This window comes from Cheilinus undulatus, linkage group 3 (genome assembly GCF_018320785.1).
Source record: "Cheilinus undulatus linkage group 3, ASM1832078v1, whole genome shotgun sequence".
Classification (NCBI taxonomy): Eukaryota; Metazoa; Chordata; class Actinopteri; order Labriformes; family Labridae; genus Cheilinus; species Cheilinus undulatus.
Genome location: NC_054867.1, coordinates 4,799,582 through 4,871,670, shown reverse-complemented (window position 1 = coordinate 4,871,670; position 72,089 = coordinate 4,799,582). Strand labels below are relative to the sequence as shown.

Below are 72,089 nucleotides of genomic sequence, written 5' to 3'. Positions count from 1 at the left end.
AAACGGATTTTAAAAGTAGCAGAAACAGGTTCAAGTGGCAAAAATGGGCATACAAAGTGGCAGAAAGGGGTTAACAGGGACAATACTGGCTAAAGAGTGGCAGAACTGGGTGGAAAAGGTGGTGAAATGGGATTCAAAAGTGGCAGACATTGACTTAAAGTAACAAAAATGGGCAGAAAAGGTTGTGAGATGGGTTTATAAAGTGGGATAAATTGGTTGAAACTGGCAAAATGGATTAACCGAGGGAAGATGCAAACTCTGCAGACCCTGCCTGGGAAGAGAACATGGGACCTTCTTGCTGTGAGGCAACAGCGGTAACCCCAGCATTGCCAGAAGAGGACAAGATGGAATAAAGAATGTGCTCACAAGAGTTAACCTCAACGAAATGTTTTTCAGTTGTCAAATGATAAAACAGTGATAGTTCCAAGACCCTATGTATTCATTTATTGTCAACAAGAGGGATGATAAAACACACACACATACACACCCACACACACACACACACACACATTGTTGAGGAACCTTGGAATAACAGCATTAAACTGTAGTTCTCTCCTCTAACAGTAAAGACTGAATGCAGAGGGATCTGGACATGTTTCACCTGAACACGCTGTCCTTAAGCTGATCTTTGAGGAAATGACTGGTGAAAGGAGGGGTGAAAGGACCCAGCAGGTCTGTGCATTATGACACTCATCAGATGCTCTATGATTTGTAGCGGAGCAGCACATGGGGAACACAGCCCTCATGTTGGATATCACCTTTCTGTAAACTACATGATAGATGCACAGGAGAGCAGAGGGGAGGTGGAGAGCAGCACTTTATTCAGAACAGGTGGCCATGCGTGCTAAGGCTGAAATGACAAGCAGCTGTGGCTGAGTGCTCTCGCCAGCATGCACACAAACACTTTCTCCTGAGATTCAAAGTTTGACAAAATTGTCTGTCTGATGTTTCCTGTCTGAAATCAAACCCTGCAGGAAAAGTGAGGAAGAGACAGCATTTAGTTAAATCTTTTTATGAATAAGAAGTGCATCCCAGTGAAAGAAATGCTATTTTCATCTTGATAAGCCTCAGTCTCATCTTCTCCAGCTCACATAGTCATGAGATTCCTATCTTGTTTTTACAAGAAAATGGATCTAATTTTTGATGACTGCAATAAGCTTCCAAACTGGTCTACAACCAGAATACAACTAAACTGTTTCAGTACATGAAACTGAGCAAGCACAGAGGAGTTGTAAACATTAAAGCAACAATATGTAGGAATTCAGTTTCACTTTGGCACACACTGAAGGTCTCCAAGCAGGTGGAGCCACACATTTCTTCAGGATCTTTACAAACAAAACTTTTACTTGTTACTGTCATACTAGAACATCAGCCATTTCTAATGATGTTCAAAGTTAAGTTTAGTTTACAGGAACAGCCCTGTATGACACCAGAGATCTTTCTGTGACGCTCACACTGCACAAACACCTGTAAGAAAATCAGCATCAACAGTCTGTATGTGGTCACAGCATGAATAATGGCACTGAGGAGCTGCTGACAGCAGAGAAACACTTAAGATCTACTTTGTGTTTCTGAACAGAGGAAAGGAGGTTGTGGACAGATTGTGCGATAGGACAATCGGGTTTTTCTTTACTGGAGTGAAGCTTGGAGAGAAACAGGAGGGGTTCATATGGGGAGCAAGGTAAGTCTGAATAAGCTTCTACACTTCAGAAACAAATGCCCCACCACACAACCAACAAAACTGATGATTTGTAACTGACTTTGCAGAAAATAGTAGATCAGTTAGCCTCAAAGGCCAGCTACCTGTGAGGAAACAGGTAAGTAAGAATAAGTTGCATGTACAGTGCTTGACAAATTTATTAGACCACCTGTCATATTTGTCTCAGAGACCATCCAGCATCATGAAGTGCTTTAATGCGGACTCTTTCATTTTCAGTGAGCTCTCCACGTTTTACCATTTTGAACAGGAATGAGGAATTTCAAACTGAATTCACCTTTTTAGACCCAAATTTGAGCCGGCTCACTGGGCTTCTCTGAGAAGTCAGAAATGAATCAAGCATAACATTCAACCACTAAAACTCATTTTTCTGTTCAGGAATGACAGTAAATAACTATAATTTGACATATAAATCAATAAATGATAATGTGCTTTACTTTTTTTCTGTTTTTTTTTTTTTTTTTTTTTTGTAAATCAGTAAATTTGAAAATTCATGGATAACAATAATAATTATATTTTAGCATTAAAAATATCATTTGGGTTAAAGAGCTTCTACATATTGGTGTATTAACCATTGCAGAAACAAAAATATGATTTTGGTAATTACCAATGCTGTTAATTTAGGGCAGCTGTGGTATAAACCTTACTTTGGGTGGTGGTCTAATAAATTTGTTAAGCACTATATAATTGTTTGATTTGTGTCTCTTTTTGCAGTTAATTGTCTGTATGGCAAGGCCATGTTGCCAAATTAGCAACTTTGTCACTATATTTAGCATATAGTTTTCAGACCCCTCTAGCAATTCAAAAAAGTGACTGGCGACAAATCTAGCCACTTTTTCTGGTGTTATTGGAGACTCTGATGTGAAAACATGCGTCATTCTTGTACTTCTCAGTGGGTTGGGGTGCTTGCCATGGGCCCCCCTCCATTCCCAAGCACCAGGGCCAGATTAAGACATCACAGTGCCCCTGGGCACGGTCTTTCAAGTGAACATTTTCCTCTGTTGAAGTATGATAACAGATGCTTGTGTTAGCTGTTGATTAAGTGACTGACATCTCCACTGTAAGCCAAGCAGTCACGGTCCCATGTTGCACAAAAAAATAATTTATGGAGATCTGAGAGCTCTTATCTCTAACAGCTAGAGCATGACACTAGAGGCTAAGGGCATGGATTAATGCCAAATCTATGTCTCTTTTCCTACGTTTATGAACCAGTATTTGAGTGCTCATGACTTTTATATTGAGTGAGTGGCATGTCTGTCTCGCACGAACAACCTCTGAGTGCCAGTTTCACGCTAAACCTCATTCCAATGCCAACTCACTTCATCAGGAGATGTGCTAAATGGACCTCTACACCTTTCATGTTTAGCTGTTTATCTGGCTCTCATCCAATCAAATCTGCTCTTCCATGGCCAAAAGAAACAGACAGCAAAGTGTCCCACATGTAAACAGCTTGTAAGAGCTCTGGGAATACAGATCTGTGTTGTCTTTAGATCTTTATACGCTGTTTGTAATTAGATTTTCAATCAAGCAATCAGCAGCTGGCCTTACCAATAAACCGTGCATTACACCTTTAACCCATACTGTGCAATCCGTCCACAGTTTGAAAGAGTAACATGGACAAGCAGAGAGCAATACACCAGCAGCTATGTGGAAGCATGTCCAAAGGTTTGATATCCGGCTTCTGTCCTGAGCATCTATTACAGTCTCTGGTCCAGTTTAAAGCCAAGCCAAGAGTTCAGTCTCTGTAGCGGCTCTGAAGGAGTCCGCCGTGACTAACATGAACCAGTGCCACCATCACTGAGCTGCCAGCCAGGAAATAAATACAGCTGGAGAGGAACGTGGACCAACATGCTTTCCAGTTTAGTTTGGTCCAGGGTCAACCCTCACAGAACTCAGCACACACACACACACGTATGTCTTATTTTTGTGGGAGGTTTATAGCTAGAGATAAACTTGATGTTAACTAGGTGTATGCTTGTTGCTGCCACATCTTCTGCAGTGGTGCATCAGCTCTGCATGTCGTCAAAGATAAATGAAACAGACATGAGATATAATGTGTATGTGACCAGTGGGAGTAGTTTATAGACAGAGTCAACACAGAGGCCAGGACTACAATGGCAGAATGGTTTAAAGAAGAACTGATGGACTAAGTCTTTAAGTGTCCACATCTTACTACTGTAACTGCCAGCACGTCTGTCTGGATTTGCATGACACAACGTTGCTCCAGTTGTCCTTTATACCTCTCAGAAGACGTATTGGGTGTACTGGTTCAGAAATAGTGCCTTAAAAATGACAGATTTTCAACAAAGTCCTAAAATGTTATCATTTGGGGCAAGGTTATAACAGTTTTGGATTTGTCATTAGTTTTTATTTTTATTTTGTTTTTACTTTTTGTTTTAAATTTTATTTTAGGTTTTTCTTCTGCTTTGTTAGTTTAGTCTAGTTTTGATTTTGCAAAAATGCTTCATTTAAGTTTAGTTTTTATAAGTTTTAGTGTTAGTTTTAGTTTTATTGGCAATATGGGGAACTTGTCTGGGGCGAGACGAAAAGGCTCTTCCCTTTTCTCTTTATTCATTCAATTTTTATGTTTGCATACAACCAGAGACCCAAAATTACCACTGTAGAAGTATTTCCAATCAAAATCAGGAGATTTTACACTCTCCAGGCTTGGGTGTCCATGTAAGTCATGATGCTTCTGTCAAAAACTAAAATTAAAGAGATTTCGTCTCCTGTTTTATTTTATTTTAGTTAGTTTTGTCAGCACAGAATTAAGTTTGTTAGTTTTCGTTTCTTTTGTAAAGCTTAGTTTTTATTTTATTTCAGTCAGTTAAAATGATTTTCACATTTTAGTTTTAGTTATTTAGTTTTAGTTGATTTGGGGTCTTCCCCTGAGAAAACTGGACTGTAACTTTGGTGGTTTGTTGACAATAATGTTGGGAGATCATTTGATCCGTGGCATAAGCGCTCAAGTTTGCATAAGCAAGGTGGCAAACAAAGACACTGTGGATTTACATGGCATGAAAGAATCTGGTAAGAGGAATGGAGTAGCGGGGTCGGTGAACAAGGCCAGTGACACACAACCAAAGCCTCAGATGGACGTTATAAAATGCTATAGATGCGGTGGAGAAAACCACCTGGTCAAAGACTGCAGAGAAAAGTCACAACTGTGGAATAGTGGGACAAAGAAATAAGCCTGCTGGAAAAAAAAACAGGGTAAAGAAAATACTACACAGTATAAGGAGAGAAAAAGAGGTATGAAAAGAGAGCTAATTTCAAACAAATGGAAGGGGGAGACAGTGTGAAGGAGGAAGTTTTCATTATGTATCACATTAAGGTCTTCACTCACTCAATCCATTATTTTCGGATGCATTATTTTCATTTTCATAATCTGAAAAACAAACAAACAAAAAAAAAACATCGCGCACTCACACCTTGCACACTGAGATTGTTGCATTTTATTTGAATTCTATTTTAAAAATTGCACAAATTCGTAGAATGTAGTAGATTGTTTCATACTGCAAACCTGTAGCTCCTTATAAATGACACTGCTAGATCAATCCATCCAGACAGAGAGCTTCATACAGCACCAGCTCATGTGTCAGAGTGTTGTGCCAAGTTGGAGAGATGGAGAACAACTTTTCTGTTCTGTCATGTGACTGTGAGAGATGCATCCCTTTATCTGTTATACAATGTAGTCTGAGATATTTTCATTGCCACCACATGGCTACCAACATGTCTGTCCAAGTGGCGTTTACAGTCAAGTTCTGGTCCTTGGTTCTGGACCAAATAGCCAGACCATGGTCCAACCAAAAGAGAACCAGGGTCCGGTTCATTCCCCCTGTGAAAACACTTTTTTTAAAGTTTCTGACCTTCGTATCAATGACAGAAAAATGCAGCGTGAGAACTGGAAAAAGGAAATCCAACACCAAAACAAAATGAGCCGTGGAAGTACGAGGGGGGAAGAAAAGAAGGAATGTTTCACTGACATTTGGTCTGACTGTGTTATTAAGGGCCAACTGGAAAAAACACAAAGATGCAAAACTTTCCAATGTTTTCCAAGAAGATAAAAGGGGACAACACCACACTACTAGTTTGGTTAGCGCTGTTGCCTCACAGCAGGAAGGTCCCTGGTTCATTTCTTGGTCAGCGCCTTTCTGTGTGGAGTTTGCATGTTCTCCCCGTGCATGCGTAGGTTCCCTCCGGGTTCTCCGGCTTCCTCCCATCACCAAAGACATGCTTGTTAGGTTATCTGATCACTCTAAATTGCCCGTAGTTATGAGTGTGAGCATGCCTGGTTGTCTGTCTCTATATGTCAGGACCAGTCCAGGGTGTACCTCTCCTCTCGCCCACCGACAGCTGGGATAGGCTCCAGTATCAGTACGTGTGTCTACTGTAAACTCTGGTTAACAGTTTGTGTAATGTACATGAAGGCACCGCCATCGGCAAAACATGCATATTTATATGGAGATAAAAATGCATGGTGTGTTTTAAATGTTGCTGTCACGCAGCACCTCCATGTTTCCTTTCAGAAATGTAAATACGAGTTTATTACAGACTTCACTTATCCCATGCAAATGCATTAGGGTAATTCAGGTTCAAAGGTAATATCTTGCAAATAGTTCCTCAGTGAACATTTTTAGGCTTCATTTATGTTTACATTGTTAGTGCTTTAGGCTTGTTACTAATTTCCATTCATGGTATATAAACTAAACAAAAAACAAAATTATGTTGCATCATAGTATGATAGTGGAATTTTTTAAATAACTTTCAGACACAAAGCCTTTCAATCAAACTAAAAGCTTTTACAGATTTACTTCACTTAATAAATGTAGAGAAGCCTGGGAGCACAGATTTGAATATTCTATAGGACATTTATAATATACAATCCATGGCAATATCTACGTTTGGGAATGAGCCCTCCTGATCCACGGCCCATTTCAGCTGCCTGGTGGAACCACGTTGCCCAGGCCTGTGTTACTGTAGTGTTAGTGTGACCCATGTCCTGCTCTCTGTGGGCCGAGCAGAGGCATTCCAGCAGCTGTCACGCTCCCATCCTTAAGTAAACCCTGCTGGCGTAATCGTCCGAGGGAAACAGCCAGAGAGGTTGCTGAAACACTGGAATCACGCACTCACTTAACAGTGCCCGCATTGAGCGAGGCTCAGCGAGCGAGGCGGCCCAGAGCAGATCTGCAACACCTGCAACACCTGCCCTGTTTCATGCAGCATTCACGCCATGAGGGAGTGACGGCAGATATGAGATCTCTGCTGGAAGAAGCGGTTCACATCGGACTTCAGCCAAGAAATATCTGTGAACAAGTTAGGTTTGACAACGGGCCCCCGGCTCTGTGATTTCACAAACTTTGACATAAGTGACACAACAAAAATTTATGTGAAGGGAGTCATTTTTGTTCAGAATAGTTTAAGGGGAAACTGTGTAGACCAGCCGTCTGAGTATCCCACATGCATTGGTGTGATTCAGTACAGGATAAACAGATAACTTGCATCACAAAACACGGCCCTCTTTCCATTAATCTCAAATAAATAAATCTCCACAATACAAACAATTAGAATTACATTGTTGTGTTGTATAACTATTTACATTCTTTATTGATGATATTATATCAGATAAGATTATAAAACAGACCAGGTTTCAAGATTTGTAAAAGGTAACTACTTTTTGCAAAAAGGAAGTACAGGAGTAGTACAGTAGGTTTCATGGAGAAGCTGGCTTAGATGTAAATCAAAGATAGAAATCCCAAATGATGAAAAATCCACCTTTAAAGAGACGTTTGATTTTAGAGATTGGTGGATTAGAGCCCTGTTAAGAAAGAGATCTGATAAGCACACTTTGCATTGCATTAATGTATTAAAATTAATAAAAAGAGCTTCTGGACTTTAAATACAAGCACATAGTTGTTATGAAGCTGCCTGCCAACTAATCGTGTACAGTTTTCTACAGACATCATTGTTTCAAGAACCCTATAATGTTCTGTGATCTGCCAGTCAATCAGAGCAGAGCAAATTGCTCCCTGTCTAGTGAATCAGAGCAAAATACAACACAATGCACTGCCCCCTGATTGTAAATCCTCACTGTATGAACAATATATCTCATCCTGCAGCAAGAGCAAAGTGTAATCCAGAGGTCAGTGGGTCACAGAGCTACAACGGTGCCACTGAAGAGGAAAAGTTAACTTTTAAGGAAATTTAGCCAAAGAGTTTTACATAAAACCACAGATCCTTTGAGCAAACATTAACGTTTTAACTTCCTAATGTTCTCTCCCATGTTGGAAGCAATTGTTACGCATCTCAGGGGTGAAGACCACGTTAACAAATATATGACCTGTATAAAACAAGTTGCCTCTCTGGTAGTTTTAATTAACTTCAAATCATATAAACAGACATTACTTGTCAATGCATCTCTATTCTTCTGTGCCATTCAGGTTCCTATTGAGGTAAGTACAATCCATTTCTCACAACATATACTTTTTCCATAAATCACACATCTTTCTCCCTTTCTAACCACTTTGCATTGTAAGGGACACCATCAATTGACGTATGTTTAAATTAAACCTAGTAAATACATCACTTTTCTCTCAGTATACAACTGGTATGAACACTCTGATTCATATTTAGTGCAAATCAAAATTAGGTGCTTGGGACCTTTACACATGCCAAACCTGAAATTTAAATGCCACTTTTTCACAGACCATTAAAATGTATTGTTCAGAAAGTGCTTGTATTACATGTTTAAACCATTTTAACAGAAACCATCACCAAACATTATATATATTCAACATCATATATGCAGACTTTATTTTAAACAGAGCATATGCATTGAAATCCTTCAGAGAAGACATAACTATCCAAACATTTAGTGTACAGGAGTTCTTTCCACACCACCACGCTAACCAGAACACCAGGAAAAACTATACATGCCATATGGCATCACTGAAAAACACTGCCAAGTCCGACTTTTTTATTGTTCGTTACCTTGTTAAAAGTCGGCACAAACGTCTTAACATCTAAACAACTAGTCACATTACTAATGCTTAGTGTACTGGCAAGATTATTACGCTTTGTTAATTGCTTTACCAACCTGTATAAAACAAGTAAGAGCAGGAGCAATGAGGACAGGGTGCGGTCTGGTTTCTCTCCAAATTGCCTCTAAGGACCAAGCGTGGGGAGTGCTCTCATGCCAACGCCCCCAGAGCAACAGGAGTGCACACCAAGGTTCTGCCTCACTGCAGCCATACTACGTTAGCAAAAATAATTGTTAGATTACATTTCAGCATTAATTCTGAGTGTGGATTTGATTTGGAAGTCCTTTTTTTTTCCAGAGTTGAACATAACATGTAAATTGTCACAAAATAATCTGCATAATATTGATTCTCAAATCTCCTCGTATAAATGTGGTCACATTCCTTTAGGTGTGCCACGCAATAATATTTTGGACTCATGCCAGAATGGATGAATTAACCCAAAAGGTAAAACAGACCGCTGTTGACATACTATTCCTGCATGAACTCGCAGTTCTCCGTGATCTCTACCCCTCTGATCTGGGCTGCGCACCGTGGTGCTGCGCTCTAAACACACTTCCAGCAGGCATGTTGCTTGCCTTCGGTCAGAGCAAAACTGATGCTGTGCAAAGTTCTATGTGAAATTTGTGGGTTATAATGTTCTCAGCTGGTTTACAATTGGAGGATATGCTAAAACTAATGTTATAGTGACTGAACTTTCCATCAATTACAGAACCTGTTTTGCTGTGAACTGTAGCATTTTGGTTATTGGAAGAGGTATATATCACTTCCCCATTTGACCTGTCATTTGTTGAGCCAGCTCATCTTGGCTCTAAACTACTTCACCAGTTAGTGATGGGAACTCTTGCTCTTTTTAGTGCTCAGCTCACCAAGAAGAGACGGCTCTTTCGGCTCTCAGACAGCTCTTCATTTGGGTTAACCTGACATGCAAGGTCAACTGTTTCATATATGCGTTGCATGGATATAATTCACATATATCTTGGAAAGCTCCCATAGAAAGCATTTGGGAAAGGGCAAAAAATTCTCAGGAGATTGGAGGAACATTCTGACAGTCTGCATGCCTAAGTGCTTGGTTTTATACACCTGTGGACATGGAAGAAACTGGAACACCTGATTTCAATTATTTGGATGGATGAGTGAATACTTTTGGCAATACAGTGTATGACTTATAATTTGTGCTGGAATTTTACACCAATTATGCTTAGTTTTTGTAAATAATGATTTTTTTTTCTTTCTAAATATACTGTCTCCTAAGAATACACTAAGTCAGACAGAGTGTGTTCCTTGGCTGGCTTTGTAGATAATTGTGAGCTATTCACTTTGCTCAGCCTCAAAGCACCAGTGGATTGTCAACCAAAGAGCAGAAAAGGCCACTGATGTACTTGCTTGTGTTGTTTACCACAGTCTGCTGTGTTTCTCTCTGTACATACATTCACTTAAACACACTTTCTCTCAAACACACACTCATGCAGAGCCCTTGAGAGCAGGTCTGTACAGCGTGGCACACCAATTACATAAACACTAGGTGAGAATGCAAACAAACTTCCTTGCTAGAGCCCTCTTTCCCTTTCAGCAGCTCTTCCCAGAAAATCTTTTTCTCGGAGCTCATTTCTTTGGGTGATTTCACACTTCACTTCAGGTGATAAAATGAGGCATTGTTTCATTTCTCTCGCGGGTTATTCTGTGGTCATACTGCAATATTGTATAGAAGGGAAAGCACACTCAAATAAAGGGCTGTCCTTGTGCCATTACATCACAGCCGTCTCTTACTGTGTAGGTAAACAAATACCATGTCTGCTAGTTGCACATAGCACAGTGAGATGGCTCCAGGATGGTAGTTGGCTAGTTAATCTGCTTACAAAATGGGGCATGGGTTGACTTAGAACTAAAAGAAGGCCGGTATGACCCAGTATTTGGGAAGGTGAGCACATTTTTCAAAGACTGGACATCACTCACAAACATACAGAAGTTCACAATCTTGTGAATCAGTGCATGAACAGGTGAGGCTGTCAGCAAACTGCAGTTGTTATTGTTATATGTGTGTCTTAGAAGAGGCCACTTTATTAGGTACACCTTGCTGGTACCATGTTGGGCCCCCTTTTGCCTTCAGAGCTGCCTTAATTTCTCATGACATAGTTTCAACAAGGTGTTAAACCAGTCCTCAGAGATTTTTGGCATAATAGCATCATGCAGTTCCAGCAGATCTGTCGGCTGCACATCCATGATGAGAATCTCCCACTCAACCACATCCCAAAAGTGCTCTGTCAGATTGAGATCTGGTGACTGTGGAGGCCACTGGAGTACAGCAAACTCATTGTCATGTTCAAGAAACCAGTCTAAGACGATTTTAGCTTTGTGACATGGTGCATTATCCTGCTGGAAGTAGCCATCAGAAGATGGGTACACTATGGTTATAAAGGGATGGTCATGGTCAGCAACTACACTCAGGTAGGCTGTGGTGTTTAAACGGTGCTTAATTGGTACCAAGGGGCCCCAAAGTGTGCCAAGAAAATATTCCATGCACCATTACACCACCACCAGCCTGAACCGTTGATACAAGGAAGGATGGATCCATGCTTTCATGTTGTTTATTACAGATTCTGACCCTACCATCTGAATGTCGCAGCTGAAATCAAGACTTACCAGAACAGGCAATGTTTCCCAATCTTCTATTGTCTAATTTTGATGAGCCAGTGCAAATTGTAGTCTCAGTCTCCTGTTTGGTGTGGTCTTCTGTTGCTGTAGCTCATCTGCTTCAAGGTTTGATGTGTGCATTCAGAGATGGTTTTCGGCATACATGGGTTGTAACAAGTGGTTTTTTGAGTTACTGTTGCCTTTCTATCATCTTGAACCAGTCTGCCCTTTCTCCTCTGACCCCTGACGTCATCAGGGCATTTTCATCCACACAATTTGCTGCTCACTGGATATTTTCCCTTTTTCTGACCATTCTCTGTAAACCTTAGAGTTTGTTATGAGGGAATATCCCAGTAGATCAGCAGTTTCTGTAATACTTAGACCAGCTGGTCTGGCACCAATGACCATCTCCCGTTCAAAGTCACTTAAAGGGCTATTTCAGTATTTTTAGTTGAGTGAGGTATGTAGCAGTAGTTGTAAAATTATCCTCCAGTGATTTCACTGAGCGTTGCATCTTTCAGAAGTACTCGCTGGTTGTAGCAGCTAGGAAGCTCGGCTACACAATGTAACAGATTGTAATATAGTGACAAAAACACAAACGTTTTCTGGGTCAAAAATACCATTCTTCAAAAGTTTTCAATTGCGTTTTTTTTTATTACCAAAAACTTTATAGTCGAGTCCTTTTTAAAGGAGCAATGCTCACTGAAATCACTGGAGTCTAACCTCCAATTTCCCCATACAGCGACCGCGCCGCGATCAGCCTGCGAATCGCACTGCGGAGCAAATTGCTCCCCCTCTTGTCTATCAGAGCATTTCCACAGCTGGTGCACCAGACCAGCAGCGACCTCGGAGACTAATATAAAATTGTCTTACAAAGGTAAAATATGTCCCCTTTAAGTAAACATTAACCTTTTAACTTCTTATTGTACTCACCCAATGGAGGAAGCAATAATATCATGGACTTGTACTGGAAAGGATGATAATTTAAGCGCCAAAAGGTAAGATAGTCCACTGTTGACACACTATTCCTGCGTGAACTTGCAGTTCTCCCGTGATCTCCACCCACTGATCAGGGCTGCGGGTCATAGCGCAGAGCTCTAGACTCGCTTCCAGTGGGCAGTTTCGCTTGCCTTCAGTCAGAGAAAACCTGCGGTATTTCGGTGCGCTGCGCAGTTGTCCTATGTGGAAATTGCGGGTCATGCCACTTCTTCTGCTAGGTACCTGATACAGCCCAACTACAGAAAGACTGAAATATCCCTTTAAATCCCTTTTCTTCCACGTTCTGATGCTCAGTTTGAACTTCAGCAAGTCCTCTTGACATCTACATGCCTAAATGCATTGAGTTACTGCCATGTGATTGGCTGATTAGCTATATGTGGTAATAAGTGATTGAACAGGTGTACCTAATAAACTGGCATGTGAGTGTACATGTAAATTTTGCTGTTTAATCAGTAACTCTGTCTTGTAAGTTTAAAAGAATGTATCTCACACAAAAGCAAAGTTGCAGACAACAATGCCCACTTGATTTTGCAGTCCCCCCCAAATGTTAATGTGACGACTTATGTTAATGAGATTTAGATTTAATAAAAGCAATTTGGCACTTTTTATACCTTTGTCCTTGTGCCTGATGGCTTAGTCTCCAACAATCAATAAATACAATATCAAAAACAAAAAGAAAATCAGTCGAAATTAGTCAAATGCAGCATCAGCTTCTTGATCTCAACTTTTCAATCTCCTTATCCTGCATGCATGAGAGAGTGTAACAATGTAAAAGCTCACTGTTTCACAGAAATGCAACTACACAGTCACACAGGGGAGCCTGTAAGCGTCTTCCTCAATTAGATGTGTTTAACTTTAACAGTGCGCCGGCGTCGGCTAAGCCACGGCTCCCTCGAGACCAAGCCGCCAATCTCACTGAGTCAACACATGTATACATACTGTGCCCTGGCTGCCCCATGAAGTCAAGTCTCATGCACACACACATAATATCACACACTATTTGCAGACAACTGTAATAGGTCTACATAGCAGTGTGCTTCTTGGACACAGACAGAGCCCCCTCTGGAGGCTTCTCTGCATGCATACACAATGCTGAGACAGTTCAAGCATGAGCCTCACCTGCTGAATTAGTGTGGCTGTGTGTATGCACAGGTGGTATACACTACGCTCATTCATACAGAGACACCTGGTTGATTTGGAGTGCATGTTTCTTTGTGTGTGTGTTTTGACAGCTGGGTTGAATCAGGCTGCAGAGTGTCCTCAGACGTCCCAGAGAAACTTAAAGTCAACCCACCAACTGCACCTCACCTCAGTTTCAGTATACAACTAAAGGTTAGGACCAGTGTTAGGACAAGGCGTCACTGGTAATGAAGAAAACACAAATATATCTGGGTTAAAGGAGCTCACTGTCACAGGAAAGGTCATGCTATCTGTTGAAGCTGCATAAATGACAAGCATTGTCTCATTAAAGATGCAGGAATATTTTTGACAATGTGGTAAAAACCTCAGATAGTCATATTGATAACATGTCAGTGTGTGTTATGCACAGTCAAGTGGTTCTAATTTATCTATGCTCCATACAGACAAGGCCGCCCTTAAGAGAGGATAAAGAGGAGAGCTTTCTCGGGCCCAGCAAAACTGGGGACCATGGAGTTCAGCAAAATCATGATCCATTGCAAAGTAAAGCTTGATTACCATCTGTGTTTGTTTGTTTGCTTGCTTTTAAATGAATAAAAATCCCTCTTATCAGAGCAGCAAATACAGTAATTTATTGATTACCTCCGTCAAGGAGGTTATGTGATTGGGTGGGTTTGTTCATTTGTTCGTTTGTTAGTTTGTTTGTTCGATCGTTAGCAACATAACTCAAAAAGTTGTGAACAGATTTTTGTGAAATTTTTAGGAAATGTCAGAAATGGCATAAGGAAGAACTGATTAGATTTTGGGAGTGATCCAGATTACCATCTGGATCCAGGAATATTTTAAATGATTCTTTACTATTGGGAGATAGGGCTAATGGCGGAGGTCTGCGCTGTTACCACTTTACACCAGGAGATGGCGGACATGAGGAACTTCAATCCCAGCAGCCTTTGTGGGTGTGTTTCTATTCAAAGTTTTGAAGTTTATAGAGTTTGAAAGACGCATGCCCAGTCAAGGAGACGAGTAGGAGTGTAACAGAGAGAAAGACAGCGAAGTGTAGTGACAATACTCACAATGCTGGGAGGAATAGAGGAATGTTCACTCTCTGCCATGACTTCCAGTCGTCCAGTGAGACCATGGGTGCATCTGTTGGCACCCGTAGCAAAGCCAATGATTTGCCTCACCATGTTTCCACCCCACCCGGGAGGGAGTAGTCGGCAAATGCCGTGGTGGGGGGCACATGGGGACGGATCCAGGAATTTTTTAAAGGATTCTTCACTATTGGGAGATAGGGCTAATGGTGGAGGTCTGCGCTCTCTGAGTGCTTTTCTAGTTTATCTATGCCATAGTATAAAGCCTTCTTCAAGATGTAAATTATTTCTTTCAAAACAGAGTTCAAATGGGTTGAAGGGAGCAGAAACAGGTTTAAATGAGCAAAAACTGGTTAAAAGTGAAAAAGGGGTTAACAGGCAAAAAATGGTAGAATTTGGCACAAACTGATTTGACAGAGGCAAAAATGGGTCAGAACAGGTTAATACAGCATGAGAAGAGTGAAAAGGGGTTAAAAAGTGACAAAAATGGGTTGATAGTGGCAAAAAGGAATTAAAAGTTGCAAAAACAGCAGAAAAGGTGGTGAAAATGGGTTAAAAAGTGGTTTAATAGGTTACACAATGTACAAAATTCATGAGAAGTGGCAAATAAAAGTGACAGAATGGGTTGAAAGAGTCTAAAAGAGGCTGAAAAGTGGCACTGCTAAATAACTTCAACATAAGACTTAATAAATAGAAGACAAGTTTTTATGCATGCTACACAGTTTTTCCCACAATCTTGATACAGCTGACATGAGTCTTAATGTCACATTCTGAATATTTCTACAGACACAACTTGCAAAGATGTGGTTGAATTATACATTTTTTAATCTTGCGTAAGGCTCTCCAGTTTTTCTTCAGAAAAACGAGACTAGTGGTAAAAATCCAACATGATTCTGCAACATTTTGACCACAGAGCTGCAGTCTGTTAAGAAACATTGCTGCTGATTGTTCACTGAAAGAAGTGTGTGTCCAGAGTGCGTATGACTGACACCTTGAGGCTTCCACTCACCCATGTATAATAGTTATTAATACTGCTGGATAGCACAGCCAGATCTGTCTGCTTTTGCATGTTTGCTGATGTGTTGTCCTGCATGCATATCTGCACTTGCATGTATCTGTGTCCATGTAAGTGTGTGTGCATGCACCAGGTCCAAATAATGCACATATTGTTGATCACATTCCTGGTCTGTGCAGGGAAACAGGCGGGGAAACCGAAACCTAACAGGGCTGTGTGCTTGCTGCTCTCCACAGAACGTCCACAGGCCGTCCCAGACAGAAAATTGGAAGGGTTAGGGTCCAAATTACACTCGGTGAGAGGAGAGAACGCTGCATTTGTTTGCTGCTCTGTGTGTTCAGTGTGTGTACAGTGACAGGAGTGGGTGTTGGATGTAATGGCTGTGTGAGATATGTTTTTCTCTGGCTTGTCCACTGTTAATGAGAGCAGCCTCACTGTGATGGGTTCTTTAAAGAGTATTATCATCTCCATCTAACATAATGCCCATCAGACTCTAGAAGAGCATAAACACTGCTGTGTGCAATTCATGAGTGTTTCCACCTTCCCACTGGGAAAAAAGTGTGGAATAATGGTTAAAAATAACACTAATCTTTACTGTAAGTATTATTACTGTTTTCATGTAATCCACAAATGCAGGCTAGGTGTTGGCACACTGAATTTGTAGTTGAAATTGCAAAAACAAACACCCCCATTTTCTCTGACTGAATGGTAATTTAAAAACCTTAACCTGACGTAAAGTAAACAACTTAGCCCCCCTAAAAGTGACCCTGAGCCAAGGCAAAACAATCCTAAAGGAAATTATATTGCCAACACTCACCCCATTTGTTGTAGGGGTTACCTCTGCCGTTTATGTCCGAACTGAATAAGAGACTTTTAGAGGGAACAGAGTCATCTTTGCAAGATGTTGTTCTTTAACCCTTCGATGTTAAATCCATTTAAAACAGAGTTAAGCATACTGGTTTTTCCCTTTACTTTGGTGATGTTTCTGCAACAGTCAGTACATTTACAGCTGGGTTGTACAGGTACTTGGTAGATGGAGCCTCACCTTTCTGGTGGAGAAGGAGCCAGACTTGTGCAGGATGTAGAGCGCGGCTGTCTAGATGTAATAGGGGTTACTTTAATGCAGGGGTTCTCAAACTTTTCAGCCCATGACCCCAAAAATAAAGGTGCAAGAAACCCGGGACCCCCACTGTACCTGAAGGTGGTTGAACACAGCCACGAACAATCAAGAATAGTCATGTGCAGACAAGGCCGTCCATAAGGGGGATTAAGGGGGTAGCTTTCGGGGGCCCAGCAAGACCAGGGGACCATGAAGGACAGCAAAAGCAGGGTTCATTGTAAAGTTAAGCTGTGGTATCCATATCTTATATTTAACCTGAACAATAGCCACTCTTATCCATATACAACTGTCTTTCTTTATTCATTTGTGTAGTGAATAGCCTTCTTAAAAAAAGTAAAACCCTTTTGGAAAAGGATTAAAATGGGTTAAAAATGGCTAAAATAGGTTAATAATGGCAAAAATGGTGGAAATGGTGGTGAAATTGGATTTTAAAAGTTGGAGAAATGGGTTACATGTGGCAAAAAATAAGCAAAAAGTGGCAAGAAACAATGATTGTGGTAAAATTAGAATAAAAAGTGGCTTAAATGGCTATAAATAATATAGGCTATAAATCTTCCATCTAAAGCCTGGACCAGCAGTGTCACACAACACTGGGGTATGATCTGTGGGTCTTTTAAAAAAAAAAACATTCTGGTTTGGTTTAGTCCAGTTTGTCATGGTTTAGCACGTTAAACCCTGATCTTGTCTGTGTTTCCAGACCGGCTTGCTGTGACAGGAAATCCATCTCTTTTGAGAGTGAAAATGGATGGAGGCAAGAAAAATGGCCCTCAAATAACGGCTACAGCTACAGTGGTTAAACAGGCTCGTTCATGAACAGCACATCATTTCTTGGTCCCTAACTCCACAAGGTTTACTCTGTTAATAGTTCATCAACATTTCAATTAAAAGCATGGTTTTGGCAAACTAAGGATGTTTTAACCTTCAACCAAAATAAATAAATAAAAAAAGAAAAATTTCGAAAGGCACAGGGCCCACTTTTGGAACCACTGCATTAAGGAGCAGTGGTGGACTAACTTTATGTCACTTTAGCTGTAAGGAGATGCTGCAGTGACTTTACCAAAGTGTGTTGAAAAAGACAACAAGGCATGTGATTAATCCTGAAAAAAAAAAAATCAATGCACTTATTGTGGATCTAAGTTAATCGTGGTTGATGAGATTAATCTTGACAGCCCTAATGTTCATACTGGATGACATCCTGCTTGGTTAGAGAAGTATACGGTTTGGGGTGGTTTGTACTCATGTTTGGTAGAAGTTAACACAGCGCTGTGTTCGGCTGATCACTGGCGTTTAGAGGCTCTACTTAGTGGCAACCAGTCACAGCCAAAACAAACAAACCTCTATGTGTGTGTGTAAGACGCATGTAATACTGCACACACTCATGAGTACGCGTGTGCTGCTGCTAAGTGCCACTGTGTGTCAGCCAAAACAAACAGGCTTAATGAGAAGCAGCTCCTGGGACAGAGAGTGAGAAAGTGAGAGAGAGAGACAGCGAAAGAGGGAGAGAGAGAGAGAGGGAGAGGAGCCCTGGCCAGACCAAACACACTGACCCCACTGTCTCTACCTCTTGAATTTAAAGGAGACACTGTTCCCCTCTGTCCTCCTCCTATAGCTCCACCATCACCTTCATCAGCCTCACCCCTCTCACCCCTCAACAGTCCTTCCTGTCCCCGACTCTCACCCCTCATTCACCGCTGAGGTGTGAGGGTGACGAGGGTGAGGGGGGGCAGAAGGGGGGTGTACAGGGTGAGTGATGGCAATTAGAAGTACATTTGTAACTGTGTGTGGGAAACACTGGGCAGTTGTGTTCATGCATGGCTCAGCAGGAGTAAAGAAGTGAAAGAAATGTGAAGAACGTGCCATAAAGAGATTTACATAAACTTTAAATACTGAACTGACCACTGCACTCAGTTCCTCAGAAATCCATACAAACCAACAGCCACTTACAGGGACATAGCTCAGGATTTTAGGCCCCCAGAGAGAAAATTGCACAAGGCTCCCGAGACTGGCCAGCCGAGCAAACAATATTGTGTCTTCAACGTATATCTATGCTTTTTTTTAATTTGATTTTTTTTAACCTATATTTTTCCCTATTTTATTATTCAATATTCAACTAAGGTTGAAATTTACTGGTATTATTTCCTGCACACTCTCTTGCCCTATGACAGCTGGGATAGGCTTCAGCCCCCAACAGGGGGTGCTGTATAGGAAATGGATGGATGGATATTTCCTGCACATTAGTCTGTGTTAATTAGCCTCATCTTACTCTCTGTCCCTGCTTTCTCCTCCATCAGCCTCATCACACTCTACCTGGTTTATTTTCCTTTATCATCCTCATCTTTTTCTCTGTTCCTGCTTTCTTCTACTCCATCATCTTCATCTTGCATTTTATTCCTGCTTTCTTTTCCTACATCATCCTCATTTTCTTTGTATCCCTGATATCTTCTCCTCCATCATCTTCATCTTGCTCTCTGTCCCTTCTTTCTTCTCCTCCATCATTCTCATCTCACTCTTTGTCCCTTCTTTCTTCTCCTCCGTCATCCTCATCTTACGTACTGTCCCTTCTTTCTTCTCCTCCATCATCCTCATCTCACTCTTTGTCCCTTCTTTCTTCTCCTCTGTCATCCTCATCTCACTCTTTGTCCCTTCTTTCTTCTCCTCTGTCATCCTCATCTCACTCTTTGTCCCTTCTTTCTTCTCCTCCATCATCCTCATCTCACTCTTTGTCCCTTCTTTCTTCTCCTCTGTCATCCTCATCTTGCTCTCTGGCCCTCTCTGAGACTGCTTGGCCAGGTGTTGGTTTTATTCACCTGTAGCACAATTATAGTTTTTGTTCTACAAATGCATGGCCTAGGCTTGATGGGCTTAGCAGGTAGAGTCAGTCATCTCATGACCACAGACCACTAATAGGGGGGATAAAAAGGGAGAAGACTCTGGGGCCCAGCCAAACTAGAAGCCTATGGGGGTCAGCAAAATCACAGCCCATTGTAAATTTAAGCTATGATCGTGATCATTTATTTTTAACCTGAATGGTAATGCTTAGCAAAACAAAAAAACATGAATTATATTTAATTATTCATGCTGTTGTACAGTAAAGCATTTTTCAAAATATAAACCCCCTTTAAACAGAATTACATTTTTATTAGTGCTGATGACAACCTGGATGGGCAAAATGACTAAACCATGTGAGTCAGACTTCATAGCTTGGCCAATATCTGCACAAACCTAAGGATGAAGGAAAATACAGATGAAGGAACCAATTAGAATACATTTGAATAATTGCAAAAATAGGTTAAAATTGGCATTAATGGGTTAAAACAGGCAAAAACTTTGTAAAGGTAGCAAAAATAGGATATGTAAATGAAAAAATAGGCAAAAGCAGCAAAATAAATTGCAAAAATAAGCAAATAAAGTAGTATAAAGGTATTAAAAAGTGGCAGGAGTGGGAAAAAAGTAGTGAGAGGAGGTTAAAAAACGCAAAAAATAGGACATGAGCGACAGAATTGGGTCCCAAAAAATGCAAAAATGGGTAAAATGTGATGAAAATTGGTTAAAAAGAGGTAAAATTATTTTAAGAAGCAAAATGGTCAAAAATATTTGAAAAAAAAAAAGATTAAAAGTGGAAAAAAGTTACAAAAATGGCCAGAACGTGTCTTAAAAACTATTTTAAAAGTGTCAAAAATGAGTTTAAAGTGGAACCAAATGGACCTAAGTGGCATAAATTGGCAAAAAATGTGTGAAAAGGGGTTTAAAAAAATGCAAAACAAAAAAAAAGTGTCCATAATTGTGAAAAACAGTTAAAAAGTAGCACAAATAAATAACATCAGGACCCAATCATATTTTGACACACCTTTTAGCTCCAAAATGAGGTAACTGTTAGCCAGGATGCTAGCACTGATGCTACTGATCCAGCATTGATATCATCAATAAATCACTCCTGGGGAGGGGCCATTCTTTGGGTTTACCAGGGGCCCAGCCAATTCTGGGGGCAGACCCGTCACAACCTGAAGGTCATGGGTTCAATCCGCTTTTCCTACAGTCAGTGTGTCCTTTAGCAAGACACTGAACAAACATGCAGTGGGAATGTGGCTGGTGACCCTCTTTTCTTTACTACACCTCTCCACAGGTAATGTTTAGGTGTCCTTGTAACCTCGTAACTGTAGAACTGAGAGCAGAGCGGTGTAAAGCCAGCATCAAATCTAAAAATCTCACCTGGCCTCAGAAAGACAAACCTCAAATACAAGCTGACAAGGTTCAGTGTGTGCATAGACCACATCCCTCACACTGACCCCCATGTGTCAGGTCATATCCTAACCATCTTTTTTTATTTTTTTGCTGTTTGCTTTGGCAGCGACAGGTCTGATGGGGTTCAGGTGTGAGGAGCATGTTTGCATGTTTGTGTCAATGTATGTGAGCATTCCTGAAAGCTTTTGTGTTTGCTGTCCAGTTTGTGCATAGGTTTGTGTGTGCAGTTATTTTAGGCGCAGTCACCATGGTCATTTATTTTTAGTCCTGAAAGACTTGGTGTGTATGATAATATGCGTGTCTGCGGGGATTTGTACACACCATGCTTATGTGCATGCATGTGTGTTCTTTGGCACTGGAGTGGTGAGCAGGGTTTGGAGGTTGTGGTGAGTTTGTGTGTACAGGGTTGCTGGTGTGAAAGAGCAGTCAGAGCTCCTCTTCCCCCTGGAGAGAGAGTTTAATTTAGAAGAACAAGGCTCCTAACACACTCGTGCTGCTGCCGTCTCCTCGGCCCGTCACTCTGCACCTCATCCCTCCCGTCCATAGACTCTTCAGCCATCTCTGCATCTTCTCTTTCCTTCCGTCTGTCTCACACTTCTCTCAGTATGACGTCTGACACCAGATGGCAAACATTTTGAACAGAACAGAGTCTAATATTTAAGGGTCAACTCCTACAATTTCCTTTTTGGCCACTCCTGAATATAAAAGAAGCTCTGTGTCAGTAAAGACTTTTATACATACCTGTAAGGGTTACCAACCTGACACACCAGATAGACAGTTTAACATAGCCTATCCACTGCGTTGGATATATTTCACATTTATGTGGGAAACCTCCTACATAAACATTTGGGAAGGACACAAGACAAATCAGTGCATCATGCCCTGTAGGCACGCCCAGCTCCTAGAAGCCTGAGGAGCTAGTTGGTGGATAAAGCTTTAGCGGAGGCCTGCAGAGAGGTGCAAAAACATCTTCCCCAATTGAAAGTGTTCAGTGTGGCTCTTTGGTCATGCTTTGATAAAGAAATTGGGCATCTTTCTACTATAATTAGCTGCATGTCTGCGTGTCTGTCTTGGTTTGCACATCACATCACTGCTCCAATCGTTCTTGTTACTTCTCAGTTGACTTCTGGAGTGTGCTGGTTCAAAACTGGTGCCATAAAAAAGTCATAGATATGTACAGATTTTTTATAACATTCAAAATTCTTACTCCTGTCGCTTTAGGTTGCCCCTCCTCACCATCCTAATGCCCATATATATGCTAACCTTGCAAAGCAGATGGATATGCCTGATTCCATGTTTTTCACTGGTGAATCCATCTTGCAAAGCTCCTGTCTGAACCGTTTGGGCCCGGTTAGAAAGTGACAGGACCAATCAGAGACTAGGGGCTGTGCTTTCAGGCATGGCGGAGTCATGACGTAAGCAAGCATTCTTCATTGAAAGAAGAATAAAAAACAGCAGTGAGTTGTTTTCTTTTCAAAAACGACAAAAGTCGTGTACTGACAAGTCTATAGTCGCCATGGTTCGTGTTATTCCTCGTATGCCGAGCACGCGCACCTCAGTCACGGCTACGTCAAGTGTTTTGTTGCTTTGATTGGCCTGTCAGTAAATATCACTTTGGCATTGCTATTCCTACGCCATAACCAGGCATTTAATTAGTCTGAGACGCTAAGCTGTTTTTTATACATGTGTGGCACTGTTATGCATGACAACAATGTGAGTGTTGTGGTTGTTTTCTAGACCATTGTTTAACTGATCCAGCCTCAGGACCCACCAGTTTCTTCACTAACAAATCATGACCCAAATTTCCTAAAATATTCCATATTGCATGTGTATTTTAATGAATAGTTTGGATCTTGAATGGAACAAAATACATGACCTAAAGGAGAGACCGTACAAAACTGACACATTTCACACCCCATTCCCCCACAATTACTGGTACACTTTTGCCCATTTCTGGAAATCTTGCTAAATTACCTCACAAGAGTGGGAAAAACAGTCTTTTATTGCACCATTATGAGATAAATGAGTTGAAATATTGAGCAAATATATAAATTTACCTATAGTAAAAAATAATGTACAGATCCACCAAGGACTTTTCATTGACTTTTTACCTCTTTTTTCCAGACACATATTCGCAACCCACTAAAAACAGCTTCGTGACCCACTTTTGGGTCCTGACCCACCAGTTGAGAACTACTGTTCCAGACTTCTCCTTCATTCATGAAGGAAACACTGTCATGCTGATGATTAAGTGAACACATTAATATTACCATTCTTTTAATCATTCCTGTTTTTTCTGAATATTAAACATGCATTGTCAGAATCTGTGCAGGATGCGGGCGACAGACCTGTCATGGGTGCAGGTGGGATTAGCAGTAATGGTCAGAAATCCAGCCGGATCGGGATTCAGGAAAGGCTCCTGTGCAGGGCTCTAGTTTGAGTAAGTGATGTGAATTCCAGCTCTTCTGTAGGGATATGGATCATTTGGCTCAGTTTAGCAGTAATGGGTCTTTTGGCTCCAAATGATTCTTCCTTCCTCTTCCTTTGGCTGCTAAGAGATCAACCAAATTTAGCTGTTTTGGTTCATGATTGATTTATGTGAAAATATGTCTCTTGAATTGTTCTTTTTTGTAATTTATACAAATCTTATTTTATCCTATAACACTCTTGTGGTGGAGTTAACACTGATTTACAGTTTTGCCTGGGGATAAAGTTCAAAAGATGCTCTATGGGTTAGCCAGGCAGTGTGCTTTGATTTTCTAGGGAGCACAGCACTAGACACCTCATGTGTCTCTAGAGAGATAAATTAATTACAATTCAGGTCAATTGGAGATGCACAGATTGTGAAAATATAATACAATATAGATGTTTAAAGTACCAATGTTTGTGAATAGGGCCGATATCAGCTGATACTAATGTTCAACCGATGCATTTATGCATCCCTAATGTCAAATACAATAACATTTAGTTTGGCAGCCCTTAGCAATAAAAAAGTGACAGTTGAAACAAAAGCGTAAGGTTGGACAGGAGGAGGCTGTGGTGATTGAGGCAAAGCTCTGCAAGCAGCAGTGCAGACTGATCTACGTTGCTGAAGCAGGACTCAGTAAGAAAGATGTCATATTTTAATGGCCTGCCTTGTTGAGAGAATGAGCTGTGATTGCTGCTAAAATATCTTCTTCTGGTCTCACATTGCTCATTTTAATGCACGTGAGTATTGAGTTAACCCAAATTAGACTCCACCATAAATTAAATCAAAGATGTAAAGAAAAATCAAGCTAAAAAAAAAAGTTCACACCATTGTTGTGTTCTGCTGTTTTATTAATGACCAACAACTGTCATTAGAAATGTTACATTTCAGCGGGATTTCTGACCTAATGTAAGCCATATTAGAAATAAGTGTTATCTGTTAAACATACTCAATCACAGTGATTATAAAACAGTCTCAGACATCACTTGGGCTACCTAGAAAATACACTTCAGTGGCATGGTGAGGATAATACTACTTATAAAATCGCTATGTAGTATGCCAGTGAGGTACATGAGCATTCATGTTTTAGACAAATTTAACATGTTAATGTGATTAATTACCATGTTAAGGCACATACAGTGATAAGATCAGTAGTCACTGATGAGAGAACAGATGAGGTAACATCACTCTACCATAAACATGACAATGAGCATCCCTCTGCATGTCTCTCCTCTGATAGCAGGGAGCTTAGGCCTGGCTTTTTCTTTCTCCTGGGATTCAAACTCAATACTCAATGGTCACTGCCTTTGTCTTCAGATATTCATTGAGAGCTTCTTGTCCTGTAAGAGAGAAAAACACAGCAAGAATGGAGATTAATTAACACAAAATAAAGTCTGACTCAAAATCAGCATTATTGTTAGCTCCTGCTAGCCTGACAGTTTTGGCATATGTCCTGTGTACAGACGCTAACCTCCAACATTCTTCCCCTTTATCAGTATTCCTTAACCTTTCTCTGGTCAAGGCACACTTAAAATACTGACATTTCCCAGGTCACCCCAATCCTAATGTATTGATAAAACAATGACTATGCTAAATTGCTATGACTGCAGAGGGATTTGTGTTGTAATAGAGTTTTAAATAAATCTAAAGCACTTTCTTTCAGCATGTAATTCCTTTATTTTAAGTAACACATTGTGATGCATTAAGCATCAAGCCCTTATCAGGGAGTTGTACAGATCTTAAAGTCCCTGTAAAGTGATAAAAATATTTATTTTAGGTTTGTTGTATGACAGGCCATTGTGTTCTGAACCACCAGACCAGACATGAAAAACATTTCTAAGTTTATTAAGCTTCAAAATCATGAAAATTGAGGCAATAAAATCTGCTCCAGGATGGTGTGGGTGTGTCAGTTGAATGAGCTGAAGCCATGCCGACTCACAAGAAATACAGCTGATACAAGTGCCTAGCTCTGTGCCAGAGCAGAGAGACAAATTCAGAGATTACATTGACTGTTTTCTGGTACAGATCTCACTGTTATATAATTTTGGTGAGCTGTAGTCCACCGTGGCTAATAGATTTGTGAAATTTACTTCACAATGAACAAAAACAACATGTAACTGGCTGTTAATTTTCAATCAAGGCAGTGACATCAGCTAACAACAGACTGTACTGAGTTGAACTGTTCTGTGAGTTCATACCGCTGTAGCGTAAGGGGGTGGGGTAATTCCACATCAAGACTGGAGATATCATGGGCACAGAGTTTTGCCCAAGCCAGGAAAGAGGTGAAAAACTTTCTAATGGTCTAAATCCAAAAATAAAACATTGTGTGATTTTTGCTTGATGAGCTGCTGACCTGGTTTCAGGAAAAGAGCGTTTGAGACTATTGCAATCATTCATGCAGGGATATCTAATGGTTGTGTAATGATGATGGGAATTCTTGGTTACATTTAATGCATTTTGAAAGCACTCCTGACTCTGCCATAAGGCACCCCTTTGAGATGTCTTTAGATATTGTATGTTAAAATGAATGCATAAAATAACTAAAGTAGCAAAAGCAGTTTTCTTACCCAGGTCTTTGCCAAAGCCAGACTGTTTGAAGCCTCCAAAAGGTGAGGCCACGTCGGTTTTGTTGTAGGTGTTGACAAAAACGGTGCCGGCGTTCAGCCTTTCACTGACGTACAGAGCTTTGCTGATGTCTCGTGTGAAAACACCTGAAGCCAGGCCATACTCTGTAGCGTTGGCTCTTCTAAGCACATCGTCCACTTCACTAAGACAAAGAGACAGTGTAGGAGACAGGCAGAATTCAAGGTGAAAATTAAAGGTGCAGGCTATGATTTTTTATGTTGAACCAACTGTATACAATGTTTTGCAATTTTGAGACCTTTATCATGTCGAGGTATCAGGTAATCCTTTCAAACCTTACCCGCTCTTGAACTTGGACAAGATCATGATGGGTCCGAATGACTCCTCTATGGCAATGAACATGTGGTCCTGCACATCAGTGAACACTGTGGGCTCAAAGAAAAATCCTGGACACAGAAATACAACACATCAGACTACATCCATCATATTAGAGATTAACCAAAGAGCTTTGGTGAAGTAAGTGAAGCTTTACCTGGTCGCTGCATCTGTTTGCCGCCACACACTAAAGTAGCCCCCTCCTTCACTCCTGTCTGACAAAACTCCACCAGCTTGTCAAGGTGGGCTTTGTGATTCTGTGGGCCGTGGTCTGTGGAGCGGTCCAGTGGATCTCCGATCTTCATCTTCTTCACCTCCTCAACCTGAAAGAAAAGACATCCATGTCACACAGAAACAGACATATAATGCAGACTCGCCAGTCTCAGCAGGTGGGATACATGAAGTATTGTTTGGAAAAATACAACACATACCACTCTCTTTACAAACTGGTCATGGATGGTTTCTTCCACAAACAGTCTGCCAGCTGCGATGCAGTTCTCGCCTTTGTTGAAGAACACTGAACTCATGCCCTGAAAAAACACACCAAAAAAATGGTTTTATCTCTGCCAATGTTAAAATTTGTGAAAATCAATAAAAAAAACTTGCATGATTGAGCCTACCATGCGCACAGCTTTGTCCATGTCACAGTCACTGAAGATGATGAGGGGCGATTTTCCTCCAAGCTCCAGAGAGACTTTCTTTACGTTGCTGACTGCACAGCTTTAGAGGAAGAACATTACAATGATTAACAGAAATATCACATCATCTCTGGGTGTGGAATTTGTAAATTTACTTTGTATTTCACCTCTTCATGATGTGTTTGCCAATTTCAGTGGAACCGGTGAAGCCCAGTTTGCGTATGTCAGGATGATCAGAGAGACGCTGACCCACCAGAGCGCCTACGAGAACAGAATGAGATCAATAACTCACCGAGGTTTGATTCTAGTTGACTCATGTTGCTTGATGAGCTGCTGATATTCAAAGTTCATGCTAAGTCTGAGGATGGTCTTCAAAAGATTAAATCGTATGATAAAAGTGTTGTATGACCACTCTGAAGGTGTGAGTTCCTACCTGATCCAGGCAGGATATTCACCACTCCTTTGGGCAGTCCCGCTCTTGCTGCCAACTCAGCAAACTTCAGAGCTGTCAGAGGAGTCACCTGGAAACAAGAAACTTTTCAGCCAAACTAGCAACACAGCTGGTGACGTAACATTGCCATTCTGGTTCAAACAAAAACGCCTCTGTTTGATGGACTACTGTTATATTTTGTCTGGACATTTATGATTACCTGGGCGCCATTGTGAAAAAGTAAGACTAAGCTTAAGAATGTTTTAATATTGAAATCAGGTTGTTCGAAAGACATAAATATTACATAATGCTACAGGATCGACAATCCAGTCTTTGCTATAATTCAGATAAAAATCTGATTTTGTACCAAGGCTGGGCAAGTAAATCTTTGGGCAAGTTTTGGCTTTCTAGGATTATACAAACAAGACAATTGTAGTGAAGATAACTGGGCTGGATGCCATGTTTTGCTTGTTTCGTCAATAGGTTTGGTTAATGGTCAATGTTTTAGTATTTGTATTTGTTATGTTGGCCATAAAAGGCATTTTTAATTTCTTTATTCTTATTATGTGGCTTTATTTTCCATATACTTATGTTTTCCACTCATTTATTTCCTTTATTGGCTGTTTGTTTAGTCTAGGTCTATTAAATGCATTTCAGTCAGATTCAGTCTCACAAAATGGCTATACAGTTTTACTCTGTGGAGAAGGCTCTGCTGAAATGATTTTGGCAGCTACTTTTAATTTTAGTCTTAGTTTTAGTCTTTAAATGAAATATATTTTACTTTTAGTCATAATAGTCATGCTGACGTGCTGACTGTTAAACTTCTCCCATTAACATCCAGCAAAGTGCCAAGAGAAAGTTCTTACAGGGAGACAGCAGTCATTAACTGAAGCTACAGCAGCTACTAGTGGTAGGAGGCTTCTTTACAGTTTAGACTGGAATTTCAGGCCTGTGTTTATATAAAAATAATAAATGCTGTACCGGCATATTTGGTATACAATTTAACTGTTAAACCAGATAACTGTTTGTATCCCCAACTGGACCCTTTTTTTCATTTATTGACATCTCATATAGATAACAAGACGTTTACTGACATCAATAAGACTATATATTAATCAAAATTATAACTAACATATTTATTATTGCTTATTAGCTTCCAACACTCGGGAGTCCACAATCACGCCAGCGTGATTTCATTATGAGCTACTTTTGTCACAGAAGAGCATGAAAACAAAGCCACATTTTGCATTGCAATCACTTCATGTGGAAAGCATGAGCTTAAATCTTTCTTTCAGTTTTTGTTTTGTGTCAGTAGGCCAAGCAGAACAGGAAATATAATCATTTTAATTTGATATAAAAATTAATATTACACATAGGGGACAGTGGACTATGCTGCACAGGACTGCCACTGGTATTTTTTCATTATTTCAGCATATTGTAATTTCTTTTTAAAAATGACAATAAATTGTTTTAAATAAGAATTTAAAAGAACAATATTTGTGGGATGTTGTTTTTGGGGGCCTTCTATGTAATACAGTAAATCAAACTTTAAAAAATATATTTTTATTTTATTTCATGAAGTTGAGTTAATGCTGAAAAAGATTACACCAAAGTAAGCACATGGTATAAATTTTCAGAGTGGTTCATTTAGTCTGAAGAAAATTAACAAAATGGCAAAATAGCCAGTGGAACTCTAAGGGTTAAGATGATTTGTTTAAAAATCATTGATAATGGAGGGTTGCAGAAAATACAACATCTGAAGAATTTTTTTTAACATTTACCCATCTTAATTAAACATTTTTTAAGCATTACAATGCAGGATTGCTTCAGTGCCAAAGATGATGAGGTACCCATTGGGTTTTTTAAAGAGCTTTTTCCCCCTTACATAATATTTATTTCATCAAAGAGCATCGCAATCGAACATGAGCTATCCAGTTTAAAGCAGCTGTAAGTATCTCTCTGTTTGTGTGTATTTTGGCTCCCCCTTGTGGTAAGTTGTGAGAAGTTTCTCCCAATGCTCTGGTGATTGAGATCCAATAGTCCTAAATGTCTGTGTGCTGAAGTCAGTGAACCAGTCAGTAATGGATCATACTTTTCAGCAGTTATGGCCCTCGTGGATCTCATAGCACCACTGTAACTGCCTGTGGCAATTAGAGCTAGTCTTTGTAAATGAGATGACATTTCCATTGAGGCTTATTTGCATAGGAAGGGAGTGTTTCTGGGCCAATTTTTTGAATATTTCCTTAATTTTACATACATACAAATGGGATAGGTGTTCCCATGGCATTCTCTGCTTGGCAGAGCAGTTTGTATGCCTTTAAGCTTTGCATGTGCTTTGTGGATTGCAAACTGTCCTTTTCTCCCATTTGCACATGTTTAATGGCTGACAAGAAGTCTAGTGAATCGGGCCCTCTCTTTTGAGGACGTAAGTGTATTTAGAGCCAGGGCTTTTTACTTATAAATGGAGACTTTGAGAAAAAGACGTCTGCAATGGGGATCCAAAAGCTTAAGCTTAGATTAAACTGTGTTGCCCCCAAAGGGAAATTTCTTTTCACAGCACTGTATCCCTCTGACAAACAGAAAGAGACAACACGTGTAAACACACCACAGAACAGACAGCAAACAATAACAAAGTCTACACTCTGGCCTGTTCAGTGAGGCCTATAGTTCAGGGCAGCTAAAGCAGCAGAGATTAAACTCTCCTGCACCTAAATACTCTGTATCTTTGACCAGAGGGCAGCAGGATGAGGTGGATGTTGGTGGATGTACGATGCCCCCTTCTGTCCTGGACAGCACTGTCAATAAGTTTGACATGAACAGAAGCTGACTACCAGTGCAGAGGCTGACCTGGGCTGGTTTGAGGACCACCGTGTTTCCAGCTGCCAGGCAGGCAGCGGTCTTCCAAGCCAACATCATCAGAGGGTAGTTCCAGGGAATCACAATGGCACAAACGCTAAGAAAAAAACAAAAAAAACAAACAAGTTTTAGTTATGGTCAGCACTTTCTACACCTAGAAAAATACCACTTTAAATGTATTACTGTCAGAAAGTATATGTTATATACACTCACCCGATTGGCTCCTTCTTAGTGAAGGTAAGGTTACGATTAGGTCTGGCTTGGTTGATAGGGATGGTGCTGCCCTGCAAAAACAGAAACAACAAATGTATGTATGATTTATTGTCTATATGTCAATACCTCTTGGGGCAACAGTAGATTTTACCTATCTAATGAGTGGCACAGCTTCGGGGCAACTGTCTTACCTGGATCTTATCACACCAGCCTGCAAAGTATCTAAAGGTCTGGATGGACATGCCCACATGAGTCTTTAAGGCCAAGGTGTAAACAGCTCCAGAGTCGATGGATTCGATGGTGGCCAGCTCCTCCTGGTGCTCCTCCATCAGGTCAGCCAGCCTGTGGGTAAGCAGGAAAGAAACACAGTAACTGACACCATAGATTAGGGTTTAAAATGGTAATTTCATTATTACTATTAATATTTAATTCTGCCCATGAGCACAGAATTATCATAATATGTGGAGGATATCATCTGGACTAGCAGAGGATATAAAAGCAAAGAAATTATACAAAGTGAAAGAACATTTTTGATTGGGGAGGGAAAACACCAGGGTGCATTGTATAAAGGTAAAAAAGTTCTAATCATGTTTTCTTTTATGTAAGTGTAATTATTTTCTTTCAATCAAACAGTAAAATAACAACCAACTGGCATTGTTATGGTATATATTTGTCCCTGCATCCTGTGTAAAATACTTATATTAGAATAAGGGCTGTCAAGATTAATTGCATTGATTGTGATTAATCAAAGACCACAATTAATGCACTATTTTTTAAATCACAATCTCTGATTTATCTGGCCTTTTAGCACACTTTGATTAAGCCGTGTCAGCGTCTCCCTACAGCAACAGAGATGTAAACTAAGTCCACCACTGCCCCTCAATGTCCCATTTCACTTTAGAAACTCACAGACAGCTCAGTGGATAAGTTAAAGTCATCTGTACCTTGTATTTAATTTACAATCCATTACAAGTTCCTTTTTCTGTGGTTAAGTTCATGTTAAAATCCTAAATCTATGAATAAAAGCAAGATTTTTTTATCCAAACAGGAAGTCAAATGCTCTGAGGTCAAGACAGTAGAAAAATCCAAAATGACACAAAAACAGCTTTGGTTACAAAAAGGTGCCACTTAAATTGTGATTAATTGCAATTAACTACAGAAATCCTGCTATGAAATAATCATGGAACATTACGAGATGAAGATGTTTTAAAGTTAAATGCAAAGCCGGAACTACACTCCAGACATGGCTGCTGCACTGTGTCACTCCGCCCAGTGGTTTACTCAAGAAATAGTTCTGAGTGTTTGCTTCATGTGTCGTAATGTTACATAATTATACATTATTATTTCATAGCGTGGTGCAGGTCGCAACTTGTCCACAAGAGCGTTTTGGAGTTGTTGGATTGTGTATTTGATGACTTTGATGAGGGAAAGCAAAAATTCCGTCTGCTAAAATAGCGTTCACGGTGCAGTTGGTTTAACGGTCCCCCCCGATCTAGACACAGCTTGCACCAACAACTAAACGAAACGAACCTGTTACTAAGACTATAGCAATTATGGCAATGGGCGAATTTGCCAAAATGTTGAAGTATCCCTTTAAGTTCCTGTGTAGCCATATTTGTAACACTTACAGGCCCTTTTTTTACGTTTTATTCCTTTGATTTGATTTGATCTTAGTCTTAAAACCATTTCCAGCAGAAATCTCAAGTTTGTGCATGTTATTAAAGGGAGATTTGACTCAAGAATGTCCACATGTCACAGTGTCTTTTGTTGCTGAGCACCTCTAAAGGCCTGCCCTAAAGCCAACCCTCTCTGGTATTTGGACTTTAGCACCATGTTCACTCTGATGCCAATGTTCTGTAAAGCAGTGATTCTCAATGTGGGGTTCAAGACCCCAATGGGGGTCACGAGACACTGAGATGGGGTCTCAAGATGCCTTAAAAAAACTTGAATATTTTCTAAATTACACATTTGCCACTTTACACCAATCTTGCCAAATTTTCACCTGTTTTTATCACTTTTTTCAACCAATTTTAACACATTTTTGCCAATTAAAACCCATGATTTGTGAATTTTAAACCTTTCCACCATTTTTTCTGCCTGTTTTTCCCACTTTTAAACAAAATTCTGCCACATTCTGCATACTGTTGCCTCTGTTGAGCAATTATTGCCTCTATTAATCTATTTTTTACCACTTTTTTTTGCCCATTTAACCAATTTTAACCACTTTTTACTGTTTATAATGCCAATTTTTTGTCAGTTGAAATGCTTTTTTTTTTTAACCAATTTTCATCCCCTTTTACCAATTTTTATGCCTGTTTTTGCCACTTAACCCATTTTGCTTATTTTTTGCCACTGTTATTTAATTTTTGCTACTTCTAACTCATTTTTGCAAGTTTCAAAATCCCATTTCATCACCTTTTCCACCATTTTTTGCCATTCTCAACCCATATTAATTCTGTCTTTAAGCAGAGGGTTTTACATTTTTTATGAAGGCTACTTACTATGGTACAATAGAATTAAAAAAATGTTTATTTGATGAAAGTGGTTATTATTCATGTTAAAAATGTGGATATCACAGCTTAACTTTACAATGGGTCATTTTGCTGACCTCCCTGGTCCCCTAGTTTGGTTGGGCCCAAGAAAGCTCTCCCATTTATCTCCCCTTGTGGGCAGCCTTGTTTGCACATGACTATTCTTCAACCACCTTCAGGTACAGTGGGGGTCACCGGTCTCTGGCACCTTTATTTTAGGGGTCGTGGCCTGAGAAGGTTGAGAACCACTGCTGTAAAGTATCACAAACTTGAAAGTGTATTGTTTTTGGGTGCTGGCACATCAAACAAATTAAATTTGCATGGAAACACTCAGCTCTGTTGCTCACTAGCTGTCTTGATCTTAGTAGTCTTTTAAATGAAAACTGCACACAGACAGTCACATTTACCAAACAGTTTAGCATTGCTTAATTTGTAAGGATGAATATGACATAAGGGGGAAAACTGTTTAAAAAAGGGCACCCTGTCCTGCTTCATGCCATGCTACAATATGTCATTGCCTTGTCCATACAAAGAGAATAGAAGTGTATTCTTTAGTAGTTACCTGCATTGTATTAAATGGTATTGGAAAGAATCTTAAACCAAGTGAGCAGCAGAGCTGGATGCCTCGTTTCTACATAACTTGGATTGATGCAGGGTTTCTGCCTTGTTAGCCTAAAAGCTAAGGGGTACAGTTTAGTAAGAACAGGTGCACTGACCTGTAGATGAGTCTGCCTCTGTCTCTGGGGTTCATCTTGCCCCACTCTCCCTCTTCAAAAGCTTCTTTAGCAGCAGCCACAGCTTTGTCCACATCACTGACCTGAGCCAGAGACACATCACAGATGGCCTGCAGGACAGAAAAAGATAGATACAGAACTTATGAAACAACAATACAATATTATTTTTTTCTTTTCAAAGTTTTGATTCTGATAATTCTGATTTTTGTCTTTCTGAATAAATGCTGACAAAGGCCATCTGTAAAACCTACAATGAGGTTTCTTCCTTACCGTGCCATCAGTGGGGTTGATGGTTTTGTAAGTCTTTCCTCCTTCTGCATCCACAAACTCTCCGTTGATGAACAGCTGATGGGGCATCTTTATGGTCATATTGTTGATACCCTTCTCGACCTGACAACCAGAGTCCAAGACAACAGTCAGGCTAATAACTAACAAATACCCACAAGCAAACCTCTGAGTTTCAAGACAAGAATTTGCACTTACATAGTCAACAACCAGCTCCTCGTCCCCGTCCTCCCCTCTGAGTTTTCTGACGCACATCTGGATAAAGTCCTGGAAAGTGGTGTTCATGTATACGTCCTCGTTCTGCAGCTGGCAGGTGCTGGCACAAAGCTTCACCTCCTCTACAAGCCTGCAGACAGCAGCAGGAGAGAGAAAAGAATCAGAATAATATTATGTTGCTGGAGTCTTGTTTGGCTGAAAAATACATTTCCTGATAATGACCTTTACATTCTAAATAGTTACTTGAGGCTGTGCCTGTGCACTCTGCTTACTTTATATGATTACTGAGAGGTGATCTTTTTTTAAATCACAGATATTGGAACACGGCATTACTGAGAAAACTTTTAGATGGTAATTGCAGTGGAAAGAACCCTAAAGCCATGGAAATTTAGATTATTTTGTCTGTCAGTCAGTCAATTTAGATTGTGTAAGATAATTTTGATGGGTTTTATTCAAGGTGAGAAATGTATCATTAGCTCTTATTTAACCCTTAGTGGTCCATGATCACGCTGATGTGATCAGAGCATGTGAAATTTTCAAAGCGCCGTAAATAAAAAAACTAGGTCACCTGGAGTGCTGCTCAACTTCATTCGAAAGTGCAGATCTGACACTTTCTCACAGTTTTTGTTTGACGTTGATACGCCATGTAAAACGGGAGATATGACGTTTCAATTTGATAGTACAAAGATATCTATCCAAGGGTTAAACTCTTTGTATATGTTTTAATGGGATATATTTGGATATAGTTTTACTATATTTTAATTTTACCTTTATATGTTCATATTTGCAACCTATCCTTACTTTTTCAAGTTCCAAAACAGTTCGTAGAGCATGTTTGTTTTTATTGTAATAAATAGTATACTTTTTCAATCCTGATTTGATGATTTTTGTGTATTTTTAGGCCCAATGTGACAATAAGTAGGTTAAAGTAAAAAAAATAGTTATCAAATCATCAAGAGGAAGTTGTGCTAAAAAAAGATACCAAACATAAGTATGGTAAAACATTTTTATGGAGTATGTAAAGAAAAAATCAAAAGTTTTCGATAACAGCCAAACTAGGCTCAGACCCCTACAGGTAAATTACCTGACAACATCCATGGAAGCAGCACCAGACTTGAAGAAATCACTGGAGTCTTCAATTTTACTGACATTTGTCAGAATACTTTGCCAGACCACCTGTGAGGACAGACAGTGTCACCATGCAAGATTATTATAGATAACTAAAACTAACTAAATAACTAAAACTACAAGGTAAAAATAATTTTAGTTAACTGAAACTAAATAAAAACTGAGCTTTATGAGAAAAACAAAAACTAACTTAAACTAAATTCTGTGCAGACAAAACTAAAATGAAATAAAATCATAGACAAAATGTCCTTAGTTTTAATCTTTGGCAGCAATACAGTGTCTCACATGAACACCCAGGCCTGGAGAGAAAAAAGTGGCCTGATTTGATTGCAGAAGACTTCACACAATGGTTAATTTTAGGTCTTGAGTTGTATACAAACATAAAAATTGAATAAATAAAATGAAAAGTGAAGAACCCTTTTGGGTCTGGCCCTTGACAGGTGTACCATATTCCCTCAACAACTAAAACTAACACCACAACTAATAAAAACTAAACTTAAACAAAGTATTTTTTCAAAATCAAAACTAAACTAAGAAACCAGCAGGAAAAACTAATAAAAACTAAACTGAAATCTAAAACAAAAGGTTAAAAACTAAATCAAAGTAAAAACTAATGAAATTTCAGAAACTATTACAACCTTGTCACCATGGGACAGTTACATATTTTACTTTTCAATCACACTTAAAACAGATGATGTCTTACCCTCATCTGTTCAGCAAAGGCTTGCTCCTCCTGTGTGAGCTCCACAGCAGCACTGCTTCCTGCACTGAAGTACTGCGCTGCTGCAATCATCTTCCCATCCTCAAACTGCAGATTCTTCACCAACAGCTGCACAGGTGGACACATGAATCAATAAATGTTAGAGAAATGTCAAAAAAGACAAAGTTTCACCCTACACAACTGTTTAAGAAAAGAGGTAGTAAGTCTGTCAAATGTGGTCAGCACAAGATAAAATCTAATGTCACCTACAGAGCATTCAGAAAGAATTCAGGCCACCTTCACTTTTTTCAATTTTGTTATGTTTACACTCAGTACCCCATCATGACAAAGTAAAAATCAGAATGTTAGAAATGTTTGCAGATGTATTAAAAATAAAAACCTGAAATATCACACTGACAAAAGTACTCAGACCTTTTGGAACAACACTTGAAATTTAGCTCAGGTTCCTCCCATTTCTTTTGATCTTTGCTGAGATGTTTCTACACCTTGACTGGAGTCCAAACATCACACTTCTCTCTATAGAAGGCCTCACAACTGATAATGCATATCTAAACCATGAGGTCAACGGAGCTGCCTGCAGAGCTTAGAGATAGGATTGTTGCATAGTACAGATCTGGGGAAGACTTCAAAATTCTGCTGCACTGAAGGTTCCCAAGAGCACAGTGGCCTCCATAATTCTCAAATGAGAGATGCTTGGCACAACCAGGACTCATTCAAGAGCTGGTTGCCTGGCCAAACTGTGCAATAGAGGGAGAAGAGCCTTAGTAAGAGGTGACCAAGAACCTGAAGGTCACCTTCCAGAGATCCTATGTGGAAAGTTCCAGGACAATCATCACTGCAGCCCTCCACCGATCTGGGCTTCTAAATGCAAAATAAAATGAAAATAAATTGAAAATTTTCTATTTGCATATAAATAAAATATGTTTCTGTACAATGTTTTTTTTCACAGGCTCACTTGTTTACAATTGTTTCCTACAGAAATAAACTTAAAACAGAAAGTAAGGAAATTTGTGTTCGGTACATTATTTCTTTGTTGTAACAATGCTTCTTGGTAATGAATCTTATATTGTTGGAAAGCCTGTTTATTACCCTTTTAAATGATGCCACATTTGTAAGGATCATGCATTTGTTGGATGAGCAGCAGAGCTGAGTATGTGGGTTGCGCCCATGAAAAATGTGCCAGATCTTCTCTGCCAATGCCAAACAGCTGATTCTGCCATTGACTCTTGTTTGGTGTTTGGTGGATTGGATGATTGAAGTTTGAAGAAACAAGACATATTGACAATTTAACAATTTATTCATTTGACAAACAGGAGCCTCAGTAGTGTGTGGAAGAACCATACACAGCCACAACAGCCTGGCTCCTCCTCCTCATGCTGGTCACCAGCATGGTGGTCTCACACACTGCTGTGGGATGGCATCCCATTCTTCAACCAGCATTTGTCACAAATCAGCCAGCGTGGTTGTGTTAGTCACTCTGGTAGAACAGCACATCCAAGCTGATCCCACAAGTGTTCAATGGGGTTAAGGTCAGGACTGCTGGCAGGCCATTCCATCCTCTCCACTCCCAAATTCTGGAGGTAGTCTCTGATAAACCCCGCTCTGTGGGGGCGAATGTTGTCATCTTGGAGGACAGAGTTCTTGCTGACAGGGTGAGAAAACAGTGTTCTTGGGGTGTTGTCTTCCTGGGACATCCACATCGCGGCCTGTATCTGACATTCCCTGTTATATGGAACTTGGCCTTCAGTTTGGAGATGGTACTAGGGTTCACTCCAAACAATGCCGCAACTTGGTTTTGCAGAACACCAGCTTGAAGTTGCCCAACCAATGGGCCCTATCCTGATCAGTCAAACGTGGCATGCCGATTCTTGAAGCAGACATCTACTGACCACTGAAGCAGGGCCCATGCTCACAGGTGCTGCCAATCAGGTGCCTGATTGGCAGCACCTGGGGGTACCAGAAGCTCAAAACAAGAGTCAATAGCAGAATCAGCTGTTTGGCATTGGCAGAGAAGATTTGGGGCATTTTTCATGGGCACAACCCACATACTCAGCTCTGCTGCTCATCCCACAAATGCATGATCCTTACAAATGTGGCATCATTTAAAAGGCTAATAAACAGGCTTTCCAATGGTATAAGATTTATTACCAAGAAGCATTGTTACAGCAAAGAAATAATGAACCAAACACAAATTGCCTTGCCCTTACTTTTTGTTTTAAGTTTAGTTACAGGCTATAAAGACAAAAGGTGATGTAAGGTGAAGTTAAATAAAGGTATATGTGGTTAAGTGGGTTAATTATGCCTATTTTTATTTTTCAACATCTAAAACTCACTCCATTCTGAGCCAATCTAATGCAGGGAGCACATTCAGTGCAACACTGATTCCCCATGATGCACCACAAAATACCAAAGGAAGTCATTCCTGCATGTGGCCGTTCAACCTTGCAGCTATTTCTGAGTGTCAAACACTGACCCTGGACAATTTCACTCTGTGTATCTTCAAACCTCTCCATATAATTATCATTATTAATATTATTATTATTATTATTATTATTATTATTATTATTATACTTAAAATTTGTAATCTGAATCAAAGAAGTTGGTTCAGTAATGCAATAATTGGACTCCTGTGCAATATTTTTGCAGTGTCTTTACTGTTTTAAACTGTGCTTTCATATTGCTTCATTTTCTTCAGCTCTCAGTGTTTTCTGTACAAAGCTTGTTTCTATAATAATATCTATTTTTAATACTGTCTTGTTCTTCTTACTTCTTATTTCTAGTTCAACATTTAATATCTTTTTTTAGCATATTTCTATTTAAAAGTACATCTTGTATGATGTGTATGGGAGCCACTGTCATGGTTAAATTTTACTCCAGGAGTTTAAGTGGTCTGAGTCTGTCTGAGATTTATACCTGGACAGGTTTTACTTCATCCAGTCCACTAGGTGGCGGTATGAGCCTTCTTATCTATCCTTCACTTGTCAACGTCTGGCTGCTGGCACTCTCCTCATTTCTCTGAGAGCTGAGAGCTGCTGCACGATGGCTAACGTTACGCTTCAGTCATTTAACGTCTTTCTGACGGAGAAATTAACCGCAGCAGCAGTAGATATCTATGGATTCGTCGAGAAGACCATAATAGACTACCAGGACGAGGTGTACCGAACCAAACTGGAAAACCAGAGGTTACAGCGGCTGCTGGATTTGGTCTACAAACCGGAGATAAGGCTGCACAGGGCAGGTATGTTTCTCAATCAACTCACAGCACGTCAGTCACGGTTAGTCAGCTGACATTACAGGAAAACATTGACGAAAACACCGTGCATTGCTAGCTTAGGCCTAGTGTTTTTCTGTGCAGTGCACTGTTCAACGTTAGCAAACCATGACAGCAACCTTTCCTGAGCTAATGGTAGGGTAGGGTAGGAGGCTGTAGTCGAGCTCGACATTTCCGGTTAATTTCCAAAATAAAACTATGAATTATGTATCCAGTTGAACTTGTATGTTTGATTATGGTGTTCTCCATCTCAGCAGAGGGTAGTAACTTAAAAGAACAACTGTACGACTCAATTGTGACACGTTTTTGCCTAACTGTACCACCCAACAGGGTTTTGTTATCAAAGAAAAGGCCAAGCTGTAAATTAAATAGTGTAAATAATGACAAAGTCATGTGATTGGACAGTTTACATTCCATGAGTGCTGACATTGAGAACTACATTACTGGGACTTTGCACAGTATGTATTCCTCTGCTAAAGAAGGTGGTGCACGGTGATAGTGGGCATAATAAAGTAGCAACACTGCAGAAAAATGTTGCTCTGAAACTTTTCATTTTCATTAAAATGGTAGAATTACTTGTTTTGGATGAAAAACATTGATAATCTGCATTTTTAAACTACTTATTTGATGCCTGTATCAGCTGTGTCTGAAGTACTTACACTAGGTCATGATTTTGTACCAAATAACAGAGAAACAATCACAGGCATGAGGCCTGCCACCTGTTGCATCTTGCCTGCGACCTAAACCCAGCAGCATGGACTTTCAACACAAGACTCCCTCTTGTGATATTGCTTTTATAAAGTTACACTTGTAGAACAAACAGTGTATGCTTGAAGGACAGCTCTAAGCAAACTTATGATCCATGATCACCAATCCTTTCATCCATTTTTTTTTGTTCTTATTTAAAAAAAAAAGCACTTAAGTTTTAGTTGTCTTGTTAAATACATTTAGGTATTAAGGTGTTGTAATTAGGGACGCCCAATATTATAGGTCTGGTATCGGTATCAGCAGATATCAAAATTTCTGCCAATATTTACAGCCGATATCCTACCTGTGTATTGCAGCATATGTCGACTGTAAATTTTGTCCATATATACTAATAAATTAGTGGAGTTTTAGTCTGAACCAACAGATCTATGTCAGGTGAGGTCTTTGTCTTTATTTATCCTCATTCTTTAAACTTGAAAGTGTTTTTTAAGGACAAAAAATTGTTTCCTTGGTCATCCTTAAACCTTAAAGTATCCAAAAGGACTAACATTTTTGTCCAAAAAGGGTATCTAAATATCAGTATCCGCTAAAATGAATCTGTAAGTATCGGCATATCGAATATCGGCAAAAATACAATGTCATGCATCCGTAGTTGTAATGCCCCTGGGTGAACATAACCAAAACTGATGCAGGCAGGGAATAAAAAAGCTTTAAAAACAGGGATGTTGATCCACAGCTTCTTACATTGAACTTTTTGAAATGTACCCATATGCCTGTTTATACTAATATAAAGGCTGTGAAACTCCACAGGTCTTGTGATTTAATTCCATTGTGATTATCCTGTCAGCAATGCAATTTAATATTATAAGCACTTCAAAATCATCATCAAGGATCCTCAGTTTTCTGCACACTCTTTCTAAATATCTATCATTAGTAGAACTACAGCAAAGGATGGATGCTATGCATGTGAAGAGTTGCTTATAGGACTGGGCAGTTAATTGCAAATTAGATTAAATTGCAACATGGCCCACTGCATTTCTTCAAATCGCCGAAGGTGCAATATTTTTTTTAACCTGAAATTTGTGTCAAAATACCACTTTTTATAGCACAGATGTTGTTCATTACATATGCAGTCATTCAAGTGCCTTTTTTTTTAGAATATTCTGCAAAAAATCCTGTTTTCTTCATTTTTGTAGTTTTTTTAATTGAATACGAGAATGACAAAAAAAATGATAACTCCTTTCAAAACAATAATTCATATCCAATTTGCAATACAAATCAAAATCATCACTTTATTTTTCAAAATGGTTTAGCCCTTGTTTAATCTAATAGTGTGTCAGTTGTGATATAGAATGATTTATTGCATGTGTTTGTTGGAAAACAAAGAAGCTGAGGAACTTCAGAAATAATTGCATAACAAATCGCAATCGCGATATTGGTTGGAAAAAAATGTAATTCGATTATTTTCCCAAATCCTAGTTGCAAATTTGCCCATGCATTTGGCACTTTTGTAATTGTATGATTTAAAAAAAAATAGTAATTAGGGCAAAATAATCACAGTCTCAATCACAATGTCAGGCTGTTTCAATAACATACAGGGCTGCAGTTATTTCTGTATTCAGTGGTAGTTGAAGGGTTCATCTACAGAAAGCAATTTAAGTTTACAACAGTGCCACTTTTGCACTTTAAAGTACCTTTATTTTTTAAAAAGGAAAAACTTATATTTTGGGAAATCTTAATATATTTTGGAAGAACTACTATAAAAACTTAAGCTTTTGTATTTTTATTTTATATGCAACGTAATACTTATATGTTTTGAGTTGAAATATACACACTTCAAACCAATAATTATTCACTGCATTTTCCTTAATAACTAGACAAGTAGACTAGTGATACTAGTTATGTTTAATATTGTAATTGCAATCACAAACTGCAATATTTTCCAGTAAACCTGCAATCACACATTACTATTGAATCATGCAGCACTAATAGTAAGCATAGGTTCTTGCATTTTTGTCACTTAGTTGAAATAATGTAGCATACAGTAACTTTACTGTGGACTGGCCCATTCTAACATGTAAATTTGCATTGTCTTTGTGTTGTTATTGTTTTTACCTGCTAACATTGTCTATGAATAGTAAAGAGCTGAATGGAGAAAATAGTGGAATTGACTTGAAGGTTAACAATATGCTAACATTAGCTTCTCAACATTCATCATAACACATATGAACATTTTGATTCAGCATTATCAACTAAATATTCAACTAAACCCAAACTGAATCCACTATAAGAGCATGCTGTCTTGCACAATTTAACCAGGACCAGGATCTACATGTAAATTTGTTAGCCTAGCATAAAATAGACATTGCCATTATTTGGTATAGCATAGATTCTATCTATTTCAATTAAACAATCTAAGATATCAACATTGTTTATTTGATCATTTGCATATAAGTTAGGGCTGTCAAGGTTAATCGCTTTAATCATGATTAACTACGATCACAATTAGTGCTCTATTATTTTAAATCACATGCTTATCGTCCCTTTAAGCAAATTCTGGTTGAGCTGTATCACAACTCCCTGCAGCCACAGTGATGTTAAATAAGACCACCACTCCTCCTTAAAGTCTCAGTTCACTGAGGAAAAAAAAAAAAAACAAACTTCCAGACAGCTCTGTGGACATGCCAGAAGTCATCTGAACCTTGTGTTACCAAACATTTACTTTTTACTTTTAACTTTTAATTTATTTTCTTTCATTATATAAAAGTTCCTTTTTCGGTAGTCCAGTGCATGTTAAAGTGTTTAATCTACCTGTCAAAGCAGGTCTGTATCCAAACTGTAAGCCAGTTAATCTTATTTTAAGACGGCAGGAAAATCTGACTTGACAAAAATAGTTCAAAATGCAAATAGTGGAATTTAAGAATGTGATAAAAAGAGTTCGATTAATTGCGTTTAACTGAAGAAATCCTGAGATGAATCGCAAAAAAAATGTAAATCTTTTGACAGCCCAAGTAGAATATTTTTTTCTTAACTTAAGAGAAGCAGAGCTTGTTTCTTAGCCCCTCTACAGACTGTGATGCTACAGATGTGACAGCAGACATTGATTTCTTCTTCTTTTGTCCTTTAATGCAGGGTAGCAAACAGCTTTGAGATGTGCTACAGCCACCGTCTGGTGATTAGTGCTGCGTTACAGCCAGGCTTCGGTAAAATAATGGCAAGAATATACTTTCAGCCGCATGAAATTTTGGATTTCCATTTCTTTTTTAAATTTATTTTTTAAAATAAGTTATCGACTGTTCCAATAATAAAAAAAAAACTCATTGTCCATCTCTAATAGCATCAAACATCCAAGGTTAATAGAAAAAAAAGTTGAATTTTTTCTCTGTTAAATTACAGCAGTACAATGAATAATTGATCTCTTCTAGCCAAAGTATTTGCATTATTAGAGGAATATGCCTTAAAGTCTAAAATAGTGTTGAAACAATTTGGAATCACTTCACATCACTTCCTGTGTAGATATTTATTACAAGTGTATTACTGAGAACTTTTAGTGCTAATTCTGAATACATCATAATTCATATGCATCACATGCATGTGCTATCTGTCGTATTTTCCAGGGTTTGGCGCGCTCTAGTTCATTTAATTTGTTTACTAGAGGCTTTCTTCTCTACTGAAGGCTCTACTCACTGTGCTCAAACCATAACTTGCTTTGGATTTCTCTGCTGCTGCTAAGACAAGCTTCACCGCTGGGAACCAAACGTTTCCTAACGTCTAGTTCATGTGTGATCTGAGAAGGTTTTTTCAAGCTGCTACCAAAACCATTTTCCTATCCACTGTTGCAGATACAAGGCAGATTGATTTGCCCACACCGACACAGGAGGTTTGTGCTCAGGAGCAGCAGACGCAGAAGCAGTGTTTTCTCAGTGAGGAGGAGCCAGCCACCCTGCCCTTTGAGGAAGAACAGACTGAACCCTGGAACAAGCCTGAGGAGACGCCTGTGTGCTCTGCATACAGCAGCATGACGGACTCGTTGGCTCAAATGGTCAAAGTCGGGGAGAGCATAGAAAATAAGATGCATGATGACCTAACTGAAATAGTGACAGTTGGTGATCAGAGTGATACAGAGCCTGACAATCTCATTCAAGTGGTAACAGTGGGAGAGCACTTACAGTATGAGATGCCATTACAAGAGGAACAGCCGTTACCATCCTACCGAGTGTCTTCAGCTTACACAAGGAAGAAAAACATGTTCTTTTGTAATATCTGCGGTAAGCCTTTTGGGAAAAAAGAAAACCTGAAACTGCACATCGCAGCTCACTCAACGAGACGTTTTCCAAAGTTCAACAACAGGACATTCACGTGCTGTCTGTGCAATAAGACGACCTACACCAAGTATCATATGCTCACCCACATGAAATCACACAACACTGAGAAACCATATCCCTGCCCGATCTGTGGCAACAGATACAAACTGAAGAGCCACGTCAAAGAGCACATCAGGACCCACACTGGGGAAAGGCCTTACACCTGCTACATCTGCGGACTTGGCTTCAACAGGTCCTCCACTCTGAGCAAACACGCCAGGAGCATACATGGCGAGAACAAGCCTTTCAAGTGTGAGCAGTGCGACCTGCGCTTTCCCCTCTATATTGTGCTGAAACAGCACATGAGGACAGTCCATGACGTTCATTTCCCTGTCGGAGACGAGCAGCCGTTGGAGCAGCAGACCCAATCGATTCAATAAAGATATCTTTTTTATCTTTAAAACTGTACATTATCATTATCTCTGGAGTTGTATACATGCTTCCAAGAAGTAGCACTTATGATCCACAGCACTAACATGTCCTCTTACATTGTAAAGATACTTAAAGTCATCAATCAAATTGTTGAACGCCTTTAGGATTTTGGCAAGTGTTTTTTTGTGAAAATGTTTTTTAGCACTATTTGTCAGCTCCGATTAGCTGCATTTCTTTAAGTGTGCCTTTAATTCACATCTAACTTTATTATTTGCTCTTGTATATTACCTGTGATGCACAGTTTTGACAAGTGGAGTGTCAATAAAAAAGTAAACACATAACTGCTTGAACGCTTTCATGGTGTAATTGCTAGCGATGTCTTAAACTGACAAAGGAAAAAAAAATACAAGAATAATCATGCTGATTATTGAGTTTTAGGGAAAACAAGTACTGATAAACCGATGGCTTTTAGACTGATAAAAAAATATTCTCTGTTGGTGTTTTAAACAGTGCTTCTCAATGTGAAGCCTCATGATCCATCCGTATGTCCTCGTTGATAAAGTTACAGCCAACCTTTTATAGAGATTCAACCACAACAGTCATTTTTGGGAGTATAATGATCACACTCAAGCACAGAATACTTCCATGAAAGAGGCGTGCTTTGGCACGGTAAGGTTGCTAAGTGCACAATGAGCATGCTATGTATGATAGTTATGACCGCTCATCTTAATTCTAAATATTAATGAAATGTTAGAGAGCAGTATCTGACCAACATGACTCAAAGCCAAAGTTTAGTTTTTGTCATGATGTTTGTGTATTTCTTTATTGTGCTGACTCTGTGACCTTGATTCTTGTAGGGACTTGTTTACTGCATGTGTCATATTACATCATGACACATCAGGGCTCTGTTGGACCTAAGTAATGTATGTGCAGGCTAGCTGGGGACTGGAGAGGGAGGAAAACCTTGCTTCAGTGTGGTACAGGGTGTTTGGCCTTCGTGTGAGTACCTCATTAGACTTTTTGCACCCAACCTTTTTCTAAAGATTTATTTTCATGCCTTTATTGATAGAGGAGGACAGTGGATAGAGTCGGAAATAGGGATTAGAGACACACAGGAATTGGTGCCAAAGGTGGGACTTGAACCCAGGCCGCCTTAAAGGGGACATATGCAAAAATCACTTTCCCAGGCTTTTCTAACAAAATGTGTCCCTGGCCTGTCTACAATCCCCTCAAATACCGGAAAAATCTATTCCCTTCCCCTCTCTTTCTCCACCTTTCAGAAAATGTGTGCTTAAACAAGCTGTTCTCAGATTTTCCCCTCATGATGTCATGTGAGGACGGCACGTTTAGATGGCAACATTTGAAAACAATCTCCATCGATACGAGAAGGAAGGAAACACAAAAACGCTGTTGTAAAGTGATTTATGGCCGCACATTCACTGTTTTTCATATGCTTTTGTTTAATCATACAGGGGCGCACTAGAGTAATTATTCACTAAACCCTCCTCCTCCTCATCTCCATCGTAGCACGACAGAGAAATTTAATGGCACATAAAAACACAAAAATGCTTTGCTAGACCAATCCTGTTACAACGAAGATAACCTTGAAGATCATTTAATTTTCCTACAGTCTTTAATTTCTCCTGTATTTTTTCAGAAAGCGCAGCACTTCCTGCAGAGCAGCATAAAAGGATAGCCTTTTCAGAAAAATATTTCTATTTCCCCTTTTTCAATTTTATCTGCTTCTTAAAGCGATTGTAACTGTCTTTTCCAACCTTAAAATGGAAGCTTTAATCCTGTCTCCTCCATGAGCCAAGCACTGATGTACAGCTGACAGAGGTGGAGACAGGAGAGTCTACGGGCTGAAGTTTCCATATTAAAACTTTGAGAAAATAGATAAAGTCTTAATCGTTTCCAAGATACAGATGTAGTTGAAAAAAGAGGAAATAGAAATATCATTCTGAAAAGGCTCCAGCTACGCTCATGAGCAGGAAGTGCTGCGCTTTAAATTTCCACAAGAAATTAGAGGCTGTAGGAGCTGAATTTATCTGTGGAATATTAATCATTCTCAGCAGATATCGATGTTATATCAAGACTGATCTTGCACAGCTTTTTTTGTGGTAATGTGAGCTGTGAAAAATCAAAATTAATAGTATGACTTTATTTTAAGAAACTGGCACTGATAGCCCTCCAAACAAGAATAATGTTTCCTCTTTCTAAATCCAGCTGTCTGTGACAACCTGAAACCTGTTGCAAACTTGTGCTTGACAACTGATTGCAGCTGTAGCGCGCATGTGCGTTTACAGAAACCCTCATTTTCCCTGTTTACACGCATCTGCTTTTACAGCATGATGGAGGCCTCTGGAGTTGGGCCATGTCTGCAGTTTGGTGATATTTCAACATAAATGAGGATGACAAAAGTAATAGCTGACTGCAAACTAGGTAGAGGAGAGACAAACATCTAATGAAATGAAAACAAACTTTAAAACAACTCTAGCAATTTTATTGGTGCTAGTAACAGAGTTCCTGCAGATCCTTGATAAGTCTTAAATAGTCTTGAATTGCACATTTGAAATTTAAGGCCATAAAAAGTCTGATTATTGCCAGTGAGTGGTCTAAAATTTTAGATGGCACATTGACTAAGACATGTCCTTATCCAATTTTTCTTTTCTACATTATACGATTTTAATCATCTTCCTCCACAAACTGTTTCATAAATATTCTCCAGGGGGAAGGACACGAGACTCCTCTCTGATTCTTTCAGGCTCACAGTGATTTAAAGGGGACATATTTTGCCCTTTTAAGACAAGTTTATATTGTTCTTATTAGTCCAAAACATACCTGTGAAGACTTGCTGAAAAAAACACTGTAGTATTGGATTTTTGCACGTCTAAAAACTACTCTGTTTCAGCCCTGCTCAGAACGAGCCATTTCTGTGCCTGTGGCTTTAAATGTTAACGGGCTGTCTGACTCCGCCCCTGACCACACCCCTCTCAGGAAATGGACTGGCACTCCTGATGTTACAGACACTTTCATCCAAAGTTAAGGACCTCACTACAATTCGAACCATCAATCTCCCAGATCAAAAGTCAGCAGGGTAACCCACTGAGCTATCCAGCATGTCAGCTGGTAGCTGAGAGGAAGATCAGGAGAGGAGGGTGGAACTTTTTTAAAAGCGGGGAGGGCCAACTAAACTTGGGGCGGGTGCTTTCTCCCCATGTGAGGTCATAAGGGTAAAATCTGAGAACGGCTTGTTTCAGCACACATTCTCTGACAGGTGAAGAAAGAGACGGAAAAGGGTAATGGATTTTTCTGGTATTTGAGGGGAATGTGGACAGGCCAGGGGCAGATATTCTTGTTAGAAAAGCCTGAAAAAGTGATTTTTGCATAATTTTTCCCCTTTGATAAACTTGGCACTGCTGTGAAACACTAGTCCAGCTCTCAAACATCTAGGCTACCAGGTACCCACTTAAAAATTCTTGAAGCCTTATTTTAAAGGCTTGTTCCAGAAAGAAAGTATGAACCTACTTTTTAATAAAATGTTAAGAATCAGCTCAGCACAGCTGCGAAAATATGTTATGATAAATATACCATACAATAAAAAATTCATAATCAAAAATTCAGCCATGGCATACCAAGCAATCTCATGCCTTTCATTTTTAACCATTTACAGTGCCAAAAGCAGTTTTAATTTTTCTCAATTCAGGTCTTAAAAAAGTCTTAATCTTGATTTTTACAGGTCTGTAGGAACCCTGTACTAAGTGTTTATGTCCTTCCTATACTTGTATACTGTGTTGGCTTTTGCTTTGTCTGGAAAAAGGAGGTACTGATTTATCCCTACAATTTAAAAGAAAAGGCTTACTGCTTTCAAAATATGGGAAATTCCAAATTTAAAACTACATTTTACATTGACAACAGTTTCCAGCATACAGAATGTTACTGTGAATTCTCACAGTAAAGAAAAACCTCTTAAGGTTTAACAATGTCATAGCTGGCTTACATGGCCCGGCCCCCCAAGCAGTTGGGGAAAGTAGGGCTTTCCCTTTCCCCCCATATGGGCAGCACAATGAAGCACCACAGAAAGTATGCATACTGACAGCAAAAACACTATCATCCTTGAACAAATAAACTGAGGTTTAACAAAAATATGTTCAATATTTACAAATCAAAAACCCATAAAAGTTTAATGCACCGTGAACGTGAAAAGATATCTACAACGTGACACATCTTTGTGTAGATTCTAAAAAAAAAAAAAAAACACTAAACTTCCCTCCTGTAAACAATCATTGCCATTGATTAATTCAATCAACATTTTGACTGTTAGTTGTTCTAGTTTTAACATAGTTGGTCTGTTTTTACATATTGACTGGTTTGCCTGTTCCTGAGGATGATGTTGCTTTGAGGCAGCTAGGTAAAGGAGGATTATTTATAAAGCATCATTTACAGGCAAAGCAATTCAGAGTGTTTATAGACCTTAAAAGAGAACACTGATAGCATTAAAGGCATTGAATACAAAATATATTTGGGTGCTGATAGCCTAGTGCTTTGGTTCCCAACCTGTGGTTCACTCAAACTACTTAAAATTATGCTAAAACCCATATGAATGGCTCATACCAAAGTCTTTTACTAATAAAACTTGTGGTTTGGGCTATTGTGTTTGGCTTTAAACGATGAAAACAGATCAACTTTCTGTGTATTTTTGACAGCAATATGTCACTTTTTTCATGTGGGTCCTGGGGAGCTACGCCTCTTCTAGATTTGTGAAGAGGGGGCACAATGCAAAAAGGTTGGGAATCACTAGCCTTGTGGATGTCTGCATGCCCTTTATATGAAGGCTGTTGTTTAAAAGTGGGCAGCCCAAGTTCAAATCTAGCCTTTGGCTCCTTTCGTTTCACTCTCTCCCTAGTTTCTAACTCTATCCACTATTCTATCTACAATAAAGGTACAAAAAGCTTGAAAATACATCTGAATATGAGATAAAAAGACATAAAGAAAATGACAATCAAAAATAAGGTCTAGAACAAAATACATATAAATATCCTCAAATTTCATCTCTTCTGTGTGCATTCCAATTTTACAGTTCTAATAAGTCCCAGACTACAGAGTCTTGCTTTTCAAGATCAAAACAGATCTACCTGCTGGTTTTACCTATTTGAAATGGATTATATTTAACAATCTTCCCAAGGATGTCTTCCAAGGATTTAGGCTCACACTTTGCTCTGTCTGTGTTGGAAGCACAGCCCTAAGCTGCCCTATGACATCCCACGGGGGTGCTGTGGTGGAAAAGTCTGATCACAGACTTCAAACTTCAAAATTTCAACAGCTGAAACTGAAATACCTCTGACTCAGTTTGTGGTTTAGCCTAATTTTCTTGTACACTTAATTTTAGAAATTTAAGATGATAATTTGCTTTCCTCTATTAAAATGAGTGAGCCTATATAAATGTGTGTTGGGTCTGTAATATTGAACAATTTCAAGTAATTAGTTCTGCGTGCACACAAAAATCTGCTGCTGATTTTTGTAGATGAATATTTTGGTGTTCATTACTTCATCATGTACTGAAAGATTGTAAAGTTCTGTTTCTTTCCTTGCAGATGCCAGAGCATCAACAGCACCTACACCTACAGAGGAGATCCTCCCTAAAAAGCAAGAGTGGAGCCCAAGCGTGTGCCAAGAGGAGGCTGGTCCATCCCAGGTGAAGGATGAGCCTGAACAGCAAAAGGAGGAGCTGTGGATAAACGGTAGCGAGGAGCAACCTTCAGCAGAGGACAGCGATGATGGTGACTCTTTGACCAAAGAGCTCATCAAAACTGTGCAGCAGTTAGAAGATTGTAGGGCTGCAGAGGAGAGCCGAGAGCGAGAACAGGAGACCCCAGAGCCTGAGGAGGAACCGGAGCACTCAGAGGAGAAAACGAGCACCACCTTTTACCGATGCCACATATGCAACTACATATTCACCAAAAAAACTGTGCTTACATGGCATCTCAAGACGCATGAAAGTAAGTCTCAAGACAGCAAGACCAACTTTGACTGCCACATCTGTGGCAAACACATCCCCTGTCAGAGCAATCTGCAGAACCACATGAGAGTCCACACAGGGGAGAGACCGTACAGCTGTCATTTCTGTGGCAAGTGTTTCAAACTGAAAGGACACATGACAGAGCACATCAGAACCCACACAGGAGAGAAGCCGTTCAGCTGTCACATCTGTGACAAATCTTTCAACAGGGGCTCAACGCTGAGGAAACACGTTTTAGCCAAACACAAAGAGGAGAGGCCGTACAAATGTGGGGATTGTGACGAGTTATTCACTGAAAGGCTGCTGATGAAGAGACACATGAGAAAAGTTCACGGGGTCAAACTGTCCACGAGTCAAAGTCCTGCCTGAAAACTTTATAACATGATGCATGAAGCTTAGAAAACAGTAGAAAGACTTTTATGTATCTTTTAAAATGTTTCTGAAACTTGTGTAAATATATTTTATACTCATACCAGTACTTTTTTTATTTTTAAAGAGTTACCTTAAAAATGTGTCCATAAGGTTTGGCTTCCTTATCATGCAGGCAAACTAAAAATCTCATACAATCAGACTTAAACAAGAAACTTATTCAACGGTCTACAATTGTGAAAATTACTTTTTTTAAAGCACATAGTTGAACTCTGAGAATAATTGAGTCTGCTTAGGCTGGCTACACACTAACTAAATTTTTAAACGTAACCAATTTTTTAAAACCCTGCTAACTTCAGACATAAAAACAATTTCAACCTATTTTAGAACTGTAATCCTCAAACACAGACTTTCTGAGACCACACACCTGCCGTTTGCTGTAACAATTTCACAAGACATGAGATTTCACCACAACTAGTGTGATCAAACATGACTTTAAAAGAAAAACTAAATTAAAGGACAGTCATTGGTCAGCGCTGTTATGGTGGTCTTGCATGAGACATTTTACAAGTACTCATGTTGTTGCCATAATTCCACAAGCTGTTTTTTTTGTATCCCACTTGGCTTGGGTCATAGTTTGTTTGTGAGCTGTAAACGTTGTTATTCTGTCGACTATAACTATGACCAAAAAAGTTTGTTAACTAACTTTTGTCATAAGAAAGAGGGGACTAAGACTGGCTAAAATAGATCTTTGATGGTGAAAATTTTGACGAAAGCGGTTTAGTTTTCATCAAGGAGACTAAAACAAGACTAAAATATAATTTAGTTTTCACTGGACATTCAAAATTCATGATTTTTCTCCACTAAAAGTCTGTCAAAATAAAATGCATGTGTAGTTCTTCTGCCCATAGATATTAATAAATAGATGCTGTCTGTCCACAAGTAAAATGCTCATACTCACTGAAAAACTGATTTTGAAGCTGTTTGTTTGTCACAAACATCCAATATGCATTCATGATCCAGGATGCCTGATCCAATAAAACTCAGGATTTCAAACCAAAATTCTACACCTAATAAAACAAACAGCAATGTTTGCATTATTATTATTATACAAAAGTTACTGTATAGAAGCATATAACATTTACTTGACAAAAAACCAACACAGTTCATGTTCCCAGTTAACAGAATTATAATCTCAGAACTAGAAATAAAGATTAAAAATAAAAGAAGGATTTGTTTGGTCAGAAGCGTAGTCAAGTATACTGACCTGATCCTCAAACAAACTTTTTTCTGTATATCAAGTAAGGGCTGAATTTCCTGATTTAATGCAGTGTTTATGAAATGTCGAATTACTTAGGACAGCAACACCTTTTGGTCACATTTAATGACTCTATGCTTTCAAGCACCTGTCTAGTGATATAAGACCTCTTACTGGTAAAATAAGACTTTTTAAGACAATTTAAAGACATGTGGGAAACCTGACTGCACATTTCAGGATTATTTGGACAAATAATCAACTGCAGCAAGCTTTGCATTCAACCCCCCCCCAAAAAAAAAAAAAAAATTAGGCCCATAGCATGGCCTAACATTGTCTGGTGTGTAGCCAGCCTTAGTTGCAGAGAGTGACATGAAAAGATTAATATTAGGTGTGCATGGAGCTGGAGGGGGTTTAGCATAGCTTAACATAGAGACTTAGCAGGAAACAGCTAGCCTGCTATGTTCAAACCTACACTTAAAATAAAGTATTAGTTTGCTAGGAGTTAATTTCTATGATTAATTCACAATGAACTGAGAGTTTAACAGGAAGTTACAGTAAATCCTGCAAAACTTCATTGTTTAGCATTAATGTCATCTCAGCTAACAGACACATTTTTTTTTAATTGAAAGGACGGTATTTCTCATGAGTGGGTGTGGCTTCAGCTCATCCAAGACACGCCCACAAAATAGAACAGATTTTACTGGCTCATTTTTCATGATTTGAAGCTTAATTTTAAAAACTTAAAGATTTTTTCCTGACTGAAATTTGGCCTGGTGGTTCATAACAGTGGGCTGTCATACAGCAAATCTAAAATAAAGATTTCACTTTACAGGGACTTTAACCTTTTTCAAATTAGTCAACTTAGTCAGCTTGGACTCTAACTTTTCAAAGCTTAGCCGACAGTGATAATATTTCTGAAAAAATATTTATACCATTTATATCTCATCAGGAAATCACTTTGACTGGCTACCTACTGAATAGTAGGCTTTATGGGGGCTCAAATCTGCAGTATTGAACTTTGCACAATGCCAGGCTAACTGTTAACCATTGCTAGCAGTCTTTTTTGCTAAGCTGGACTAACTGTTTGCTAACTCCAGCTCTACAAACCAAACACGCAGTTGCGGTTTACTTTTTTATTTCCATTTAGTCCTGGAAAGCACCTCTCCAAAATATCAAACTCTTCATATCATATGATTATGAACCACAATAAGCTCATATCACCTTTTCTGCTGAACAGTGTTCGATTCTGAGTGCTCAAGACACATCTTTGTCAGTCTAATACATTTCATGTTAATCCATGATTGTGAATGTTTTAGGAGAAGCTGCATGCTGAAGTATTATAAGTACTGCCTCTCTAAAATCATGGACCACTTTACTGCATTTTCAGATGTACTGGTGTTTGCACTTTTCCTTCCACGTCCTCCTCCATGTTCTGACCTCTCTGCAGAAACTCAAACCTGCGCTAGTGTATTTGTCTTATTTATGGTCGTTTCTTTACACGTAGAAGCCTTGGTCATCAGAAAGATATCATTTGAAGATGTAGAAAGCTAATATGAATGTCTGCTCTTAAGAAAATCTGACAATGAAGCAAGCAAAGTTTACTTGCCGAGTTTCTTTAAATGAGATGTCGTTAGTAAGTACATTTCATTTTAAGAGATTCAAGTCAGTTTTGCATGCCCCATAGTTAGATTATTTACTTATTTTAAGCAATACAGCCCCATACATCTTAAAATAAGATTTTTATCTGGTTAATCAGGTCAGTGTTTCTTATGTTATTTATGTTCATTCAGTTACTGTCATTTCAGTTGACTCTACAACAGTTTTTACATAACTATTGACCACCATAACATCTTATACAAATGTCTGTGATTCCTACCATGTATGTTGTTGTATGACTACAGTATTTATACCTCAGCTGTACTTTCTTTTACCAATGCTCAGTGCTATAAAGTTATTGTAAAACAGTTATGTGAACATGGAAATATATAAAGAGAAAAAAAGGGGAAAAGTGTGTCATCACTGTCGGCATCATATACACGGTATGTGTGACACAGGAGAACGATGCTTGAGTAAAAAGAAAAAACGGAAGTATGGCAACATCTATTTAAAGTTTGGATTTTCCTGGATCTGATCTGATGATGCTCCACGGCCACAGTTACCCTTTTTCTACAAAGCTGGTTCTAGGGCTGGTCCAGGACTAGTGCTTAACCAAGCATCAGTTCTTTGTTTTTCCATAGCCAAATAACTGGGTCTGGGCCACAAAAACTGGTTCCAGCTTGGAGCTAACTCTTAGCTGGACCAGGGAAAAGAACCAGTTTACATTGGGGCTTGTGGCTAACGTTGGGGACTGCTTTCTTATGTCTGTGGCTGGGGGTGTTATCGATATGTAGAATTACAAGAAAAAGCACTGGTTTCTAAGAGTCAAACTTCAGTGTCCATAAGAAGGACGTCAGGTTATATACATTACTCCCTGAATGTTTCCACTGTGGCTGCACGGCAGCGCAGGGGTTAGCGCTGTTGCTTTACAGCAAGAAGGTCCCTGGTTCGCTTCTCAGTCAGGGCCTTTCGGTGCGGAGTTTGCATGTTCTCCCCGTGCATGTGTGGGTTCTCTCTGGGTTCCTCGGCTTCCTCCCACCAGAAAAAAACATGCTCATTAGGTTGATTGAGCACTCTAAAGTTGGCCGTCTGTATGTCTCTCTATATGCCAGCCCTGCGATTGACTGCCGACCAGTCCTGCACCCCACCTCTCGCCCAATGACAGCTGGGATAGGCTCCAATTATCAGACATTCTGCACACTCTTTTAATAGCACAATACATTGGCATGATTTCTGAGACAAAGTGTTGAAGTTAACTTTTCATTTTTTTGATGGGCTCATCCACTCCTACACACCTGTTTCATTAAATAGTTATGCAAAGTTTTATTTCTTAAGACACAACTGTATTGATTTGCACTTTTATGTGACACCAAAAGGACATGATAGTGTCTTTATTTATTGGCCTTTGAATTTGAGTGAACTATTGCTGCTCTCCCTTTCTTTCATAGCAGCTGTTGGTTAAAAGAAGTATACAGTAGATGCTCATTTCTTTCCAACACCATAAATGACAGATGCTGATTTTGAATATAAGTTGGATATTGTTAGTAAAATTGTGCTTAGAATGTTGCTTACCGACTTTCCATCATTGCCAAACAGCACCAGGCCTGTCTTGGTGACGATGCCGGGTCGGCTGGCTCCGGGGATCTCCAAGGGCTGACCATTAGCTGCTGTGCCATTATCCACCAGACTGGAGCCATAGAAGGTCACTATCTACAAAAGGAAAGGGGGGAAATGTTAGTGCAGACAAGAATTCAGCAGCTGTTCCATCTGTTGGAATCAGTTATGTGGTGTTGTGTTACAGCAGCACAAAAATCCCTACTTAACACTTTCTGTATTAGCTACTGTGATGAAAAACAATCTGAGCTGCAGGCAGTTTCTGCAAACTTTGCCCCAGCATTTAAGTGTTTCCATCTACTCATGATCAAATCAGGTACAAACCTTTTATAACAACAGATAACCAGAACTAAATTGCCTCATTAGGACAGTATGAGGGATTGTCTTCCCACGCAGTGTGAGCTGTTACCTGTCCGTCCACCTCTGCCCAGGCCCCAGGAACTTTGTCATTCCCTCTGATCCAGTTGTGGATAGCCTCAGCAGACTGGTTCCAGTCAATCTGCCAACAGGCAAAGGAATCTGTTGTCCATATGTATTCAGATGCAATACATAAACATTGTGGCATTTGCAAACATTAAAACAGTGCTGTCAAGAACCGGACACTGAAATAATGACAAATGATGACTTCCAGCTTTATTCTTGTATTACCTTTGAATTGTCCTTCTTCTGGATGCACTCATATGTGGCGCCCTCCTCTGGCTGTGTGATCCTCGGAGCTTTTCCTTCTGCAATCAGCCTCACTGCCTCCACCTGGAATGACAAACATACAGTTCAAGCTAAATACCTAAAAAATGTAAAACCGCCATGTTAATTTTTACCTTTGTACTGTCAAAAAATCCACAGAACAGGAATACAGGCAGATCACATGACAGTAGCAACAGCAGCACTAAGAATATTTTAAATGCAAGAAATAGACAAAATAATGCACAGAATATACCTTCAGATGCTTTTGATAAAAAAAACATTGTGTTTACATGTGAAATGATTTTTATTTGAATCATATTGTGTGTTTTAAACACACGTTGTTTCTATCTTTGGAAAGGAAATGATTTTGCTATTGCAAAGCCACCCAGTGTTTGTGAGGGTGAAAACTAAAGAGAAAAGGTGTCTGAAGGTCAACAGCAGCAAGAGTATTTGACATGATGCAATAATTGAATTTGAATCCTTGGCATTCCCTTATCCACATCACACTCGTCATCAATACTGATTGTCGTTTTTAGAAGATAAATGCTAATCAGTGCACCCGATAGACAAATCCAAATATTTGCCCTGTGTGCTGGATGAACTTCGACCTCTATGACAAAACAAATCAGGTTGAAGTTTAACTCCGGTAGGTTAGAGGGAAGGAAGTGTTTCGTCGTTGTACCTCACGTGTGTGCTCATGTATGACGCAGCATAGTGAACAGAAGTTCATTTCCATCACAGACAACTGCACAAGATTTCCAAACATACTGTCAACAAAACTCTGGAGGTCAAAGGTTGACCCTGCAGGACTTACAGATGATGATGAAAGAGGGTTTCCTTCTGTCAACACGTGAATCAGCTTTCCTGAGATATCTCTAACTGCTTTATCTGGTACAAGATGGTTCTCATTCATTCATTCATTAGTTGATTAGCGCTGTATTTCCTGATTCACTTTTAGATGCTTTAATCATTTATGACTCATTCAACATAATAAACATTGGCTGGTACTACATTTAATTGCATAGTTTGTTGGAAGGAAGTCATTTACTGTTCATTAGTCAAGAACAGATGGTGCATGAACTAATTCACAGTTAAATGGAAGCCTGTTCCATTATCCAGTAGACACTAGGGGTGTCACAATCCATCCATTAACACTGATATACAAACATACCTACTGTATATCTAAGTAATACAAACTGATACAAAGTGAAAACATTAATCCATGTCATCATTATTTAAAAAAAACAAACTAATCAACGTTCAAAACAATCCTATGGTGCATGACAGTATGACAAATACAAAACTTTAATATTTATGCTCTTGAAAAAATTAGCAGTATGTACATTTTTTTTCTTTTATTTCAAAGTGATTGTGTCCATCTTAAATTCCCAGTCCAATCTAAACCTATTTATAATGCACATTTAATTACATCAAAAAGTTGACCAAAGTGCTGTACAATAAAAGATAAATCAATAAACACACAAACACAAGGACAATCTAAAAACAATAGGACAGACAATATCAAATTATTCAGACAAATAGTTTAAGGATAAAAAGCTATCTCTTTCAAAAAAAAAAAGTCTTGAAAATAAAAATGTATTTCAAGGTTTGATTTAAAAACAGGTAACTTTGGGGGGAGCCAAACATATGGAGCTAGAATAATCCAGGGCTTTGAATATCCAGAGCTACTGAAGAAGCTTGATTTTAAAGATTTCTATATGATCAATAACAATTTAAGCACATACTAGTATAAAGATGAGCCGCAGTGTTCTGAACAAGGAATTAAGAGAGGCGTGGCTCACCCCAAAATGAAGTGCATTACAATAATCAGGATGTGTAGTGATAAAAGTATGCATAACCTTCTCAAAATCAGTCAAAGGTTAAATGGACCTAACTTTAGATAAAAGCCAGAGATGGAAGAAGCTGGCTTTCACAGCCAAATTAGCTGCTGCTTTGTTTTAATAGCAAACAATACAAAGCAGACAGCAACATGAAAAAAATACTTCAATGATGTATAATACAAGGGACAGTAGTTTAGCTAGACACCTTAGAATTAAAAGTCCAGTCTTGACTTACTGCACCCAAACAAAAATATCTGTCACTTTACAGTGAACATTAGTGCTTTATCATATTATTATGAAAAGTATTTCCTTTAAACCTGAAACAGGCTGATGATAAAACTAAAATGATTTTAATTATTTGTGGAAGATATATATAAATGTAACAAATCTTATACTGACTACAGTCAAACTCATATCAAGGCAGACAAGATTTTACAACATTTTAGGTTCAGCTAAAATGATTTTACATCATATCTTGGTGGAAGTTTTAATTTGCACTTGTTAAACAGAGATAATTTGTGAAAGTTAAGTTAAGACATAGTTCACCATTTAAAGATGAAGCAGCTGACTCCCGCTCACAGGCAAATTTAAATGAAAAAAAAAAAAACAAAGTCCGCAAAATCACTATTTACAATTTATTAAGGAGCAAATGTTTTAATGTGCATTCTTCCTTTATCATGAAGACATGGTGCATATTATCAAATCCCAAAAACTGGCTCAGTCAGTCTCATTATTCCAGTTTCTTTTTTTAGATTTGTCTGTGAGAGTGTTCCCATTGAAAAATCTGTTATACCCTCAGGTTTTTTTCTTAGCACATTGATTCTAAATGTGGAGGAGTTTTTAGAAATAAAAAAATATTAAACAAAGATGTCATATTTTTGCATATCATCCCTCTTCACAATTTTTCTTTCAACAACTAACACAGCCTACAAAACTTTCTCCTCCCACAATGCCTCACCTCATCCCTGCACTTACTGTGCCTTTGACTCCCTCTGGGAAGAGGAACCTCTTGTAGATGGTGTTGACAGTGTCATTTGGCTCAACATCACACTCTCTCTGCAGCAGGATTGGTCCGGTGTCCAGCCCGTCATCAGCCCAGAACACCGTGAACCCGCCTTTCTTGTCCCCATGGATCAGGGTCCTGTGAATGTCACAGGCATTGAAAATTAAGACTGAGCTTTGACCCCGTGCTTCAGCTGACCAAAAGTACAGTTCATCACTCACCAGTTGATGGCCGAGGCTCCCCTGTGGCGCGGCAGAAGGGACGGATGGTAGATGATGGAGCCGTGTGTGGGGTGGTCAATGACCTCCATGGGGATGAACTGGGAGCAGAAGGGCAGGACGTTGAGCTCAGCGCCGGTGGCTTTGTACTGAGCCACCACCTCTGGGATGGCCTGGCTCTTCACACGCCAGCGGGGGAACTTAAAGACGCTGACACCATCCTTCTCTGCCTCAGTTGCTGTGGGACAGAATGGTGCCACTTATGAAAAGTTTACAAAATTTCAAGTCAAACAACAAACATATAAAAGACTAACGAAAATGATGTACTCATCTTTACATACTGCTGCTATCAACACTGTGTTTGACCTACAGCTTAGACACTATAACAGACATCCAAGTACTAAGTTCTTAGTTACAACTGTTTTCTCAGATACACCTAATTCAATGTTGCATTTTCTCTTTTTTAAAGTGATGCAAAAACATCTGCAGCTGTTTGAAATCTTTCAAATGCATTTTTTCATATATAGCATTGACTAACAGTCATCCAGCTGAAATGATCCTAACAACAAGAGATGCACTGGTTGTAAAAATTAAGGCTGATGCCTATATGATGTTTAAAATAACAATTTAGCCAACTGTCATGCACATGTTTGTTCCATTACTTCTTTTGGTTTAGCACTCCCACTATGCCAACACTGTCTCTCACCTCTTAAGCATAAAAACGGCTCAGAGATTGTCCTACTGGTGACATCTTCAACCAAAAAATAAACCTCCTCTCAAAATGAGTTCAGTCAGAAACACTTTCATCATACATTTTACCATTATATTGCACAATGCATACTGTTTTACTTGTCAGAGAAGGCTCTGCTTAAAAGATGCTTCCTGGGTTAGTCAAGACTTTCCATGGAATGCATGGCTAGAAACTCCCATATAGATAGATATATTTATGACAATGTATATTGAAAACAATAAAATAAGTTCAAAAGACAATTAATCCGTAGAAGCATGAATGTGAATATGAGGATGCAACAAGCTTTATGCTATAAAAGAGGAGGCTGGGGTGGAGGAGGTTAAGCTTTGCCAGCAACAGCAGTGTGGTGCATCAGCATTATTGCAAGCAGAGACAAGAGAGAAGCACACAATTTTTAAATACACTGCTGTGTTGAGAGAAAGAACTGTGATTGGCTGTGGGAGCTCGGAGGCGATAACTGGGATCTATCAGCTGCATGAACTAACGCTAACCTTATTTATTATGCATAGGCATATATAATCGATACAACAGATAACATCTTCTACTGACACTGGTGTTAATGTCTGTCTTCAGAGCAGATACTGGCAGATGCTGATGTTAAAGTGAAGCATCTGTGCATTCCTACGCATTGCATCCATCAGAAAGTGATAGAAAACAGAAGCTGCTGTTTTTGATCATTTATAAATTCCCATTAATAAAGTTGACTGACACGTGTTTTCTTTGTTAGGAAAAATAAAGAAAAGTATCCTTGTAACTCTGAGCCATCAAAATAACCCAGTTTAGATGTTTTTTCGCCTTTACAATGCTGTATTTTGACATAGCTTTGCTGTAAATGTCTATCTTTTACTTATCACTTTGTCATTTACATAAAAGCAGTAATCCTACCTTTAAGTGCTGCACTAGGAACCCTATACTCATGACTACACCTTTTTACAGCTTTTTATTGGTGTTGAGGAGCTGCAACACCCGAGGATGACAGCAAATTTGATTTTAAACAGTTTCAGTTTCATCCAAACCAGGCATTCAAAGAGTTTGCAAAGTTATGCTAACATGACAAAGAACTGGACAACATATTGTTGTTCTTACAGTCGCTACTACATACAGTACTAGAGAGTCACAATCACAAAGTCTCACCCAGTGGGTCAGCCTTGCCATCTTTGTCAGGGATGGTGAAGACTCCTACGATGGTGTGGCCTTCCTTCCTTAGCTCTTTGTAAACCTCCTGGCCGAACAGACTCTGGCCAATCACAGCGATCTTCATCGTGTCAACTCGGTGTTCTAATGGGAAGATGAAGGATCACCCAAAAATACAGTTATGTTAGGACTAGGGTGCAACCATAGCAAGTTTTAAGCTTAAACATTCTACTAATAAAGATCAGACTATTTTATCTGTTTTGTTACTGCAAACAAACCCCAAACCCTAGGCTGACCATTTGGGCATTGGGTAATTTCATGTTTTCAATGCAAACTTCTGCAAACTGTCTGGTTTGCATTTTTTTAAATATGTAGCAAACATATTTGTGCCGTTTTGACGGAGCTTACTTTTAAGCCTATAGTAGCTATTGGTTTAAGATATCCATAGGGTTTTTTTCCCTTTAATTTTTGGTACTCAATACTATCATTCATCAAGATAACAGTGATTGTATGGTTTTAAAACCCAAAGTGTCAAATCTCATGTGTAAGTTTGATAGTTCCTTGTATTTTTTTTCCAATCTAGTACTTTTTAAGCATGAACTACAGAAAGATCACATTAAGTCCCAGTCATATTTTGCCTCAAGGGCTTTCAAAGCTGGAGAGACCCTCACCATTAATCATCACTCTGACATCAGAATATGCTCACTGAGTTCAGGCAAGACACAGCCTGTCTGTGCTCCTGATAGATTTGCATGTGTTGAGAAATCTCATGATAAAGCTCAGCGGTTGGAGAGGTTAAAAAAGTCTCTCAGACTTTATGTAAATATTTCACAGTGCCGACTGCACCCCTGGGTCCAAAGAGCATAGTGAGCAACTCTGTGGTGGTTTTTAACATTTAACTATAGCAGGAAACAAAGAAAAGTGTGTGCATGTTTACACATTTAAGTAATATGACATGCTTTACGAAATAACGGGATGTCTGATCATTCTGCAGTTCATCTGTAATGTTCATGTGAATCTATCCTGGTGATAAATTCATCAATAATGCACAATCGTTACACAACACATCCTAGAAAATGCCTAGTAACCCTGACAGTGCTTGACTCTTAGATGACCCTGAAAGAAGGAGGCGGAGTTTACTGGCCTTACAGCCAATCAAATTCCTCTGTGTGTCTCGTGCCTTTAGTGATGACCAATCATAAGTAAAGGACATTTGAAAGCACTTGACAGCACACTGACGGGACAACGTTCAGACTTTTAAAGACCTCAACTTTATGTGCAAAATAACGCAAAATTCTCACAATGCACAAATCACGCTTTATGAGTCACGTGCAGTCTTGATGTGTACTCATACCCTAATACTGATAGCATTGCTCCAGACTGCTAAACACAAACAATACAATGGGCTACAGACCATTACAAGAAATTAACTAGACCTAATAAACTTTTTGTTTACTACGCAGTGATATAGCCTAGCTTAGGCTGCACTCCTAAAGAACTGTAGACAGACGGTAAAAAGTAAAGTTAGAGTCCTTACCCCCGCCTGCAGACCCACAGCTCCTCTGCTTGCCTGGAAAGAGAGATCGGACAGAGGCCGTTGCTTTTAATTTCCTCCCAGCAGACACACATGCCGCTCACCCAATTACATAACATACAAATAAAGCCAAGTGATTGGACGGGACGAGCTGTGAGGCTGCTGGGGGGCGACCTATCAGCTGCTCTCAGCTTGCAATGAGCCCATCAACCGGGAATGTCACACTGTCAGCTGTGATAAAATCACCTCTATTTTACAATGAAGGACCGGATATGACTCTTTTTTTCTTTGGATTATCCAGATTAATAGGCATAAAAACCTACTTTCAGGAGAAATGTGTCCACTCATCTTTAAACAAGCCTGTTCTATCTCTTCATAATCATGTCTAGACACATCATTTAAGGTCTCAGCCACCCAACCTTATGATAGTAATACTCTCTGAACATTAAACAATGCCAATCATGTGTTCAGATATACAGTGGCAATACAGTGAAAGATAATTTTATAATGTAATAAATATAAAAAAATAAATAATAATAATAATAATAGTAATAAAAGTATAATAATAATAATAATAAAGATGATGATAAAATAATAATAAAGTAATAGTTTTAATAATAATATAATAATAATAATAATAATAATAATAATAATGATGATGATATTGATGATGATGATGATAGTAATATAATAATAATAATAATAATGATGATATTGATGATGATGATGATGATGATGATAGTAATATAATAATAATAATAATAATAATAATAATAATAATGATGATATTGATGATGATGATGATGATAGTAATATAATAATAATAATAATAATGATGATATTGATGATGATGATGATGATGATAGTAATATAATAATAATAATGATGATGATACAGACGTTGGTAGTGGTGATGATGATGATGATGATGATGCTTATTATTATTATCATTATGAACTCTTTGTCTTTAAAACTGTTATGATTATAATAACATTATAATGTTATTTTAAAGACACTTCAATCCAACTTTGTCTTTTCAGCTGTAAGAATAATTTTACCATGAGACAAGGCTGTAAGGTGTAGGCAAAAGTGAGAATCATATGTAAGATGTATGTTTTTAAAAAATAGCTACTTAAGATGCATATTTTAAATATGAATAAGGCTCACAGTGTTCATAGAATAGCATCTTTTTTGAGTTTCATTATCCAATAAAAGGGTCGCTGGACCTGCTGCTGAATTTGAGCCCTTAAAAAACTAAACTTAACCAAACTTCTAAAAATTGTCTTGCATGAAGCAACCTATAGAAAGATAAATAAAGAAATGTCAAACCCATAGAGGAGTGTAGTGAAATGTTGTTGTTGTAAATGTATGCATACACATGTGGATTAAATTATTGGTACCCTTTTGTTAAAGAAAGAAAAACCCACAATTGTCACTGAAATAACTTGAAAATGACAAAAGTATTAATAAATACAAATGTACTGAAAATTAACTCAAGAAAATCAGACATTTTATTTAAGTTATGGATTAACAGAATCATTAAAAAATACATTAATGAAACTGGCCTGCACAAAAATGATGGTACCCTTAGTTCAATATTTTGTCACAAAACCTTTTGAGACTATCACTGCTATCAAGTGATTTCTGTAACTCTCAGTGAGACTTCTGCACCTGTCCCAGGTTTTTTGGCCCACTCCACCTGAGCAAACTGCTCTAGCTGTCTCAGGTTTGAAGGGTTCCTTCTCCAGACGGCATGTTTCAGCTCCTTCCACAGAAGTTCAATAGGATTTAGATCAGGGCTCGTAGAAGGCCACTTCAGAATAGTCCAGTGTTTTGTTCTTAGACATTCTTGGCTGTGTTAGCTCTGTGTTTTGGCTCATTATCCTGTTGGAGGACCCATGACCTGTGCCTGAGACCAAGCTTTCTGACACCTGGGCAGCACATTTGGCTCCAGAATGCCTTGGTAGTCTTGAGATTTCATTGTACCCTGCACAGATTCAAGACCCCCTGTGCCAGATGCAGCAAAGCAGCCCCAGAACATAACCAAGCCTCCTCCATGTTTCACAGTAGCTACAGTCTTCTTTTCTTTGGATGCTTCATTTTTGCGTCTGTGAACACTGAGCTGATGTGACTCACAAAAAGCTCCAGTTTTGTCTCATCCGTCTGAAGGACATTTTCCCAGAAGCTTTGTGGCCTACCTGATGTAGCTTTGTGTCAATTCTGGGTCTTTTATGATTTGCTTTCAACAGTGGAGTCTTCCTCAGCTGTGCTTCGATTAAGTCCACTTTGGCTCAACCAGAGATGGTGCATTCTGACAATGATGTACCTTGTCCTTGGAGTTCACCATCACTTCTGTTTGTCATCAGTTTTCCTCTTGCGGCCACGTCCAGGGCGGTGAGCTACTGTCCCATGGACCTTAAACTTCTGAATAATCTGGTCAGCTGTAGTCACAGGAACATCAAGCTCCTTGGAGATGGTCTTATAACCTTTACTTTTAACATACTTGTCTATCATTGTCCTTCTAATCTCCTGGGACAACTGTCTCCTTAGCTTTCTGTGCTCCATGTTCAGTGTGGTACACACCATGACAGGGACATGCACATACATTTTAAGGGGCAGCGGCTCAAGTGAGAAAAAGAGCACTTTTCTTCATAACAATATTCAAAGAAAGTTAAATATATTAGCCCACCCCTGGCTTAACCAATCATCAATTTATTTTAATACTCTCACATTAAGTTGACAAATACTCCACATATTTCTACAAAATAAATCGATCACACAAAGACAATGTCCACTTTAGTATTCATTGGGTTTATCACAAGAGTAAGCAAGAACAAAATAATGACACCATGGTCATGTTTTCTATGCTGCTATTCTCTACTAAATATTTAGAATAACTGACTGTAGCTACTAGGGAGAGGGGCATGGTGAAGTAAGAGTTTTCAAGAAAAGAAAAAAATGCGCTATCAATTTGTTTATTTTTGCACAAGACAATACATTCTTTGACTTATTTTTGGTGTAACTGAATTCAAAAGTACTTCAAAATAAACGTAATCTACACTCTAAACTGAAAAAGACTGTTCTATACATAAATAAGCAAGCCAACATACCCTCCAAACTGCTATTAGACCAATGATTAGTTGCAACAATAAGGCTTGGAGCATCTGCACTCTTCTACTGCCAACTTTGTTACTTTTACTGGAAAAAAAACAGCAGAAATACTGAACATCCCTGCAAAAAAAATTATTGACAAAATGAAAATGGCATTGTGCTGTAGACATGATTAAAATGTAAATGATTTGAGCTTCTATAGCAAAGCAACAGAATACAGAATTCCCTTATATTAATGATCCATGATTATTATAATTATAATAATAATAATTATTATTATTATTATCATTATTATTATCATTATTATGCCCTTTCCAAACAAGCACACACTAACTGATGGTTGGTGACATGATCTTAGTGTTAGTGCATCTTTCACATCTGGAGGAGGTCTGTCTGTATCAGGTATCAAATATCTAGTAGAATGAACAGTCAGAAAGATGCAGTAGTTGTTTCAGACAGGACTCTACAGGTTAAAACATTGTGTTTTCATGTCCCGGTCAACTGAGAGATTTTGGTCTATTTTGCATCCATGTCTTCTTTCACTCTTTACGAAAGAAAACTGCCCAAATACACATTCAAATGGCGTTTAATTTGACTGCCCTCTGTCTGTTTGCATCCATAGATTTTTCCCTTGAATTCCCCAATCAAGCTCCTCTACTTATTTAAACATTTCAGGAAAATACTGTCTTTAATTAACGGGGGAATTTCGATGGTGATCTGTTTTCATTCATTTTTTTTTTATCCTATTAACCTGCAGGGCCTCGTAAAATATGTGCAAATTAGCGCTATTTAATTAAAATGCTCTAATTTGCATATCAATGCGACTACATTGATGACAGATTTTTAGATAGGCTACGCGTAACTGAATACTGTAGTCTCCCCTTATGTACAGTACATTAGCTTGTATGCCCATGAGAAAGAGCCTTAGCTAAAGCAAACTTATTACCGTGGCTCATACTGTGTGTTAGCAAGACATACGTTAACTGTAGGCTACTTGGTCTTGTCTTTGTAAACTTCAGTCCTCTGTTCTGTTCATCTGTTCACTCACCGCCACACAAGAGCAGAAACAGCAGCAGGCTGCGATGGGAGAGCTGGACTCTGCTGGTGTCTGTGTGTTCACAGCAGCTGCAGGGAGGGGGGGGGGGCGGACTGGGGAGGGGCGGCGGGTTACAGAGGGCATCGGAACTCGTCATCTCCCAACCTGCTATTTGGAGTTTTTCTAAATCTGTTTCTTTGACGGGAAAGCTGTGCGCAAACAGAAATATACAGTATAGAGAGAAAGAGAAGGATTCATTTATTAAAAAAAAAAAAAAAAAAAAGAAAAAGGGCAGGTGCTCAAGCCCCCTTTGATGTCTATGTGTGCACGTGCCTGCACCATGATACCAAACAGCACAGTGACTACTTTTTACCCTTTAAATAGGCAGACTGACTGATTACACCTGTGTCACAGGACACACCATAGTTTAAAATGTCCCTGTGTGATTCTGTTGAACCACAATTCAAAGACATTGTCTGATTTTGATGAGTTAATTTTCAGTGATTTTTATTTGTTGTTACTTTTGTCAGTTTCAAGTTATTTCTGGGACCTTTGTGGGATTTTCTTTCTTTAACAGAAGGGTACTAACAATTTTGGTGATAAGAGAATAATAAATACCAGCCTGCAGAGTATAGTCTATACCTGGCTTCTGTGTCATAACAATGGTTACATAAGTCATGGGAGGGGAAATAAAGATAGGGAATGACAGAGTTAGTTCAGTTTAAAACAGTAAAATTTTTCCATGAAGAATTTGTACATATAAACTGCATTTGGAGGCAATGAAACAGTCTTAGAATTTTAAATATTCTTGACTTTTTTAGCCTTCATATTATGTAGCTTGTACAAAAATTGCACTTTTTCCTGTTCTAGGTTTTACAATTACAATGTTCATGGTTTCAAACACAAGTGTAGCAGTGTGAAATGTTTTACTGTCTCTATATAAGATAGTAGTAAAACAGTAAAGTTTTATTTGGTATGGCACCTTTCAGGGATTGAGGTCACAAAGTGCTGCTCTAAAATGAGCAGCAATAGCAGCAATTTAACAAAAGCAAAATGTGAGCAAAAATCACTGAAAAAACACAACTGTGTAAAATTATGTATTGATAATATCTCAAGGTTACAGGTCGTCAAAATCTGATTTTAAAAGTTGCCACTTAGACTGCTTTTAAAAAGTGTAAGCGAAAGATGCAGAGCCTACAAGAGTGCTCCAAAGTATCTGCGCCATAAAATTTAAGGCACAATCACCCCCCTTTGTTTTCAGTCTGACATGAGGGGCAATAATAAGCAGATCATGGTCTATTTGGGTTCAGGCCCATTCACAGATTTGGCTGGGCCCCTGACAAACCCAGAGAATGGGCCCGTCCCAGTGTGTGTACGTCATAGACCGTAGAAAGAATTGGACAAACCCCGTGTGACATCAGTCGTCTGCTTACAATAGGCGGACTCAAACGGCTCTTGAAGCCAATCCGTGGAGGCTTCCATATTGAAACCTCGGTCTCAACCGAACTTTGGATCAACCTAACGGCCCGCTCACTAAGCGCGACTTCCTGTCAGCCTGCTAGCTAGCATTCTGGATGACAGAAACGGAGCCTCTGCCTGCCAAGCTATCTGTCAATCAAATGAGACGCGCCAATCAGCTTTCATCCTAAATATAATCCAAACGATTGTGGTACAAAAAAATCACCCCCGTACAGTGGGAGCACAATAAGACACTAGCTGATGAGACACGTTTGGTGTTTTGAACCAGGCTGTAAACCAGTTTATTTCTAGTGTCCAGAAGGACTTCTGGTGTTCCTGCAGTCAGCCTCAAGTGGACACTCGCGGTATAGCAATTTTTTTGCACTTCCACATTGGCTTCATTTTTCAGGACCGGAGGTTGCTGCTTGGTATTCGTGTGTTGGATCTGTAGCATTGGTGCTAGCATCCTGGCTAACATAACTTCATTTTGGAGCTAAGGTGAGTCAATCTATAAATGGGTTCTGATGGTGAAATTACTTATTTGTGCCCCTTTAAAACCACTTTAAACACTTTTTCTGCTCATTTATGCCATTTTTATTTGCAACTTTGCAACTTTTCAGCATTTTTTTCCCATTTGGAAAATGTTTTTAATGTTTTAACCACTTTTAATCAGTATTTCTGACCATTTTCAGCGCTTAAAACAATGCTTTTAACTATTTTTTTTTGTCTCTCTTAACCCATTTTTGCCCATTTAAAATCACATTTCCCCACCTTTTCTGGCCATGTCTGCAACTGTTTTGAATTTTTGCCTCTTTTAAACCCTGTCTACCAGTTTTCTTGTCCAAATTTGCCAGCTTTAGCACTTTTCTGCCCTTTTCACCTGTTGTTGCCACTGTTCCTTAACTTTTGTCAGCATAAACCCCTTTCCTCTACTTTTTACACCCATTTTTGCCCACTTTAAACACATTTCACAGTTTGTTATGCAAAATTTTGCCATTTTAAACCCATGTTTTGCCTATTTTAAACCCTGCTCATCTTTTTTCCACCAGTTTTTGCCTCTTAACCCAATTTTGGGTTTAAGTTATCACAGATTTTAATGGACCATGGTATTCCTGACCTCCATATCCCTGTTATGTGCAGCCTAGTTTGGGTTGCAGTGTTAAATCATATCAGAAATGTATTCTTGTGCCCAGTGGTGTAGTACAGGGTATACGCAGCTAAATGGAGTATACCAACGTATTATTTGGTCTACATAGAGTGTTCTCACTTCTGAATAGAGTATACCATTTATATACATGATAATAAAACATATAGAAATTATGAGGGGGCTGGAGTATCGCCGAATCACCCGCATGATTTCTTGCTTTCCTTGGACATATTAGTTATAGTTTTGGCTGAGAGCCCCCAGCAGTGGAACTTACACACCATGCTTTCAAAGAAACAAATCAGGATAAAAGAAGCAGGTCTCAGGAGAATTTCACCTCTTTAAATGGCTACAGAATGAAATAAGAGGAGCTCAGCTTTAGGAATAGTAAGTCTTTGTCCATGCCATGTTTCATGTTTGTTTTGAACTTACAGCTCCAATAAAAGAAAATCTGACAGTGAAGCAGAGATAAGACGGCACTGTAAACCATAAACTCTGAACACTTTCACTGATCAAAGTGTGTCAAAACTCAAGCACCCGTGACAATCACTGTTGTTGACATGGTAATCAATAACTAGTCTCACACGTGCCAAAAAATCTGTTACATAACATCTCTCACAGGACTTCCACGGCTATACAAACACTCTGAATGACCACAAAGTAAAGAAGAAGAGTGGTAAACATAACTCTGACCTGTGTGAGCTCAGGTCAATGTCTATTATCCAAACAACAATCTGGAGAAAACTGATCAAAATCCGCCTTAGGAGCTGATAGGGACGTTGTTTTTATTGTTACTGTCAGAAAGGTCCTCAGAAAGGAAGGTCAAAGTCTGAGTTGACTAAAGGCCAGCAAAATAAAACAGATGAAACCTGCAGACCTCGGTAAAACAGGAGTTATTACTGAAGCAGAAAGTTTCACCACCTGCTTTTCTGCTTGTTGTAAGATTTTCAGTTGTTTTTCTGATTGTCTCATAACCAGTCAGGGCTGAACGACTCTGGAAAAATGTATCTGACAGGAAGTCATTTCACATAAATACAGCAGATTCTTTAGGCTCTAATATGGACAGTTAATATTTGAGTCTTAATTTTGTGATTTAATCATTTTGAATCTTTTATGACTTCATTTGAAAGAAAAAGATATGATGGGCCACTTTTCAGTGTTTTTATTGTGATATAAAGTGTTCTTAATAAATCAATATTGTAAAAATCCACTAGCTTCAGCTGTAGCTTTTTGCATCATGTTTCTAGTGTATTTTTAAAAAAATGCCAAGAATTTGCATCAACCCCTCTGAGGGAGGTCCCAGCTAGCCAGAGTTTCATCTCACTCACACATAAAAATGGTTTGGGAGCATTTAAAATGTTCACATGCTGAGTGAGAAAGCATTGCCTATTTGCAAAAAGTCATTTTTTTATTTTCTGCTGAAAATGTAGACTTTTTGGGATGTGTTTAACATGAAAGTGTATTTTGCTGTATAAAATAAAATTGTGATTGACTGTGCAGCCAGCTCTAGCTGAGTAAATTATCAATTTTTAAACAAGTATTTATGAATATCAAACAAGATAGAGGGTAAGCCAATGTTGTTATATTGATATAGTTCAAATTGCATTGATATAACAGCATGCATTTCTTCCCTCTTTACGAGGCCATTAAAGAAATAGATGCCAGGCCTAATTCTAACAGTTTTTACTTCATTACCACAGAATGATCATGATTTAACATGTCTGAGCTGCAGATGGTATTATAATTGTATTAAACATATTTAATCTACAGAGCATTTTTATTGTGAAAGGTTTTTTTCATAGACTGGTTGTTTATTTTGATGTCATTTTTTCATGTAATTGTTGAAATTTTGCAGCTGGCTATTATTAAAAGTACCAGTGTGACATTTGGCATTCGGCCCACATGGATTTCACTCATATATCTGACTTTATTTTTGATCTGTCTTTGCAGAAAAAAACAAGATTCAGCTTGTGACATACATCCACTAGTGATGCAACCTGGGCACATCATCAGTGATGTTACCTGAATCCTCAAGTGTCCCGGGTCTTTCGAACATCATACACTCTCGTCCAGGTGACCCAACTGGGGTTGATCAAGCCCCAGCTTGTGTCCAGGTAGTGCTACCCTACCCACAGATCTCCTCTCTTGATCCACAGCCACCTTGAGGCAACCTGAGCTGCCTCAGTGGTCTCCTTGATGGCCCTTTGCCTCCTGGCCCCTGTGATGCCTAGGATGTTGGAGGCCCTGTAGACTGGGCTGGCCTGCAAACCCTCTGCATCCCACTTCAATGGGCTCGCATCTTGCTACCTACCCGTTGCGTCGGCACTCCTGCAACAGCTCAGCATATTTAGGCCCTCTTCTCTCGCTGGCCTCCTCGATGCGGCCCTCCCAAGGGATAGTGAGCTCTAGGAGGACAACCTGTTTGGAGGTAGCTGA

The 72,089-nt window shown here is 39.0% G+C and overlaps 2 protein-coding genes across 3 annotated transcripts; one reads left to right on the top strand and one right to left on the bottom strand.

Annotated features, from left to right (window-relative positions):
• Positions 1-22,852: 22,852 nt before the first annotated feature.
• On the bottom strand, positions 22,853-63,001 carry aldh1l1 (aldehyde dehydrogenase 1 family, member L1). Its single transcript, XM_041782714.1, has 23 exons — positions 62,909-63,001; positions 61,372-61,515; positions 59,490-59,724; positions 59,241-59,406; positions 56,389-56,490; positions 56,150-56,239; positions 55,699-55,836; positions 36,152-36,277; positions 35,405-35,496; positions 34,303-34,450; positions 34,090-34,209; positions 33,802-33,929; positions 30,746-30,896; positions 30,555-30,625; positions 30,333-30,438; positions 27,489-27,576; positions 27,223-27,316; positions 27,038-27,137; positions 26,849-26,947; positions 26,575-26,740; positions 26,383-26,488; positions 26,027-26,226; positions 22,853-24,799 (listed from the first exon to the last, which is right to left on the bottom strand). Exons 2-23 carry the CDS (start codon positions 61,496-61,498, stop codon positions 24,744-24,746), a joined length of 2,709 nt encoding a protein of 902 aa, XP_041638648.1. The 5' UTR covers positions 61,499-61,515; positions 62,909-63,001; the 3' UTR covers positions 22,853-24,743.
• Positions 39,161-54,520, top strand: LOC121506813 (zinc finger protein 135-like). Of its 2 annotated transcripts, none has more exons than XM_041782716.1 (2): positions 39,161-39,407; positions 50,479-54,520. In XM_041782716.1, exons 1-2 carry the CDS (start codon positions 39,209-39,211, stop codon positions 51,270-51,272), a joined length of 993 nt encoding a protein of 330 aa, XP_041638650.1. In that variant the 5' UTR covers positions 39,161-39,208; the 3' UTR covers positions 51,273-54,520. The 2 variants fall into 2 exon arrangements, with proteins under 2 accessions (XP_041638650.1, XP_041638649.1); XM_041782715.1 differs by lacking the exon at positions 50,479-54,520 and adding an exon at positions 43,991-45,213.
• Positions 63,002-72,089: the final 9,088 nt, after the last annotated feature.

What these genes read in the sequence shown, in the direction of transcription:
- LOC121506813 (XM_041782715.1), top strand. Translation starts at nt 39,209, where the DNA reads ATGGCTAACGTTACGCTTCAGTCATTTAACGTCTTTCTGACGGAGAAA. An exon ending in GATAAGGCTGCACAGGGCAG is followed by an intron (nt 39,408 to 43,990) that starts GTATGTTTCTCA and finishes CCACTGTTGCAG; the next exon opens with ATACAAGGCAGATTGATTTG.
- aldh1l1 (XM_041782714.1), bottom strand. Translation starts at nt 61,498, where the DNA reads ATGAAGATCGCTGTGATTGGCCAGAGTCTGTTCGGCCAGGAGGTTTAC. An exon ending in GCTTCCATGGATGTTGTCAG is followed by an intron (nt 34,451 to 35,404) that starts GTAATTTACCTG and finishes TGCTGTCTGCAG; the next exon opens with GCTTGTAGAGGAGGTGAAGC. An exon ending in ACTAAGAAGGAGCCAATCGG is followed by an intron (nt 30,439 to 30,554) that starts GTGAGTGTATAT and finishes TTTTTTTCTTAG; the next exon opens with CGTTTGTGCCATTGTGATTC.